At 41.0% G+C, this 65,865-nt stretch overlaps 1 pseudogene; it reads left to right on the plus strand.

Annotated features, from left to right (window-relative positions):
* The first annotated feature begins 7,984 nt into the window (after positions 1-7,984).
* Positions 7,985-51,143, plus strand: LOC119515249 (annotated as a pseudogene).
* The last annotated feature ends 14,722 nt before the right edge of the window (positions 51,144-65,865 follow it).

Genomic DNA, 65,865 nt, shown 5'->3' on the forward strand with positions numbered 1-65,865 from the left:
ACAGTCTCCTCCCCTCCACTATGATTATTTCAGTGTTCTGATTTTCCCTATCGATCTCTGCTGGTGCCTTGCTTTCTAATACTGCTAAACCTCTGAAACCACCAATCCCAACTATCTGCTTCTCCTTCCCTCCATTTGTTGACAGTCCCTTTTTGTCTTTGTATGTCTTCTCCTCTGTCACGGCATTTGCCCTGCCCTTCCTCCCCTCCGCCTCCCTTCCCTTCCCTTCTCTTCCCTTCCCTTCCCTTCCCTCTCAACTGGATTTTTCCACACACACACTTGTATGCATATATGTATATATACGTATATATATATAATACTGATCATTTTTAATACATATAATGGACATAGTACACATTGCAAATATTTTCTCCAAGATTATCTTTTGTCTTTTGACCTTGTTTATGGTGTTTTTGTTTGTTTGCTTACTTATGGTGTTTTTGGCTATGCAAACTTTTTCTTTTTAAATAATCATAGTTATCAATCTTTTTTTTTTTATTGCGTCCAGCTTTTGAGTTACTCTCTCCCACACCCCACAAGATAAAGAAATTCACATGTGTTTTCTTGTAGACCTTGTATGGTTTCATTTTTTACATTTAGATTTTTAATCCATTTGGACTTTACTCTTGTATATGGTGAGCAGTATTTTCCAAATGGCTGCTTAGTCATCTCAACACCGTTTAATAAAAAGTCCATCTTTTCCCCAGAGGTGTGAAATATCACCTTTATCATTTCTAATGTTCAACATGTATTTTAGTCTATTTATGGATTTTCTGTTTGCTTTGTCTATTCATGTATCTGTCCTTAAAAAAACAAAATCCACTCTCAGCTGCAGTGGCAGAGAGATCCCAAAAGGAGCCGAGAGGTCACTCTAGTGGGCATGAAGTGGGGTCCCTTTCCCTTAATCCCAAAACATCTGCAAAGCAATAGTGTTGTGTAAACAGCATTAGACCATGGGGGGGGGGGGGGGGAGTGAGACTGGGCCTGTACCAGTTAAAGAAATCAAAACTTTACCATTTAGGGGAGGCAAAGCTGCGGTTGCACGCATCAGCCAAGCGTAACCCTTTTAACAATAACTGCTCCAGGTCCAAGTGAAACTTTTTGTAACCCTTTAATAATCAGTAGCTGCTCCAGTCCCAAGTGAAACTCTTTGTGAAATTGTTTTTGTGAAATTGTTTTGTGTGATCAATAACTGCTCCAGTTCCAAGTGAAACTCTTTGTGTAATTGTTTTTTGTGATCAAGAGCTAAACTGCCAACTCTGCTTCTGTTAGAATAGCTTGCTTGCTTGCGTTTCTAGGATACGGTTTCTGTCTATATAAGGCACCAGTGCACACAGGTGGGGGCTGCTTGCTGAACTCTCTGCGCGGAGTGAGAGACAGCAGCCGCCTGCTAGCTGGCTAATAAAAGGCTCTTTAAATTCTGTTTGGCTGTCTCGTACTTTAACTCGTGGGCACCGTAACAGGCCCTCTTACGCACAATATAGACAACAACCCTTTTCAGGTTCTAATGAATTGGAATAGCTAGCAGTAAATACCTGAAACTATCAAACTACAACCCAGAACCCATGAATCTTGCAGACGATTGTATAAAAATGTAGCTTATGAGGGGTGACAGCATGATTGGGAAAGCCATATGGACCATATTCCCCTTTGTCCAGTTTGTGGATGGATGAGGAGAAAAATTGGGGAAGAAAAAACAAACAAACAAACAAAATCCAGTGTTCTTTTTTACTTTAATTGTTCTTTTTCACTTTAATTTTTATTCTTATTATTTTTGTGTGTGTGGTAATGAAAATGTCAAAAATTAATTTTGGTGATGAAAGCACAACTATATAATGGTACTGTAAACAATTGAATGTATGCTTTGTTTTGTATGACTGCATGGTATGTGAATATATCTCAATAAAAATGAATAAAAAAAAAAACCCACCCTCAATCACATATCCTTCTCTAGTTTTGTCCTTAACAGACAACTTTTCAAAAGAGTTGTCTTTATTCTCCCTTCATTTTCTTGCCCCCCATTCACTCCCCAATTCCTTCCTATCTGGCTTATGCCTCTTTCATTACATCAGAACAGTTTGGGTTTGAGTTACCACCATGACTGAATTCCATGGGCAGTTTTCAGGCCTTGTCTCATTTGATGTCTCATCAGCATTTGATATATATATATTTTTTGTTGTTGCTAAGATGTATTCCTTTTTTTAAAAAATTCAGTTTTATTGAGCTATATTCACATACCCTACAATCATCCACAGTGTACAATCAACAATTCACAGTACCATCACATAGTTGTGCATTCATCACCCCAGTCAATTTTTTAATATTTTCCTTATACCAGTGTGCCAGTTTGGATATATTATGTCCCTCAAGAAAAAGCCATGATCTTTTAATCCAGTCTCATGGGATATTGGGATTTGGTTGTTTCCATGGAGATGTGACCTATCCAACTGTGAGTGACATCTTTGGTTAGGGTGTGATCTCTGATTGAATGTTTCCATGGAGGTGTGGCCCCACCCATTCAGCATGGGCCTTGATTAGTTCACTGGAGTCTTATAAAGCAGCTCACAAACAGAAGGACTTCAGAGCAGCTGCAGCCAAGAGAGACACTTTGAAGAAAGCACAGGAGCTGAGAGAAGCTGGAACACAATCTGGGATCAGCAGATGCCAGCCACATGCCTTCCCAGCTAACAGAGGTTTTCTGGACACTATTGACTTTCCTTTGGTGAAGGTACCCTATTGTTGATGCCTTACCTTGGACACTTCATGGCTTTAAGACTATAACTTTGTAACCAAATAAACCCCCTTTATAAAAGCCAATTCATTTTTGGTATTTTGCATAAGAGCAGCATTATCAAACCAGAACAACCAGAAAGAATAAAAATAAATAAATAAATAAATAAATAAATAAATAAATAAATAAATAAAAGTAAAAAAGAACATCCAAATCATCCCTCCCATCCCACCCTATTTTTCACTTAGTTTTTGTCCCCATTTTTCTATTCATCTATCCATACACTGGATAAAGGGAGTATGAGCCACAAAGTTTTCACAATCACACTGTCACCCATGTAGGCTACATAGTTATACAATTGTTCCCAAGAATCAAGGCTACTGGGTTGCAGTTTGACAGTTTTAGGTATTTACCTCCAGCTATTCCAACACACTAAAACCTAATAAGGGATATCTATATAGTGCATAAGAATGCCCTCCAGAGTGACCTCTCAACTCCATTTGAAATCTCTCAGTCACTGAATCTTTATTTTGTTTCATTTCACTTCCACCTTTTGGTCAAGAAGATTTTCTCTATCCCATGATACCAGGTCCAGGCCCATCCCTGCGATACATATCCTGTGTTGTCAAGGAGAGTTACACCCCTGGGAGTTAGGTCCCATGTAGTGGGGAGGGCAGTGAATTCACCTGCCAAGTTGGTTTAGAGAAAGGCCTCATCTGAACAACAAAGAGGTTCTCTGGGGGAGACTCCTAGGCACAATTAAAAGTAGGCTTAGGCTCTCCTTTGCAGTAACAAGCTTCATAAGGGCAAGCCCTAAGATCGAGAGCTTGGCATACCAAATTATCAGTCCTCAATGTTTGTGAGAACATCAGCAATAACCCAGGTGGGGATGTCCAACATTTCCACATTTTCCCCCGGCTCTTCAGGGGGGCCCTGCATATATATTTTTATTCTCTGCCCAAATTACTTTGGAATGTATCACTATTTCACACTAACCTGTACAAACCTAACAGATCTCACATCCTATTCAAAGTTCCATGTAATTATGGTGTTTGAATAAACTGACCATACAAATTAAATTATTTAGTGTGCTGCAGAAGATATATATCCTGCACAAATAAACATCTCTTCCCTTGGTCTCACACAGAAGTTGAAGTTTTAAAACACAGTCAGTATCATCCTTTACACTTTGGCCTGATTTGCCTTAGTCCTAACCAGATCTGCCTCATTCGTATCTCTGATTGAAGTCTGGACTCTTTTTCAGCTTTTTTAACAGTTGCTATATGCGCAAATACTGACATTCATATCTGCTGAGCTCTAGCTCTGAGTTTCAGGAGTCACACAGATCCCCAAAGTTCCAGAGACTGACCAGGCTATACACAAAGGGATCAGCATCTCAGAATTTGGAGATAACCATTATAATTCAGGAATAGATGTGACTGCTGTAAGAACTTACAATTTAGGGACATTTACAATAAGTGTTCCCCTGATAAGCTATGCTCTAAGATTCAATTCTGAGCTTATACATTGTAGTTAGTCCATATTGGTAAAGCATTTGTGCCAGTTTGAATGTATTATGTTCCCCCAAATGCCATTATCTTTGATGTAATCTTGTGTGGGCAGACTTATCAGTGTTAATTAGATTGTAATTCTTTGAGTGCTTCCATGGAGATGCGCCCCACCCAATTGTGGATGATGAGTCTGATTGGATAATTTCCATGGAGGTGTTGGCCCGCCCATTCAGGGTGGATCTAAATTAAATCACTGGAGCCATATAAATGAGCTGACAAACAGAAGGAACTCAGTGCAGCTGATAATGACATTTTGAAGAGGAGCTACAGCCAAGAGGGACACTTTGAAGAAAGCACAGGAGCCGCAGATGAGAGACAGCTTGAAGATGGCTGTTGGAAGCAGACTCTTGCTCTGGAGAAGCTAAGAGAGGACAAATACCCCAAGTGCAACTAAGAGTGACATTTTTGAGGAACTGCAGCCTAGAGAGGAACGTCCTGGGAGAAAGCCATTTTGAAACCAGAACTTTGGAGCAGACGCCAGCCACGTGCCTTCCCAGCTAACAGAGGTTTTCCGGACTCCTTTGGCCATCCTCCAGTGAAGGTAACTGATTACTGATGTGTTACCTTGGACACTTTATGGCCTTAAGACTGTAACTATTTAACCAAATAAACCCCCTTTATAGAAGCCGATCCATTTCTGGTGTTTTGCATTCCAGAAGCATTAGCAAACTAGAACAGCACTATAATGTTTGTCTTTTCATTCCTGGCCTACTTCACTCAGAATGCTGTCTACAGGATCCATTCACCTTGTTGCGTGTCTCACAGCTTCACTCCTTCTCACAGTTGCTCAAAATTCCATTGTATGCATACACAGCACTGATATTGCGGAATGCTCTTTGAAATGCTTCAGAACTCTACCATTCTGGTTTTCTTCTTTCTTCCTTATCCAGTCTAGCCAGTTTCCTATGCAGACTCCCAGACCTGGCCCCTCGGCCTTGGTGATTCTAGGGACTCCCTTTCAAACTCACTCCTTACCCCCCTCTATATATATACTCTCTAGGTGATCTTATACCTGCCTATGGCTTTAGTTCTAACCAACCAATATATAACTCACAAATACATATCCCCCATCTCACTTCTAAACAAATCTAGATTCATTAACCCACCCTCATTATGACCTCCCCACTTGGTTATCTCAAAGGCATCTCAAAGTCAACATGTCCAAAACTGGAATCAAGACCCATTCCCCATCCCCAAATCTGGTAGGTATTCTTCCTGTTTCACAAAATGGTACCATCATCTACCAGGTGAAGGAAACCAGAAACCAAACTGTCATTCTTGACGTCTTCTTCTTCCTCATGTCCCAGGTCTGTACCACTGCCAAGTCCTTCTGAAGACTTCTCCCACCGGTCTGCATCCTCCAGCTCTGCCTCCAAACCCTAGTGCAGGCTACCCTCACCTGATAGCTGGATTCCTGTCACAGCCACCTCACTGTTCATCCTGCTTCCCACTCTTACCCCTGCCCTGACATTCCACCCCTCACTCAGTAGCTGGAGGTGACTACTTGAAATTAAACCACTTCACCTGCTTCCTATGGCTCTCAAGATAAGCCAAAATTGTGGACAGCATCTACAAGAGCCTCTGCAGTCTGTCCCCTGCTTATGTCTCCAGTCTCTTCTAGGACCGTACTCCCTGCCCTCTAAGCTCCCGTCTATGGGCTGACTTTCAGTTCCTCTGGAATTCTCTCCTACAGTGGAGACTCTTCTCGTGCTGTCACCACTGCTAGGCCCCTCTCCAACGTCCCACCCAGCCTAGGCCCTCTGTGCTCTCCCTATCTAGGGCCAATGCACCTCTTATATCCTCTCTCAGTACCATGTACCTCTTCTTGGAAACGATTTAATCACAGTTAACATTTTACATTTACATGGGAGATTTATTTTCAATATTCATTAGGGTAGGATTATCTCAATCATTTGTTTCCATTTTATCCCAACATCTATCTCAAGACCTGATACACAATAGATACTAACTAAATGAACAAATAAAATTAAATCAAATGCTAATGCTTTCCAAGTCTTCATTGTCTACACTTTAAACTTTAAATAAATAAGATTTTATTTTTCAAGAAACTGTTTTTATGAAGCATGGAATAACAACTGAATATGGAATTGATATTATGGTGAAAACATTTGGAATCAGGACACTCTAGTTTCAATTTCAGTTTTTATAAACTATAGAGATGAATTCAGAACAAGAGTTTAAATATTGCAGACTTCCTTAAAGCATCCAAAGTGTGGTCATCTCGCTTCTATTTTCATTATGTTAGTTGCTTTCATATCCCTTTCTTCCATAGGATTATCATATCTTATCGATTATTGTATCCTCAAGGGATCATCACTTTTAAGCACACAGAAGGTATTCAATCAGTGTTGAATAAATGAATTAATAAATGTGAAGCATATGATGTCCTGTATACACACACACACACACACACACACACACAATAGCACTAGAAAGTCATGTGATACTAAAATAATTGAGGAAGAATTGAAGGGATTTCCATTGCCATTTACTGAGAAGAAAAACATAAGCAGAGGTGCCCTGGAGGCCAAACATGATAAGCCTTCGGTCAGAAATTTGAGCAAGAAGAGCTGATGCCAGGTCAAACCATGAGGTAGGTGTTCATAGAGACCTTAAAGAAAACTGAACTGGGGGGGTTGTTTTTGTTTCCTAGACTGCTCTAGCAAATGCCATGCAATGGTTCAGCTTAAACAATGGAATTTATTAGCTCATGGTTTTGAGGCTAGAAGAAAAAGTCCAAATCAAGGTATCATCAAGGCAATGCTTTCTCCCTGAAGACTGTGGCATTCTGTGGCTGGCTGCCTGTGATCCTTGGTCCTGGGCTCCTCTGTCACATGGCAATGCATGGGTGGCCTCTCCTAGCCTCTCCCTTCCCTTCTGGGTTCCATTGGCCTTCAGCTCTTACTTCCTGTGGCTTTCTCTCTTTCTGTCGAATTTAATTCTGCTCATAAAGGACTCTAGAAGAAGGATTAAGATCCATCCTGATTGAGGTGGGCCTCACCTTTACTGAAGTAACCTCATCAAAAGTTTCTATATACGCTGGGTTCACACCCACAGGAATGTATTAAGTTTGACAATATGTCCTTCTGGGGTACGTAGAGTTCCAAACCACCACAGGAGGGGAGGAAGACACAGTCATTTGGAATTGGCAGAACATCAAATGTAGCTGAGACTCTCCAAGAGAATCATGAACATGGACAATTTAGAATTAGCTTCAGCTGTATCTAACAGAAAACTTAAATACAACAGATTTTTCTCTCATGTAAATGAAGTTCAGAGGTAGCTGGTTCAGGGCTGATAAATATTGACTTCAAGATCACCTGGGACCAAGACTCTATCTTGTTGCTCTGCCATTTTTCAACACATAGCTTCTCCCTCATGATCTAAAATGTTGCTTGAGTTGAAGCCATTGTGGCTGCTTTCCAGTCAGGGGGAAACAGGAAGAGGGAAAGATGATCATGCCTGCTCCTTTAAGGACACTTACTGGCAGTCATATACAACACTTTCACTTGCATCCCATTGGTCAGAACTTAGTCACATGGCCACATTAAGCTGCAAAGGAGGCTAGGAAATATAATCTTTACTCAAGAAATCCAGGTGCACATGTGCCAATTCAAACTTAGGGAGTTCCGCTTTTCATGCTGAAAGTGCTCTTGCAAACATGATGGACATTCCTAAAACCCACTGGACTTTCTATAAGAAGTGTGGCAAGCACCAACCCCACACAGTGGCACAGTACCAGAAGGGTGAGGAATCTGTATGCCCAGGGAAAGCAGCGTTACAACATGAAGCAGAGGGGCTACAGTGGGCAGACTAAGCTGATTTGCTGGAAGAAGGCTAAAACTACACAGATAGTCCTGAGGCTTGAATGCATTGAACCCAACTGTAGATCTAAGAGAATGTTGGCTATTAAGAGATATAAACATCTTGAACTGGGAGGAGACAAGGAAGAGAAATGGCTAAGTGACCCTGTTGTACACTTTGTCTTTCCTTTTTTTATGACAATAAAATCTTAAGGTTATGGTCAAAAAAAAAAAAAAACAACTCAACAACTTAGGGAAAATGAATAATAGGGTTCAAATAACAGTCTCTGTACCAACATATAATTGGAAGACTTGAAAGAGGAGCTTGTGTTGCAGGGAATGAAATTTGCAGAAAATCTGGGGATTGAGGCAAACTTCACATTTGTAATCCCTTCACCTAGATTGCTGCACCCTGTGCAGCTGCATGGTTCACGGCCAAATGCATGGTCCTCCAGCCTCAGGTGGACGTCAGCCCTCTGGTTGATCCCTCACTGATACCTGGCCAACTTCCACTGCCACTCTCATTGGCGCCATTCCAACATTCACCACTCTTCTATACCCACTGCCCTTCACTGTTTTCCAGTCCTGACCTCTTACAACCCAGAGAGAATGGAAACTTACCAGCACCAGGCACTCAGCCTACCATCACCATTTCTATCCCTATAAACTTTTCTGTATCATTTCCTCCCACACCACCTATCCTCTGGTTTTTTTGTCTGTTTTGTTTTAATGGTGCCCTTTCTCCTGGTTAAGATAAATCTTTCTTCTCAGGATTTATATCCGCATTGATTATTACAACTTTTCTTAACATCTTCTCTGCCCTGACACTTTTCCAAATATTTTCAAAACTCTCCTATCTTAAAAAAAAAACAACAGAAACCTACTCAAACTGTTAGGAAAAATAATCTACTTCCTAACCTCCCGTACACTGTTCAACCCATTGCAATCCCTCTGCAATATGACCTCCAACCCCATTGTCTATTGAAATAGCTCTGGTCAAGATGACCTACTAATTGCCAAATCCAATGTTCTCTTTTCAGTCTTTATCTTTCTTAACACTTTCTTAACACATGACACAGTTGATTCTTGTGACTTACGGGCTCTATGCCTCTTCCTTTTTCCATTTCACCTTTTGCCTCTCATTGGTGTTCCTCAAACTTTGTTCTTTCTCTTTGTTTTCCTCTCCTTTTCTTCCTGGACAATTTCATCCATTTACCTAACTTTGAATAACTTCTGTTTGCTAATAAACCCCAAATCTCTATCTCAGTTCCAGATCAATAAGTTCAGCCATCACCTGGACATTTCCACCAGGATTTTGATCTGCTCACAATTTCAAGGGTAGAAATCTGGAATGGGTTCAGCTGGATGATTCTTCTGCTGGTCTCACCAGCATTCACTCATGCAGCTGCAGTCATCTGGTGGTTCATGTGGGACTCAATGCTTTAAGACAGTCTCACTCACATAGCTGGTGGTTGGTGCCAGCTCTCAGCTGGGGTGCCTCAGTTCTCCTCCACTTGGCTCACCATCAGGCTTGTTCATATCATTGTCTCAGTGTTTCAGCTCCAGCCAAAGGAGAAAAACCTCAGTGTGCAAGTGCTTTTGAAGCCTCTGCTTGGTTCACCCTTGCTAATATCCTGTTGGCCAAAGCAAGTCACATAGCCAAGTCCTAATGCAAAGGTTGGAGAAAAGACTCCACTTCTTGAAAGCAGGAGCAGCAAAGTCACACAGCAAAGAGTCATATATAAAGAGATGGGAGGAATTATTGCAGTAGACAAACTGCCACAATGTTCTTCCCATTCAGTATCTGTTTCTTCTCATGTCTTTCCTATCCTAGTGAATTAGTGAATACCCAGTCACTCAAGCTAGAACTGTTCTAGTTTACTCCCTCTTCCCTTGTAGCAGACACTATACGGAGGACTCAATACCAATTCCCAACCCCTTTCTCTATATGGAGATGTTGACGATAAATACTCACTTTCCCAGAATACTTTGCAGATATACGTGGTCATGTTATCCAATTCTGGCCAATAAGCAGAAGTCTGCTGAGTAGTTTTGGGAAAGCTTTTGCTGTCTCATTAAAAGGAAGAAACCTTACCTTTCTTGTTTCCTCCTTCCAGCCCTCTACACAGACACAATGTCTGTGCTATAGCAGCCATCTTATGACCATGAGTGGACAAATATTGAGGAAAGGCCAAAAGACTCACAGAGATTCCAGCCTTGATATTATTGAATCGCTGAACCAATGGCAGCAATTGCCTTCATCCAGACTTCTCATGATGGGAGGAAAATAAAGCCTTCTTTACTTAAGCCACTCTAAGTTGGGATTTTTTGCTTACTTGCAGTCAAACGAATTCTTAACTGATACACCCTCATTCCCCAATCCAGTCATCACATCCTGTGCACTTCACCTCTTGGGGTTTTCTGACATGTATTTCCTTCACTCTGCCTCTACTTAGAGGTGGTCCCCATAGAGCCTCCTCAGTGGACTCCCACCTGGCTTCCCTGCTTCCAGTCTTTTCTCCAAACTGATCCTATTTATTGCCAGTGCTTAAATAATTCAGAGGTTCCCAATTTTCCATAATGTAAACTTTTAACACTTAGAATGGCCTGCAGAGGTTTTCTAGATCTGGCCCCTACATAGCTCCCCATGAGGTATAGGTAGGGAACAAGGATTTGTATTCCTAATAAGTTCCCGGGTGATGGTGATGTCAATGCTGCTGCTGATGAGCGAATCACTTTTTGAGCAGCATCAGTACAGAGTTCTTTTTCTTCAGAGCACTTGTGTTAGTTTGTAATGACACATTCCACCATTCCTTACTTAGGTGTTTCTCAAATATTAGTGTGCTTCAGAATCCCCTGCAGGGCTTGCTAAAACATAGATCACTGGATTCCACCCCCAAAATTACTGATTCAGTAGATTGGGGGTAGGGCCCCAAAATTTGCACTCCTAACAAATACCCATATGATGCTGAGATGGCCTGTCCAGGAATCAGGGACCACACTTTGAGAACCACTGACTTGTGCAGGGTTTCTCAGCCTTGGCACTGTCACATTTTGGGCCACATAATTCTTTTTTTATGGGGGGTTTGTTTAGTGCATTATAGGATGTTTAGAAGCATCCCTTGGTTTTGCTTACTAGATGCCAGTAGCAGCGCCTTCAGTGGTGACAAAAATTTTTCCAGCCCCTGTCAACTGTCCCCTCAAGGGGGGGAGGCAAAATCATGCCCAGTTGAGAACCACTCTCTTGGTATGAATATTTGATTTCTATCCATTTCCTTTTTTAAAAATTCAATTTTATTGAGATATATTCACAAACCATACAATCACCCACAGTGTACATTCAATTGTTCACAGTACCATTATATAGTTGTGCATTCATCACCACAATTTTTGAACATTTTCATTACCCTACACACACAAAAATAAGAATAAAAATTAAAGTAAAAAAGAGCACCCAAAACATCCCCCCTCTCCTTTTTTAATCTCTAAGTTTCTTAAGAGCAGGAGCCTGTCTTTGTACTCCCAATGCCAACAGAATTTGAAGCCCTTTGATGCTTCCTTTCCCAACCCCTTTCTCGTATCTTCTTTCTCATCACCAAAAAGCATGAAAAGAAATCTTCCCGCTGTCACTTTATCCCAAGTTGGAAAAACTGACTTTTATGGGCTAGATCCTGGGCTTCTCTGACAAGGAACATAGGGGCTGAAGACATTTCCCTGTCTCAGGCCTTTGTTTAGAAGGGCTGGTCCGTCTAGGGGCATTATATCCTATTGTCCTAGAGAGGGAAGAGAAAGGGCATTTGTTTTAACAAGTTGAGGTGAGGGGTGATGTATTCCCCACCATGGCCCCTGCCTCTGTAAGAGTTCCTGGAGGTGGCAGAACCTCAGTGGGATGGACGTCCATGGAGGTTGGGAGTGGCAGTGAGGAGCTCGGTGACCAAGCCTACAGTTACTGAGCTGCTGTGTGGCCCAGAGGTAGTGATTACGCTTCTAGTCTTTCTTTTGTACTTTTGTGGAACATGTGTGCTTTTAGCAGTGACATTCTAGAAATAAGACCTTAACCAAAGGAACGACTATTTCAATCTGAGAATTTTATGAACCATGGCAGGCTAGTGGAAAAAAGATATTTTGGTCAAGGTACTGCTTCTCCCCAGTAACAGCATCATATTGGGAGCTATGATACCCACACATTCAGGGGCCCCAATAACAAAGACAGGGAGGCTGAGGATTTCGGAACCCTGCCAGGAAGCAAATAGGAGTCAGGGAGCATGCAGAACTGGCATCACGCTTTGTTTCTGCTTGTACATATTTGACTTTGCTTGACTCCCTCCTACTGCCACATATCTCTAAATCTGGAGCAACTTGGCAAGCGGGCACCACTCTAGCTCGGGCAATTAGGGAATAAACTGTCTCATTCTGGGTTATCCTGGACCACAAATACCTTGTTCTATGTGCCAGTCAGGTCTTCAGGCCTGGTTTTTTGATTGCCGGAGGGTAGCTGACAACTTGTTCATACACCTAAGGGGAGATTAACACTCATTGTGCTTTCAGGACAGTGGGAAGGAAACTCTCACAAGGCGTGTAGTGGAGCAGAACTTTCTAGTTCACTAAGAGTGTGTCATTTTTATGATGCATTTCTGGATTAACTGACTAGTTAATAGGATGTAATGGAAGTTAATCGAGCTAGCTTGAGAATAAAGGGGGGAATTTTTTGTACCTATATTGGCATAATTTACAGACAAGGAGCCAGACATAAGAAAGTTTCGGGAAGGGAGGGAGCCTGGAAGGCATCACTCATCTCTGATTCTCTTTGCTCATCGTCTTCTCTCTTTCTCTGGTCTATCTGCCCATCTGCCTGTCTGTTTGTTTGTGTTTTTCTCTCTCTCTGTGTCTCTCTTTCTCTCCAGACTGGATTTCTCTGCTTCTCCTGCCCACATGGTGCACTGTGACCCTGAGAATCTTCCAAGTTCAAGTGCAAGACACCCCAGCCACCAAGTCCCTCCTACTGCCACATCTCTCTAAATCTGCAGTGGCATGGTGAAACTGCACTGGCCAAAATCCTGTTCCAATACAAGATTCTAGGGAGAGAGAATTTGATTGGACCTGCTTGGGTCAGGTGTCCAGCTTGAGTCCAGCTGGCTGTACAAGCAAGGCCACCAGGCTCACCAAGCAGATGAGGGCACTTCCCAGATACCAGGCTGTCTTAGATTGGGTTCCCCCAGAAGCAGGCCCTGAATCAAGGATTTGAGTACCTGTTTATTTGGGAGGAAGCTGGAAGAATTATATATTCCAACCTCACTTACCTCACTCCCTTTGATCTCTACTGGGGCCCTCTACATGCCAAACTCTCAAGATGGTGAGGGAGCCCAGGGAGCCCACTGAAAAAGCCAATGCCAGATCAGCCCCCCAGGACACAGAGTTGCAAAGGGCAACAAGAAAATCTGTAGGGACAAGCAGAAGACATGATTCAGGCATTTCTCAAGAAAATCTTATTTATATACCCTAACACACATTTGGAAAAAAAAAATTGTTCCTTTTTGTTGTTGTTGTTGGTGGTGGTGGTGGTAATTGTAGCATTTAGGCATGCCTGATTTTACAATTATCATTTGTGGTAGGCTGAATCATGTACCCCAGGAAAAAAAAAAAAAAAAAACAGGCTCATAATTTTAATCTTGGATAATCCAGAATAATCACCCCATCTCAAGATCTTCCACTTAATCACCTGTGCAAAGTCCCCTTGTCCATGTAAGGTAACATACGCACAAATTCCAGGAATGAGGACATGGATACCTTTGGGAGTGGGAGGCATTACTCTGCCTACCATGCAGTCTTTAAGTCACTCCCTTCATAACATAATTTATGAACACCCCAAGCTAATTAAGAAGGAGGGTCTCAAACACATCCAAACTGGCACACAAGTCATATAATATCTGTGTAATGTTATTTATACTTGAACCCTGAAATTCAGTCATTCATTTGAGAATTACTTATGAGCACATATTACTTTAAATAAGAATTGTGCTAAGTGAGTGATGTAGGGTATACAAAGAACCTTAAACCAATAATATTAGTAAGTTTGCACTGTCAAATTGTTTATTGTTTAGCAGAGAATGTGATGGTCTTTACGATAATTCAGACTTTTCAGCATATTAAAAAAGTGTTTTTCAGCTTCATTATCCAATTTTTTTCCTGATTGGTGTATCAGTTTTCAAATGATATATTAAAATCTACTGTATTTGCTAAAAAAAAAAAAAAAAAAAAAGGAGGGTCTCTATCACTCGACACATTTTTAAGTGGTCATAGGTGACCCCTCATAGTGTTCAAAGGTGTATCTCAAGTCTACCTTTTTCGTAGTAATTATAGAAATTTCAGTGGGACACAAGCGCACCCTCTCCCAACAGTTCACCAGAGGTAATTGTCCTTTTGGAGTTGAGACTGAACTTGGGTCTAGAAACAGTTGGGTGCCACAGCAGGAGAAACTGAAGCAGGGAAATCTCTTTGGGATATCTACAAAGAGTGGTTACACTGAGCCTCCCTAACAGTTAGAAAATCTGGTTCCTGGGAGGAAAGAGGATTTAGGAATTAGTGAGACACTAAACCCAAGGATTCACTTGTTAGTTTCAGTCCATTTCTCTAGAGGGACTTCCTGTTTTGTTGATCCTTGGTGTTGACAAGTTTAGTTTTTCCCAGGCTTCTCCCAGGTTGCTGTTTATCTGATCAAGCTTTCTCTCCCACTCACCCTAACCTCTCTGTTTAGATTTAATGTATTCTTGCACTTCAAGGAGGGCTTTTTTATTATCAAAGTATGTACACTTACCAATGATTCTCACTTTTTCCATCTTGGCTCTGTGTAAACCAAGGATTATTTTTTCCCCTCATCAGTCTACAGAGGAAAAGATATTGTTTTGTTAAACTGCACAAACAGAATGAAAGCAGATAGACGTTTTTATCTCCTATACCACCTGAGAGAAGTTTAAAGTGCATTTTATGCCCAATGTAGCACCTTGAATTTTCCAAAGATGGCCTCAATATCATTTCCTTTTTCCTTCTTCTTACAATGTGACTGTGACACTCTTCCCCTTGAATCTGGGTGAGCTTGTGACTATGGTGGAAATGACCCTATGTGATGTCCAAGGTAGATCATAAAAGATGACATCGCTCCCCCCAGGTTCTCTTGGGATGCTTACTCTTGGAACCCAGGCCCCTTGCTGTGAGGAGGCCTAAGCAGCTACCTGGAGAGGGCTTGCATTGTGTTCCAGTCAACCAGCCTAGTTTTCAATCAACAGCCAGACATGTGAGTAAGTAAGACTTCAGACGATTTCAGCCCCAAGCTGCCAAGTCTCTTTCTGTTACTTGTCTTCCTATCCCAGGACCCAGGCATTGTAGAGCAAAGACAAGCTGTCCCCACAGTACCCTTTTGAATTCCTGACCCACAGCATCCATAATCATAACAAAACAGTTGTTTCACATCACTAAGCTTGAGGTACTTTGTTTTGCAGCAATAGTAACCCAGCTACATATAAATATTGAAAGGCAGCAGGCATTCTTGCCAGCAAACACAATAACACTAACAAGAAGCATGGATCTCACCATTTTTTCCCAACTGTTTCTTAAAAAAATAACATTTTAATCTAATCCAGAGCTGATCTTTCCTTCTTCCTTTAGTACAATTCCCCCTTTCCCTGCAATTCACGTGGCCAGAGTTCAATGCTCTAGTGATTTTGTGAAATACAGTAGAATCCAGAAACTTCTTAATGAGTCCCAGTTAAAAAGGTGAAGTGTCTTTTTCTTAATTTTTTTTTTTTAAATCTGGTCAATGAGGCAACAAAGTGAGAGGGAAACCTCCTTTTTTGGGGGTGGTGGTGGTGGTGGAGGGGGGTGGGCAGAACCAGAACACAAAGCTTGAGAATAAGGTTGCAAATGATACCCAATCAGTGGAAAAAATAATCCTCACATTATTGTTTCCCACTCCTTGAATATTAGTGATTATAGATTTGTTACAGTGGGGCTCTTTTCTGAGATAGTTTCTGATCTATTTTGCTAGTTTAAATTCTCCTTCTATCCTCTGCCCACCCTTCCAAAAACATGTGTGGAGTCAGACTTGAAAGTAATTGTCTCTTTCCTTTATTTTTTTTTAACTGCAAAACTATCTCTAATATTAAAAGGTAGGAAATAATACAGATGTCCCACAAGAAGAGAACGTTACTTTCACTATATTGTATCCCTGGATAATAATTAAAACTAGGTCAATGAAAAATCCTTATGATAAACTAAATTAAAAAAAAAAATCAAAATTCAAAGATAACTATGTAAATACTTCAAACAAATATAAAAGCCACATTTTTATATAGGGAAAATGCTCAATAATGACATAGCAGTTAAGATGGTAAAACATAGTCTTGTTTCTTTGCTGTTATTTGTGTATTTCTATAAAATTTAAATTGAGTTTAAAAAGAAAAACATGAGGTAGGGGAAGAATAGCTGAGTGACTACATGTTTCTGTTAGGATTCAGCTGTTTTCAGTTGCAAGTTATAAAAGACATAAGTCACCATGGTTTAAAGAATAAAGGGGATTTTTTGGCTTATTAAACTGAAAAGAATAATTGTTTCCTGATAGAATACTTTGTGAGATCAGATACGGGGAGGAAGCTATTTATTCTTTCTTTCAAAAAATATTTGTGTTGGCTTTGTGGAAGGGAGGGACAATGAGGAGAGAAAATGGATGAGGCTGGCATTTTGGGTGGGGCCGCAGATTGATTTAATCAAGCTAAAATAATAAAACACTGTGTGATTTAAGGACTCCATTTGCTGACACCAAGGAATTTCCTCTTTCTTCTGTGTAAGCATTCAACTGCGTCGTGTTCTTTGAAGTTCTTTTAAAGAATGTGAAGTAGAGAATTGGCTTATTTAATAATACCTTTTGAGGTATTAAGGCATAAACTGTACAGAGTTCTATTTAGGATGATGGAAAAGGTTTGGTAATGGATGGTGGTGATGGTAGCAAAACAGTGTGAACATAATTAACAGCACTTAATCTTATATTTGAATGTGGTTAAAAGAGGAAATTTGAGGTTGTATATACATAAAAAAAAACACCTCTTGAATAACTATTTTCCTGTTTCAGATACTAACTCTTTCTAATTTCAATTACTTTTTCTTTTTAATGTCTCCACTTTTTTGATGGAAAGTTTAAGAAAGCCAAGGCTAGTGACATGCATGATTGATGGCTACAGACCGTAATTTTCACATTTTATTAATGCTTGACTTCACTTAACAATACAACTTGTAGAAACAGAAGACAGAGAAAGCATGGATGATTGAAGTCTTTTGACATTTCCTAAACCATAGCATCAATACTGTTCACCTCTTCCATACATTGGGGACAATAATTTGCAAATAGGCTGAGTACTGTTTCACTACCCTCCTCACCTTGAGCGGCCACTACTGTTAATCAGCAAAAAGGTCAATAGCCCAAGGGACAAGATAAAGATTTGGACCATAAATATTCATCTTTATAACACCCTGACATCGCTAAGAATGCTTCAAATTGTGTCTCATTGTTCTATCCCAGGCAGGGGTTAGACTTTCAGAAATATTAATTCATTTAGTCCTTATAACAACCACAACAGCTAGATATTATTATTACATCTCCATTTTAAAGATAAGGAAACTGAGGCACAGTTAGATTAAATAACTCTCCTGAGGTTACAGTGAGTAGGAAAGTCAGGATTTGAACCCTGAACTCTGGCTCCAGAGTCCATGTTCATAACCATGACACTAAGTTGCCATGAGAATTTACATTCCTCTTTAAAAATAAAACAAAACAAAAATTCTAAGCAGGCCAAATCGTGGGTGTATGTGGTCCTTGCTTTAGACTTACCTATCCACTAATAAATAGTTGGAAGCAATAATTTTAGTTTTTTGTAGCTAATTGTGACCCAAAGCGCATTGGAACGTATTGTTTGGGAGATCCCATTCTTGGAAAGGATATGTTTATTGCCAGCAGAAAGCAGGATCTAATTTGGACAACATTTTCCAGGGAGACTGTTGACTTTCAGCTGCCTAGGGTAATGCTCATACCAGAAAAATGCTAAGGACGGGATGTGACTAACTTTGAGGCACGAACGAATGACGCAAATCACTCATTTACATATATTCTATAATTCCATCATATCTCTGTTTATAACTATGGTGGTTGTGCATTTATAGCTAAGGCCAACAGGAGGAACAAGATAATGGTAGGGTAAATTTAGTCAACTGTGGGTTGGCTGGGGTCGTTTGGGTGGTTCTTCTGCAGGTTTCAATTGGGGTCTCTCAGGTGGCTGCAGTCAGATGGTGACCAGGGTTGCAGTCATCTGAAAGCTGAAGGCTCAGTTAGCTGGAACATCCCAAATGGCTTCTTCACGCACCTGCCTGGCACCTCAGAGCTCCTCCATGTGGCCTTTCTCTCCATGGGGCAGCTCCACAGGGTAGGGAGCTGGGCTACTCATATGGTGGCCCAAGGCACCCAAGAACATGTCCCCAGAGATGAAAGCACCTTATGACCCAGGCTTGGAAGCCACACAGCACCACTTCCAGGGTGTTCCTTTGTTCAAGACAGACACAAGTTCATTCCCACTTCCAGGAAAAGGGAATTGTTGCCAGAGCTGGTTGGTACCCAAGGTGAGCTCCAGTGCAGGCTTGTTTTCTTGACCCAAGAAAGAATTCAGGGATAAGAGGAATAGTAGCAAACAGCAAAGTTTATTTGAAAAGCCTGCACACACAGGAAAACAGCCAAGGTTGGTAAGAAGGAACACACGCTTGAGAGGTCAGCACGGGCGGGTTGAGCTGTGCCCAGGTTTTTTTGTTTTTTTTTTTTTTTTTAATCATCATTTTATTGAGATATATTCACATACCACGCAGTCATACAAAACAAATCGTACTTTCGATTGTTTACAGTACCATTACATAGTTGTACATTCATCACCTAAATCAATCCCTGACACCTTCATTAGCACACACACAAAAATAACAAGAATAATAATTAGAGTGAAAAAGAGCAATTGAAGTAAAAAAGAACACTGGGTACCTTTGTCTGTTTGTTTCCCTCCCCTATTTTTCTACTCATCCATCCATAAACTAGACAAAGTGCAGTGTGGTCCTTATGGCTTTCCCAAACCCATTGACACCCCTCATAAGCTACATTTTTATACAACTGTCTTCGAGATTCATGGGTTCTGGGTTGTAGTTTGATAGTTTCAGGTATCCACCACTAGCTACCCCAATTCTTTAGAACCTAAAAAGGGTTGTCTAAAGTGTGCGTAAGAGTGCCCACCAGAGTGACCTCTCGGCTCGTTTTGGAATCTCTCTGCCACTGAAGCTTATTTCATTTCCTTTCACATCCCCCTTTTGGTCAAGAAGATGTTCTCCGTCCCACGATGCCGGGTCTACATTCCTCCCCGGGAGTCATATTCCACGTTGCCAGGGAGATTCACTGCCCTGGGTGTCTGATCCCACGTAGGGGGGAGGGCAGTGATTTCACCTTTCAAGTTGGTGTGCCCAGGTTTTATATGTTAGCCTGTTGCTATGCTTTAGGCCAGGGGTGGGGGTGGAAATTCCCATTCTCCCTGACCCTGGCTTAACCCCTCCTTTTCCTCCATCTGCCTATCTTAGCTGCTTCTGAGAATTAGTGTCTGGTTCTCCTTCCACCCAGCCCCTCCTTTCTCCTTCCACCTGTCTATCTTATCTGGTAGGGTGGGGTCCTCCTTTTGCTCGGCCCCTCCTTTTTGCTCTCCACCTGGCTATCTATGGTTCGATGCTGACTCTCCATTTGAACTGACCAACGCCCTTGGCCTGCCCAGAATGTCCTATTCTAGCCTGCCTCAGAATTAGACTCTACCTCTACCTCTTGACGATATTGCAACCATTTTAATCTACCACAATAACCTAAGCTTTATGATTTCAACAGGGGTTCTTTAAATTTCAGCTTCAAGGTGTGTGGTATTTGGGAATTAAAACCTAAACTTAAAAAAACAAGTGTCAATAAAAATAATTCCCCCCAGGGACTGGTATTTCCATGCCTATGGATATTATTCTAGAACTGACACCTACTTGAAAAAAGTCATTCAGGTCTTCTATTAAATATAACTTTCTGGAAAAAGTTATTCATATAATTACGTGTTTAATGTTGGTCTCCCTCACTAAACTAGGAGCTTTGAGAAGGCACGGAACATGTCTCTCTGGCACACAACTGTCTTCCTGGCCCCAGAAAGCATGGGGTCTAGACATGATGAATTGTCATTAAATATTTCTCAAATGAATGAACGCAGTGGTTCTCAAGCAGGGGTGATTTTGCCCCTATCCCCACTGCCACCCAGGGGACAATTGACAAGGCCTGGAGACATTTTTATTTGTCACAACTGGGAAAGGGTAGCAGTGCTAGTGTCTAGTGGGTAAAGGTCAGGAATGCTGCTAAACATCCTGCAATGCACAAGAGCAAAGAATTATCTAGCATAAAATGTCAATAGTAACGAGGTTGAGAAATGCTGAATGAATGAATGAATGAATGAAACTGATTGTGTTGCCATAATCTAGTCTCTTGTGAGTCCACTGAGTCACAGCTTTCCCAAACCTATGTTATCCCAGTTGGTTATCCCTGGTTTCCAGCAGATCATGTTGGTTCTACATTGGGAAAGGAGACAAGAGTGGAAGCTCGTGCCTAATCCTTACCAGTCACCTTCTCCAGGGGGCCTCACCATCCTCCTTCTTCTACAGCCTCTGGCTGGAGGCTCTGGCTGAATTGGATGTGCAGATGATATGTGTGTTGAGTATCTTACATTTGTCCCTTCAGATAAAATTTCAACCCTTCTCCATTCTGTTCTGTATCCTAGAAGGCCAGCCTTTGTGGACTCCATCAATTGGCTCCTTCTTTCTGGCTTCCCTTAGGATTCAGCCAAGAAGGGTGCTGGAGAATTTACTCTCCTGGCTCCCTCCCTGCTGGTTGCTATACACCACCTCTTGGCCCTCCGCTGAAAACCAGAGCTTCTGTGAAGAGGCTACTTGCTGCTCTCTTTAACTAATTGCTATTGCCCCTTTACCCTTCAGGTCTAGGGTTGTCCATTGTACTGTACCATTCATTATTGGTTTCTCTTACCCTGCTCACACTTTGTAAATAGTCAGTGAAACTCGCCTCAATTACCCCACTTGAATGTGCCACCAGTATCCTGCTGGGCCCTTGACTGATGCACTGGGAATCACGATATGGCCATCTGCTTTACTTCAAGTAAGACTTGCCATCATAAAGAGCTGCTGCCTTGTTCCATCCATTGGTTCTGATTAACAACACTAAGGACACTTTGTGTATGATGTTGCTTTTGATAATGAATAGTCTATGGTTTTACTCCTTTTTGAGTTAAATCAAATACAGTCTATTTCCCCTCCCTCTAACATGACCTACCACTGCATCCCGGCACTCCAAGCCCCAGGACTAATCAATACTAGATTCTTTCCCAAGTGCTTCATGCTAATGGCTTGGCAAGCCCCACAGATAATTCCCTGCTGAAATGTGACAGTTTGGCTCTGAATGAGCCATCTTTTCCTGAACCTTTGCCCAGCTCTGAACTCTGGGCATCCACCTGCTGGCACAAAATCGGCCAAAACTTCACCAGGGATGACTATCTGTCTGACCTCCACTCCCCTGGCCTCTCTGGGGACATAAATACAATGTAATATTTATTATAATTACTTACAAGTTTGTTGCTTTTACAGATGCCTAATATTATCAGATGCTTTCTCTAGCATCTCAATAAGTCATTCAAAGCAATTTAAGAAAGGAAAGGACGAAATAGAACTCATTTTAACATCTATATGTAGAATCTTGCTTTTGGGGTGTCCCAGTTACTATTGCTGCATTAAAAAGGTCTCCAAAATTTAGCAGCTTAAAACAACTGTTTTATTCTGCTTACAGATATTATGGGTCAGGATTTCAGGTGAGGTAGAGTGGGGATAGTTGTCTGCTCCATGATGTCTGGAGCCTCAGCTGGGAAGACCTGAAGATTGGTGGTGGCTTCCTGGCCAGGGGCTAGAATCACCTGGAGTTTCTTTCACTCGTCTGTCTGACTCTTGGAATGGGCTAACTCAAAGACTAAGATTGCCAACTGGAGTGCCTACATGGGCTCACTCTACGTGCTACAACATGGAAGCTCAGAGTACTCAGGATCCTTACACGCCAGGCCAGCGCTCCCAGAGTGAGTGTCCCAGAGAAGAAGGTGGAACTGCGTGATCTTTCACGAGCCAGCCTCGGAAACCAAACCGCACCACTTCTGTTATACTGCATTAGTTGACGCCATCACAAGCCCATGCAGACTGAAGGGGAGAGGAATTGGATGTTATCTTTTGACGGGAAAGCGGTCCCATTGGAGAGAAATAGGTGGGACAGGAGATATTTTTTCAGCTAGTGCAATCTGCCCAAAGAGCCATTTTCTTTTTATCTCAACAACCTTGAGCCAAGTGGTCGTTCTTCCATTTAACAGATGAAGAAACAGAGGCAAGGTGTGGGTAAGGAACTTGTCCAAAGGGAAAGTGGCAAAGACAGGGGTTGATGCTGATTATTGAATTCTAAACCTCACATTTTTAAAATATATGAGGAATATATATATTAAGTGGGTGTAAATTAGGATGGTTCCTGTGATGGTTAACTTCATGTGTCAACTTGGCCAGGTTATGGTGTCCAGTTGTTTCGGTCAAGCAAGTAGTGGCTGATTGTTACCGTGAGACTATTTCATGGACTTAAATCATTAATAAGTTGATTACATCTATGGCTGATTACATCTACAATCACTTGTGGAGACTGCCTTCAACAATAAGAGAAGTCTCATCCCATCAGTTGAAGGCTTTAAAAGAAATGATGATTTCAGCAGTCAGAAGAAAGAATTTCCATCTCTATTTCAGCCAGCCAGCTTCTCCTGGGGAATTCATCGAAAACCTTCATTCGAATTCCCAGCTTGCAGCCTGCCCTATGGAATTTGGACGCTGTCATCCCCACAGTCAGGTTGAGTCAGGGTTAGAATTTGGGCGGTGGCTAGCTAATGAGCAAAGGGCAAGTTCCAGAGAGCAGTCAGGCCACAAGGAGAAAGATATCCCTGAGGAAAACAGTAAACTACCCTTGGAGGCAGTAAACAGCATCTACAGTCAAGCATCAGTGAAGGAGGAAGAAGGGGGAGGGTAGTAAAATAGTTAATAAAAATTACAGAAGGAACAAAAATCTATAAAAGCAGACTGCTCCACAGTGCTGGCACTCTCAGCTCTTGCCTCTCGCGTCTCTTTTCTTGCAAGAGTGACTGCGTGTCCGCTCACATGCAAATTTTTTAAAAATTCAATTTTATTGAGATATATTGACATCCACAGCGTATAATCAATTGTTCACAGTACCATCATATAGTTGTGCATGTATCACCACAATCGATTTATCTTTTTCATTACTCCAAAAATAAAAATTAAAATAAAAGTAAAAAAGAACACCTAAAACATCCCATACCCCCATCCCACCCTATTTTTCATTTAATTTTAATTTAATTTCATTTAATATAGATAGATTACTCATCTATCTATATACCGATAAAAAGAGCATGAGCCACAAGGTTTTCACAATCACACAGTCACACTGTGTAAGCTACATAGTTATGCAGTCATCTTCAAGAATCAAGGCTACTGGGTTGCAGTTCAATAGTTTCAGGTATTTCCTTCTAGCTATTCCAATACACTAAAAACTATATAGCACATAAGAATACCAACAACTAGAACCCTATCTAATCTCCCGTGGCTTGTAATTTGTTGACTTGGGCTGAGGTTTGGTTTTGCTTCTCTATTTTTAAGTAAGTCTCCCAAATTATCAATGAAATAATTCTTAAGTCTGAAACCGATATGGAATTGCAAGATATAGAAGATACAGAAGACTGAGAATCAAGAACATGGCTGATATCAGGAAAACCCTGAAACTTCTTTATGACTGAAGGAAAGAAAGACCCACATGGCAAGGTTGATTGACAGAGTAGAAGACAGTACCAGATTTAACCAAAATAATACTGTGTCAATTCTCAACCCAGGGGTCAGACACATATATACCATGAGAGTTTTTCAAAGGTGATGGTATAAATATAGACAGTTCTCCATGATTACAGGAGGTGAGAAGAATCTGAGAAGCTAAATCCAAAGGTAATATACAAACAAACAAATCTAGTTCTTGTGGAATTACTGGCACAGCACCTCTCTTTTCTTGATGGAGAACAGATCAAAAGGGGAGGGAGACGGGGCACTGTGCCTGCACACATTGCCCATAGAACTCTGAATTTCTGATAATTAAAAAATATGTGGAAAGTCATAACATTTCCTCAAATGATATATCCTATTTGGATTATATATATTTCTTTTCCTTCATATGTTAGGAGAGCAGAAGAACACAAGTTTGTTTTTTGGATTAAAAAGCAATGGGAATTTATTCGCTCATGGTTTGAAGCTGGGAAAAGGTCCAAATCAAAGTGTCATCAAGGTGATGCTTTCTCCCCAAAGACTGGCATTCCGGGGAGTGGCTGCTGGTGAACCTTGGTTCTTAACTTGTCACATGGCAAGGTACATGGTGGCATCTCCTGGTCTCTCCCTTCTCTTCCAGAGAACACAATTTTTAAACGTTTGTCTTTATCATCAATTTTGTATCACTTTATAGGACATTTAATATATGGTGGGTATACATGCAACAACACGGACGAATATCACAAGCATGTTGACTGAAAGAAGCCAGGCTCAAAATGATGTCATACTAAATGATTTCATTTATTTCAAATTCAAGAACAGTCATAACTTATCAATGGTGATAAAAAGTCAGAGCAGTCCTATTTGTAATTCTCTAAAAGTAACTTCCCAACAATAGTTTGCCAGGGAGAATGTATTTCAGAATGTCAAGCTCTGCTTTGTTTCAGGGGCTTCTTAGTAATTTGTTCCTCTCATCTCTGGGGACACCCCAAGCTTCCTTGGGAGACTGGAGTTGTGCCTGTTGTCCGTGACAGGCTTGATGGAGATGGCATTCCCTCTTCTAGTGTAGACTCCCTATATCTGCAGCTGGATCTGTCCAGATCAATTTCCAGATTCTCTCCAACTCTGCTCTGTCCCATATTACAGCTATGAACTAGCACCAGCCAGGAACCAAAACACAAAACCTGCTACCACAGATATGAGGAACATAGGACAACCCATGGACCTGAGCACCTGCTGGCATAATTTTAGTTCCAAAGAGCCGGTGATTTGTAACATATTCTCTGTTTGAGTTTTCCCCAAAGCAGACCCTGAGCCTGAAACAAGGACTTGGGTTCAGGCTATTTACCTGGGAGGTGACCCCGGGAAATCTAGAGAGAAGGGTGGGGGAGAAAAGCCATGAAAAGGTGAATTAATAAGCAAATTACAAGTTGGGCAACCAGAGCTCAATCCTGCTGAGAAACCACTGAGAAATTGTGTGGAACATGCCTCAGAAATGCCACACAGAGGGATGGGGAAGTGAGGGTGTTTATTTCCCAAGTTCCACCTTCAATATTTGAGGATTGCTCCTGAGGGCATTGCAGAGGCTTGAGGTGGGAAGTTGTCAGTACATGCAGGAACTTTCCACCTTGGCTGCAGGCGAACTCGGAGGTGAGCCAGAGGACTATGGGAAGGCCACACAACATCTGTCGTACCGTTGTTCCGATCTTTGGCTTAGAAACAATGCTCCATTGACTATCCATGTAAATATGCCATGTTGCACATGTTGAACTATGAATTAGGGATAAATTGGCTCTATCAAAGGATATGGACATTTAAAAATATGATATATATGACCATATTTTTCTAAGGAGTTATATTGCAGCAATGTCTGAGTACTCCTGTTTCCCACAACCTTTCTGACACAGTTTATTATCAAACCTTTTGATCTTGCCAGTCTGATCAGCGGAACATGGCATCTAACTGTGATTTTCATTTGTAAACTTCTTTTGAATCAGTGTAATAGAGTGCCAGGCAAAGGTTGAGGAAAGGAAGTTTTTATGCTTAATTGGCAACCTCAGCACATACGATTCTTCGCCGAGGGCATGGATACACCAGCAAGATCCATGGTTGTGGTGTCTTTGGTCTGACTAGGGCAGGAATCAAACCCTCCTCAAGCATGGTCCAGGCACTGCTGCATTTCATGGTAGCCATGGCAACAATGGCAGTGGCCACAGAGGCAGCAGAATTAGCTTCACAAGCATCAAAGGCCTTTGCAACAGGAAACCACCACAGGAGGAAGGATATGGTACGTAACACAGTAGCTGTGTTTGTGAACTCACCTAAGTACTCCTGCCCACTCCCAGGAAAGGTGGATCTGAGACAGAAACAGGCTTGTGTGTTGTTACAATGTACCTATATTTTTATCTTTGAGTTGGTTCCACAGTTATTTTGCTAGACTTCCAGACCCGATATTGTTCTTGAAAGGAAAGGGACCAAAACACCAAAGCAGTTGAAAACATTTTTGTTTTTGTCACTTCCACTGTTTCTGTAGGCAAACCAGCAAGGGAATGACCTTGTGGAGTGGTGAGAAGAGGTCAGAAGGAAGCAGGGAATTTAGTAGTAGGAAAATTTGTGAGAAACAAGCCTGGGGGGCTGTAGACAGAGTTGTATATGAATACAGCCATTTAGTGAGAGCTCCCCTGCATAATTTTTGAGTCTCTAAAAATCTCACATGGTCAAAAATTTGTGTTAAAAAATCATTTAACTTCAACTTCTGGTTCACAATGGCCAGATAATTCAAACTAACTTACCTATTGAGGATGAATTTTTTTTTTCAAAAAAAGCCTTTAAGCCAATGACAAGATAACAAAATAGTAAAGAATTACTAAGCCAAAAATAAATAAATAAATAAATAAATAAATCTAAAAGAAGGCAAGAATCTAGAGAAGTAAGCATGGCCCACAGAAATGTTTTTTTCCCTTAGATCGTTTGCTAGTCTAGAAGTAATAATTGTGGAACTGAGCTGTGATTTTTGACAAGCCTCAAAAGACAAGGGGAGTTCTTTCTGATGTAAGGAAAATGTTCAGAGATAGATTGTGGTGATGAACACATAACTATGTGATCATACTGTGAACAGTTGATTGTATACCATGGATAATAGTATTGTGTGTGAATGTATTTCAATAAAACTGAATTTAAAAAAAAAAAAGATAAGGGGAATAAATGTCAAAACTCAGAGGCTTCTCAAGTTGGAGATTCTGATGAACTGCTCTCCACTTTGGGTTGGGACCAAGCCTACATCCTCAGAAAAAGGATGAACCAGAAGGAAACCTGAACTCCTGAGAACCTGCAGCTGGGGTCATGTCACCTGCACAGTCTAAGGAAACTTGAAACTTTAACTTGAATTAAGATAATCTCAGACTACCTTCCATATGACTGGTAGAAGCAAGCAAAAACCTTCTGTGGAGAAAGGTACCATCATCCTAGGCCCCAAATAATTCCCACAGATCCAATTCAATATTTAACACAGAATCAATGATAACCAGACACACAGGAAAACAAGACCATGTGAGTAAGGTCAAAAAATATATAGCCAACAGAAACAGACCCACAGATTTGAGATATTGGAATTATCAAGAACTAACTATAAAATAACAATTCATTTTCTATTTAAAGACAGGCTTGAAAATATCAAGAGTAAACAAGAAATTGTGAAAAAGTGATATAACAGATGTGAAAAATAACTAAATAGAGCCTATGGATCTAAACAAATAAAGCAAATAAAATTAAAAAAAAATTAAATGGATGGGTAGAACAACATATTAGATACAGCCGAAGGAATAATTCATAAAATGGAAGATGAATATAAAATAATTATCCAGGATACAGCACAAAAAGATAAAAATTCATAAAGTATAGAAGACTTGGGGATATGGAATATAACTTGAGAAGGTCTAGTACATATTTAATCAGCATCTTAAAAGAAGAGAGGATAAAAAATGAGGCAGAAGGAATATTTGAAAATAAAATAGCTAAGAATTTCTGGGAACTGAGGAAAGACATGAATCCACAGATTCATGAAGCCCAGCAAATCTCAAGCAGGATAAGTAGAAAGAAATTCACATCTAGACATGTTGTGGAGAAACTTCAGAAAGCAAAGAGAAGAATCTCAAAAACATTCAAGAAAGAAAATAGGTTACCTTCAAAAGACTGATAGCTGGCTTATTTACAGAAGCTAGAAGAGAATGGAATATATCGATATCTTTAAGGGCCTGGAAGAAAATAGGTGCCACTTTAGAATTCTGTTTACTGTAAAAGAATCTTTCAAGAACAAGGCAACATATAGATATTTTAGACCAAAAAAAAAAAAAAAAAAGTGATGACACCTAGACCACAAGCAGACACACATTAAAGGAAATTCTAAAGGGTGTTATTTAGGCAGAAAGGAAATGATCTTAGCTAAAGGCCTGAGATACAAGAAGGAATAAAGAGCAGAGAAGTGCTACATAAGTGAGTCATACTTAACAAATATTCAATGTACAAAGTAAAACTAATAATGTCATATGGGGTCTTAGAAATAGAATTAAAATATGAAAAGAAATAATTATTCAATAGGATGATAAAAATTAGATGCTAGAGGATTTCAGATTTGCCATAACAAAGGTTATTTTAAATGTAGGAATTTTTTTAAATAGCGGAAGTATTGTTGTAGTTGTAAGTGTACAAATAACTAAAAATCAATGTGCAAACCCAATGTTTTATTACATTAAATATTTTTCTAAGAACAAGGACACTTTAACACAGACCTTGTTAAATATACTCTTGTCAATTTAACACCTATTATTAGGAAAATAGGGGACAAAAGACAAATAGGATTTAAAAAAAACCACAGAAGATCAGAATAAACTATAACCCTGTTCACAATGGCTAATGAAGAAAATAAGAATAAAATACCAAATGAGAAGCCAACCCCACCAACAAAGCCACTGTGTGAACCCACACTTAGCTCACACCCCCTTCTTTCCTTTGAGTGTCATTGAGTTCACATTTTATAGACCACAAATCATGTCTCCTGATTAATTAACGAGGTTATATTCCATTTCTATTCAGAAACTTGTGCTATGGAAGAGTCTGTTCTTAGTGACATAATAAAGCAACAGAGAACCAAGGAATACCCGGGGCTCCTTGGGGAGAGCTGACACCCCGAGGGCAGAACTATTTTTGAGCCTGCTTATTCCTGGAAGTCTCTGCAGGGTTGCTGGCCAGAAGTATCCTTTTCTCTTTATTCTATCCTCTGTAATGCAGAATCTTTGTTCCAAGCTGATCACATTACTGGGGTGTTCTAGTTTAAGCTAACCTTCAATGACTTAGGTTCTTTGCTAATACAGAATTTAGCTATTGGTTTACTTACAGCAGGGGACTGTCAAAAGGGCACCTACATCATAAGGTGGGAAAGCTGAAAAGACCCCTCTGTTTTCAGGAAAGGCAGCGACATCCCAGCCTATGCACAACAGACCTAGGCCCCTCAAATCTGCAAGTGGTATAGTTAAAATTGACTGCACATTTTCTTTTTCAATTTACTGAGCTGATGCCTGGCAAGTATCATCTGACTAGGAAAGAACTGAGCTGCTTTTGCAGCCCAGCTATAAAAGGGAGTGGAATTCTCTGATTCCCAAGCCTCATGAGCTTTCCACAGCAGCTTTAAGGCAGCTCACTTTCACAATCTTCCCTTCTGTCTTTCCTCCCCTGTTCTCTAAGCACTCTGTGGTTATGATGCAATTCACTCACGCACAAATCCTAATACCCACTGCCATCTCTGGTTTTATAGATGCAAATTCAAACATTTAGTTAGGTTTGGGGACCCCTCTGTAACTGCAACTTGAGAAGAGGTAGTTAGATGATTTGTCCAGTAACATCTCCTGTTTTAATTCCCTTTCCCCACATACATCCTTTAAACATTCTCTAGGGAGGAAAGATTTAATCCCAAACTCTTTGGCCAAGATGAAGTCAAATGTTTTAGAGAAATAGTTCAAGACTTTAAAAAAATTTAATTTGGGATGAATTTAGATTTTTTGTCTCTTTTGAGAACAATTTATTGAATTAATTTCAATGTGCAAATCACCAGGATTGAAAGATGTCATGGAGAGATTGGTCAGTCATGAGGCATTGACTTTATATCTCTCTGTCATCACTGAATAGTATGAAATGGTATTATGAAATTGTTGACCTCAACAATAACACTGGGAAATTGATTCTGGCATACTCTGAATAAAATGTGCCCAAATCACAACTTTGTGATAAATACTGTGCAACCACAGATGGTGTCGATTAATAATATAATATGTAATGCAATGTAATGTGATATGATGTAAAAGTTATTATGGCCACTTCAGAGCCAACATGTTATAAACCAATAGTAGAAGAGAAACACAATTAAGGGATGACAAGATTCCAAGGAGAAAAGTCAATAGTGTGTCCATTTCTTAAATCTTGAAGACTTTTAGTTTTCTTGAGATGGTTCATCTGTAGCAGTGGCTTAAGCAACCAATAATATACCATCACAGATCATTCTGCAGCCTTCCCAGCAAGGGTGCAGCCAACAACTGTAATATCATCTTTGTTTCACTGATAAGGTAACTGATACAGAGAGGTGGAGCTGATCATCTAAGGTTTTACACTGTGAGTCAGTAAAAAAAAAAAAACACGGAATTCAAACCAAGCGGTATCCAAGTCCCAGAACGAGGTACCATCTACGCCTCTGTGAATTGGCAGCCTTGAAATATTCTGAACATGACTGTTGTTTCTCTCATATTCATTTTTTCTAAATGTTAATATGAAACTTTGTTTTTCTGGGTTTTCATCTCTAGAGACTAAAGGGTTTGAACACAGAATAAACACATTAGCCCCACAAAGTGAAGGTTTTTCCTGATAGTGCAGCTCTTAGTGGTAGAAAGACTTCAGCTCCCAAATAAGTTTTTGTCCTGGTGAAATCAGATTTAAAATTACACCAATATCAGCCCTGAAGAGTGAAAATAGATCACAAAAAGGGGCAGAAATAACCCACCTATTTTTTTCCTTCTTCAACAGCCAGGCAGTTTATGGGCTGGTCATATTCTAGGAAAGCTGCCTCCTACAGCTTTGGTTGTGGGTCTGTGTCCTGATGTGTCATCCTAAGCACATGTGCATGTTGATAAAGGACATATGTATGCATATTTTTGTGAGCCAGTTCCTTGTCACTATGTCCTGCAGCTGAATTTGAAGTCAACTTAAAAAATGACACAAATCCAACTACTCCCACTTGACTGATAACTCTGTGTGTGCTACCCAAGGATGCTCAGGGAGCCCCAGCAGGGTGCTGCAGCCTGAGAGTCACAGCAACTCACATCCAAATCAGGGAGCCATCTCATATGGCTGAACTGCAGCCTCTACCCTCCCTTTGGGAATCATCTCTTCTTTCATACTGGGAACCTGAATAAAATGTGCCTGGCACCTTCTAGCTTGATGACATCCTGGTTCAATAACCTCCCTCGGGTGCAATGAGCAACAAGCCCACTAAGAGGAGCAGCGGAAGACGTCAAGGAGCATGAGATTTGTTGTCAGACCTTGTTCACATCCTGGCTCTCCACTTACCAGCCTGGGACATTAGACAAGTTACCTAATTGCTCTGATATCTTAGTTTGGGTGGCCCCGGAAGCAGATCCTGGGGTAAGGATCTAAAGGCAAGTAGTTTATTTGGCAGAAGATCCCCACTAGGGGTGTGGGGAAAATGAGACCAGAAACGGAAGGCAGCCCAAAGAGGAGAGGGTGTGTTACCAAGTAAGTCACCACTGAAGAAAATTGGAGTTTAATTCCCCTAGGGAACTTGGAGAGATGTGTAGAGCATGCACCTGGGAGTTTTCCCAAACCACAGGGTGAGGGATTTGGGGTCTTTATCAGTCACTAATTGAGGACTTTTTGTGTGCATAAATTCCTCGGCACTTATGGCTTTCCCCATGGATGGGCAAAACAGGCTCTGGCAGCCAGAGAAACCCTCAGGCAAATCAATGCACATGTGGTCAGTTGGAAATCTGGCCCTTCAGCTGAGAAATGGTACGTACAAGGGGATATGGGTGGGGCATAAACAGCATCTGCTATACCCACCTGCATTTTCTGTTATCTCTAAAGCCCAGCTCACAGGACCCTACACATAGTGGCCCTTCAATCAATAGAAGCTGCTATTATTACAAACAAAATAGAATGGGGGAGTCAAAAGAAGGTGTGGTTAGCTCAATAATGGCCTCCCAAAGATATCCCCAGAATCTATGAATATATTACCTTACATGGTAAAAGGGACTTTGCAGATGTGATTAAGTCTGGGATCTTGAGGTGGGGAGATTATCCTGGATTATCCAGGTGGGCCCAATGATATCACAAGGGTCCTTATAAGAGGGAGGAGTGGGTCAGAGAAGATGTGATAATGAAAGAGAGGTCAGAGTCATGCAGGGCCATGAGCCAAGGAATGTGGGCAGCCTCTAGAAGTCAGAAAAGGCAAGGAAATGGATTCTCCCCTAGAGCCTCCAGAAGGATCCCAGCCCTGGCTGACTCACTTTGAACTTTGGACATTTCTCAGCTAGATTATTGCATGAACTTCCTACCTCTTACTTTATCTGTCTCCCTTTTTAGACTGTAAATTCCTTGAGGGCAAGCCCCTGACCTTATTTATCTCTGTTTCTCCAAATCCCAAGCCATTCCAGACACATAGAAGACATTTGGTGCTTACTGATCAGAATGACAGTTGACTGAATACATTCCTACATGACCAAATGCTCATGGTTTGTTGTTATTGAATGGCTCCAGGTTATAGCTGATTGCTCAGCACAGAGCCTGCAGGAGCTCAGTAATCACTTGTTGAGTATACTGAAGGTGAGGTTGGCAGGGAGAGCCTCATCTACCCTCCTTTTCCAGGACTCTAGCACAGCCATTCCTACTTTGATCATTCTCCTCCCCTATGAGCTTAGTCATTGAACTATAGTTCGATGATTATTTCTTGTGCTCTGATGGAAATACCAAAGAAAGGCCTAGTAATCCCCATGCCTTTATGCAGTTCACAACCTGCTGAAAAGAGTCAAGATAAAGCCAACAACCAAATGGCATGGCAGTTACGTTCTGGTCCCCACTGCATTCCTGCCTCTACAGGTCAAACATTCTCAGAAAAGGATGGGTAAAGATTACACTAGAGATCTGGGCCTCCCAAAGAAAAATAGGTTCAGTTACGAAGAGAACAGTGACTTGAGGACAACTGAGAGTGAGGAAACCCAACTATGCAAGGCATTAACCTACAATTGAAAGGGATAGAGAAAACTTATTTCCTCCTTAAACCCAGAGTGAGAAAAAGTTTTCAAAAACTGACCTACAAAAGGATTATACAACTGGAATTTGGGAAGATCATAATGAAAAGAGAAGAGGCTGGCTTCTTGGGTTTAGAATCCATGGTCCTATGATAATCTTGGGGCTGGTTCTGAGATGCTTCTAGATAATTTAATGATTCCTAAACTGGTAATAGAGATGCTGGCTTGGCTACCTCCTGGCTGGGTGACTTTGGACAACTTACTTGACCTCTTTGTGCCTTCATTTTTGCACCTATCTATATTATGGAATTGTTGTGAGGATAAATGAATTAATATCTGTAAAGAGCCCTAGAATAATGCCTGGCATATAATAAGTATGCTATAATTGCTATCTTTTTAAAATTATTTTAAATTGTTTTTAAAATTATTCTTAAAAGATACATAACCTGGCATAAGAGTTAGACCTCAGAACAGAACCCCTCAGAATTTCCATATATGAATTTCTTAAGGTTTAGGTCGGTGTTTAAGGCTTAAGGTTCCAGCCCAGCTGCAAAGAAAGAATGCCCAATGACTCCCACCCCACCCACCATGTCCCATGAATACCAATGACTGGTTGATGCAGGGGTATGAAGGTCTGGCCTCTCACCTCAATTCAGGACAACTCTGAAAGGCCACCCAGCTTAGAGCTCCCAGTGGGATTGGCTGAGGCCCATGTTGTGTCTGCATCACAGCCCAACTTCCCCAACTGCCCAATCCTGTCTCTCTGATTCCCTCAAAGTCCTTGTGCCTGAAAGATCTCCCCAATAAACTTCTGGCATGCAAATCTCCATCTCAGAGTTTGCTTTCTGGGGAATCCAACTGTCTTAGTTTGCTAGGGCTGCCATAACACAGTACCAGAAACTGTGTGGCTTAAAATGACAGAAGTTGATTGTCTTGTGGTTCTGGAGGCTGGAGGTCCAAAATTAAGGTGTTGGCAGGGCCGTGCTTCCTTTGACACCCCTGGAGAAGAAAAAACTGGTCCATGTCTTTTCTAGCTTCTGGTGGATTGCTAGCAATTCATGGAATTCTCCCCTCTGTCTCTCTGTTTGTCTGTGTCCAAATTTTCTCTTCTTATAAGGGCACCAATTGTATTGGTTTAAGGGTCCAATCACTCCGGAGAGATGATAGGTCTTCTTGAGATCTCGCTCTTTACCTTCTACCTCACCTCCCTTAGTACATAGGTTAATTTATGTTCACGTCAGCTGACAATGAATGTGAATAATGCCTGGCATATAATAAGTCATCAGAAGTTTGTTGAGTCTTCAGTAAGGCTCTGGAGTCTTGCTGGGTTCATGCCTGCTGCTCTCTGTTGCTTGAAGCACAATATTTCTGGTGTCCACTGTCCTCGTGTTTGCCTTGGCATATAAATAAATTCCCAGGGTTATCGCCAGAATTGAAGTAAACAACCCTGACCTTAGTCTGAACTGAAAGGAAAAAAAAAAAGAAAAAAAAAAGAGAGAGAGAGAGATGGCCTCAGACAACCTTTTCTCCCCACGTTGATACACAGACCTTTTAGTACATGGCCCAGCAGGAATGCATCTTAAGATATTTATATTCCTTACCCAAGAGTTTTGAGCTAGAACCTCATATCCAGCCAGGAAGGACATGTTAGGGAAGGTCATTTATGGTATCATGCTGACAGACCTCATATTAGCTGGAGAGGGAGGTGAACTGTGGAGCATGGGCACCATCCAATCAAATGGACCCCAACCCATTTGAACAGATGGCCTGTAAACAAGCTGCACTTGCTTGTACTGACAGGATCCCACTGTGCAGAGAGCTACAAAACAACTCTAGAGAAAGCATCAGTGGTTAAGTGCTGTCATCACTGGGTTCCCCCAAAAGCAAAACCTGCAAGAAGGATGTGGATGCAAGGAGTTTATTTGGGAGGTGAGCCTGGGAAGCAGACGAGGGAGTGGGATGAGTGAGACAGGGAAGGGAGAAGAGCCAACACAAAGTGTGTTCAACAGCTGGCAGCTGGTTACTGCAATGGGCAACTGAGCTTAATCCCACTGGGGATCTTCCAAGGAACCATAGAGAATGCACATCAGCATTTTTCTGCCCGAAGACGGAGATGGCAGCATTTAGCCACGGATCCCACCCCCCATTAGCTGAATGGTGTTCCCAGGGGTGTTAATTCCCCTGCATTTTCAGGTTGTGCCTGTATTTGGCTAATGGCCTTCCGCTGTCTGAGAGAAAGCAGAGAGGCCTCTGGGTGTGCTTGACTAGGGATGTGGGCAAAAAGCATGCAGTCGGGTGGGTTGAGGGATATGACGTGGGACTGTACAACTATCTGCTATAAATGCTTAATAAAAATATAAATTTAGGACACCAAGATGGGCACACACACACCCTAACCTTAGGCTATGGTGGAGGGCATATGTTTTTGTCTGCCCATCATTCCTTCCTTTGAGGAGCCACGTTTCCCTCCATTTCATTGTAATTACGCTTGCTCCATGTAGTAGGCAGAATGATAGCCCCGAGTTGTGTTCCAGTCCCAGTCCCCTGAAACTGTGACTATATTAGGTTACCTTGCAAAAAGGAATTCAGGCTGTTAATCAGCTGACCTGGAGATGGGGAGATTATCCTAGATTATCCGTGTGGGCCCAATGTAATCCCAAGGGACCTAATAAGTGGAAGAAGGAGGCAGAGGAGAGAGAACCAGAGAGATGGCAGCATGAAAAGGACAGCCTGATTTTGCTGGCTTTGGAGATGGAAGAATGGGGCATGAGAAAAGAGATGCAGGTGGTCTCTAGAAGCTGGAAATGGCACGAGTGGATCCTCCTCTAGAGCCTCCAGAAAGGAACGCAGCCCTGCCAACACCTTGATTCTAGCCCAGGGAGACTGGTTTCAGATTTCTGACCTCTAGAATTGTAAGATAATAAATTTGTGTTGTTCAAGCCTAACCCTAACCCTAACCCTAAACCCTAACCCTAAATTTGTGTTGTTTCAAGCCACTAAGTTTGTGGTAAATTGCTAACGCAGTGACTAAAACAACAACAATAACTACAACAAAACAAACTAATGTACTCTACATAATTTGATGAGGTTGACCAGGCCAATCTCTCACCCCCAGGGGCAGAAACAGAACATTCTCCCAGTCCACAGTGATCCATCCAAGAACAAGCATGTAACCTAGGCAGGACCAGACTTTTCCCAGGCCTGTGAGAAAGATGCATTCTCTTTAACTGGGATAAGTCCCCTATGGTCTATCCACTCAGAAGGACCCTTGTGATTACATTGGGTCCACCAAGATAGCAGCTGAAGGGGTAAAAGCATAGAGTATCACTGCCTGGGAGAGGTTGCTGAAAGCCTAACCTGGAAGTGACCCTCTTCACACCCACTAACCTTCCATTGGTCAGAACACAGCTCCACGGTCTTGCTCACCTGCAAAGGAGGCTGGGAAATGTGGTCCATCGGTCCAAGGAGGGAGAGGAATGGGGTCTCATGAATAGCTATGTAGACTGTCTCGAAGCCTGACTGTGAAATCCTTCATTTTTTAATCCAACTGGAATTTATCTTCATGTCAATAGATCTACCATGAACATAATCATGTTTTTAAATGAGGTCTGCTCAGATTCTACTTCTTCAAGAAGAGCCTACTGTGACCACTTTCTCTTGAGCTTGTCCTAGAGCCTTGTGTACTGATATTTTTTCTTGGCATTATTTATCAAGGAGGAGAAAAGAAGGGCAGCCACTGGGGGAAGAGGCAGGCCTATCAGAAACACCCAGGGGACTTCTTCCACCCACAGGTGCACTTTCCCACAGACAGCCCTGTCTGTCCCCAAGGAAGCCAGTTCTCACGCACTGCAGCTTGTGTGGAGTAGACTGAGGACCAGTGATTTACATATCACCCTGCCACACAAACCTGGTCATGTGACTCCTCTGCTCGAAAACCTTAGTTGTGGAATTATTATTGCTGCAAGTCAGGTTGCGCCTCCTAGAACACAGCCACAATCAGCAAAACCAACTACACCCTCAACAACAAGGTGGACTCCTTCGGCATTCTTACAAAAAGGTTTTAAAATTCATAAAATAAAATGCACAGGGATACAGAAGAAACCAATGACATTGAAATGCACTTATCCAAATATTTTTTTAAAAGTTTGATATAATCATAAATATGCTTCTTTATTAATACAATAAAATTGAACCACAGATGTTGAAGTCTGGATTTTGCAGTAGTAATGAGTATAAATAATATTTCCTAATATATGCGAGCTGGAAATATCTGTTTTTCACTAATGAAAAAGTCACAGTTCCTGTTAATACCACTGGGTTTGTGGCCCACATTTGTCATTGAAGGTAAACCTCAATTTCAGTTAGAAATGAGTGAAAACTGAGGATGATTATTTTCCTATCCAATGCCTATCTCCTACTACATTGTAAGTTCTTAAAGGCATAAAACATGTCATGTAGCTCTTGAGATTCCTTCTGCTTGCACAGGGCCCTGTTCCAGAAGTGTTTCTTGTGGTTGCTAACGAGTTTGTTTAGAAAGATGTTGGGATGGGTCAGAGGAAAGCCAACTTTAGGGACAGCTTACCACTACCTGGCCACGATGGGCAAGTTACTTAAACTCTTTGAGTTGCAGTGTCTTTGCTACAAAATAGGATTGATTAGCAAAACCCACATCAAAATATTGTGAAAATTCATTCCACAGATACTTACTGGTACTTGCTACATGCCAGGCTTTGTGATAAGATTGCATACAAGGCTGATCTGGTACTTGCTCTCAGGGAGCTCATCCATTTGGGAAGAAGTAAAAAAAGACGAGTAACAAATGAGGAAACAAACAAGATGTTGAGATAGAAAATAAGGGGTGGAGGCTTCTTTATGTAGGATGGGTTAGAAATCACTTTTGGAGCCCAGTCCAAATCCCCTGGGCCCACCAAGTCCATCAGCAGTGACCATGAACAGCCTGCAGCAATACCACCAGCTTGGTCAGCTCTGTGTTGAGAGCCCAAGAAAGTGGGGGCAACCCTCAACCAGCGGGGGACAGGCTTCTTGGATAAATGCCTCAGGCTCCATGTGCTCTGCTGGAATTCTGAGGTGTGTCCCACAGGGTTTCTCTGAGGGTCCCCAGTGGGAACAAGTTTCAGTTGCCTACAGCAGGAACCCACACATGAAAGCTGCTCTCTCTTCTCTCACTCAGGTTTCCCACTTCCTCTCTGATGCTTCCTGTGATCACCTCCCAAAGAAGTCTGAACCCAATTCTCAATCTCAGGGCTATTTCTATCATGAATTTAATGTTTCCTTAAATATTCCCATTCCTTCCTGGGGCAGCCTTTTTTTTTTTTTTTTGCATTTCTACCTAGCCTCTGTCTTTGCAAAATTTTTTTCTGCTGTTGTTAAAAATACAAGCAGAACCCACTTCTGTCTCACCTGATGGTCTTCATTCTAGGTTTTGATCTGAAATCAATCTCTCTAACTACATTTGTTCTGAGCCTGCCCTTTGCTTCCTCACAGTTTGAGAAAAGTAGTTAATCATCTAAATAAACATCAGCTGAAGATATAGGTTTTCATTTCCTTATTTTCTTTACTACACTCTGTAACTTCCTACTTTCTTCAACCTTCCTGATCTGAACTTAAAAGCAGTGGCTTGTAACCAATTTCCGCTTCTTGACAAAGAAAGCCCTGTTTATGTTCAGGGTTTCCGACTCTGTTACATAAGTGTTTAGCCTTCACATTTTGTTCTTATGTTATACAAGCTGTTTATATCAAGCTGCTTCCACACCCAGCAACAGAAAATTGCAAAAATCTTAGGTTCACATGTTGCTCAGATGTGGCCTCTCTCTCTAAGACAATCTGCAAGTAAACTCACTGCCCTCCCCCCACATGTGACATGACTCCCAGGGGTGTAAATCTTCCTGGCAACGTGGGACATTACTCCTAAGGATGAGGCTGGACCCGGCATGGTTGGATTGACCAAAAGGGGGAAGAGAAATGAAACAGAAATAAAGTTTCAGTGACAGAGAGATTTCAAATGGAATCAAGATGTCATTCTGGAGGTTATTCTTATGCACTATATCGATATTACTTTATAGTTTTTACTGTTTTAGAATAGCTAGAAGGAAATACCTGAAACTGCTGAACTGTAACCCAGTATCCTTGATTCTTGAACACAATCATATAACTATATAACTTACATGGTATGATCGTGTGATTGTGAAAACCTCGCTCGCACTCCTTTTATCCAGCATATGGACAGATGAGTAGAAAAATGGGGACAAAAAGTAAATAAATAATAGGGGGGAAAAAGGCATATGAGATGTTTTGGATATTCTTCTTTACTTTTATTTTTATTCTTATTTTTATTTTTTTGGAGTAATGAAAATGTTCAAGAAATGGATTGTGGTGATAAATGCACAACTATATGATGATACTGTGAACAATTGATTGTACACTTCAGATGACTGTATGGTATGTGAATATATCTCAAAAAAAAATGCGTTAAAAAAAAAATCTTAGGCTTACAGTCCTTCCGCACAGCCAGTGTATAAACACAGAATGTTAGGGTTTGAGGGGCCAAGATTTGCCCTCTACTTTCAAAGAAAATATCTGTGAGCAGTGGAACTATGGGTAATTAAATTTTTTCTATTTACTTTCCTGTATGTCCCTAAGTTTTATAATGATTACATTTTACTTTTATGGTCAGACAAAACAATTAACATGGGGTTCCTTTTTTTTTCAATAATCAACTTTATTTTAGAGCAGTTTTAGGTTTACTGAAAAATTAGTTTCCATCTACTGCTCCCACACACACATAGTTTGCTCTATTGTTAATGTGGTACAGTTGTTACAATTGATGAACCAATATTGAAGCATTTTTAGTAACTGTTGTCCATAGTTTTCATTAGCGTTCACTCTATGTGTATGGTTCTATGGATTTTGACAAAGGCATAATGTCATAAATCCACCAATAGGGTATCACACAGAATAGTTTTACTGCCCTAAAAATGCCCTGTGCATTAATAAGTAGGCTTCTTTAAAAAATAAAAAACATCAGTTTTCCCATCAGCCTCTCTAATACCCTATCCAATAAAAAGTCCTCCTTTAGACTGGCCAACCACCTCTCTTTCCCGACAGAAACTGAGGATAACATGAGGTTAATCTGAGGCAATCTAGCCATTTAGTGGTTGACTAGGCACTGGCATAAGTGCCATATGCATAAGGTGGGTTTCCCAGAAGCAGGTGGGCTCCCCCAGAAGCAGGCTCAGAGGCCAGGAGCTACTCCTGGGAGTCACTTATGTGTGTGTAGAGGGGATCCCAGGACAGGAATGGGGGAAAAGGGGATGGGGGTAGAGACATGGGACAGGGAAGGGAAAGCAGCCAATCAAGGTGAGTTATCAAGTGAGTTACCACTGAGAGGACTGGAGCTGCTCCTGTGAGGACCCCTGGGAGGCAATGTAGAAACCCCTCCAAGGGCTCCCATGGAGGGGAGAGGGAGCCGGTGTATTTGCAACACCACCTCTGGTCAGTCATGGTGGACAGCCACCCCCAGGGTGTCAATCATCCCCCTCCCGTGGGCAGCTGCGGAGGGTCTGATCTGTCTGTGGCAGAAGTGACCTTCACCCAGGGTGTCCCCAACCTCTGTGTTAAATGATTGCAGATCTTCTCTTTGACACTTAGAGCTAACTGTTGTTGAGTGCTTATTATGTGTTAGGCAATGTTCTAATTCTGCAAATCTGCACTGTCCAAGATAACAGCTATTAACCACATGTGGCTATGTAAATTTAAATTAATGAAAATTAGATAAAATTAATAATGCAGTCTCTGCACACTAGCTGCATTTCAACACTCAATTACCACATGTGGCTAGGGGCTACTGTATCATTCCCATCATTCCAGAAAATTCTGTTGGACCATGCTGTACTGTTACATGTATTGCCTTATTTAAGCATCACAACCTTTGTAAGGTAGGTGCTCCTTTCACTCTCTCTTTTTTTTTTTAAGGTTTTAAAATCTCCTTTCATTTTAATTTTACCGTTGAGGAAACCTCTCCCACTTTTCTTCTGTGCTTCCTCTTTGCCTTCTCTGAGAATTCTCAGTTCCCCTGGGGATCAGGAAACTAACAGGGTGGATATATGTGGAGTTACCAAATATTCTGGTTCTTCTCTTTCTTCCGGGTCCCCCTTGTTCCGGGTTGGTAATGCTGCCATTATGCAAAACACCAGAAATGGATTGACTTTTATAAAGGGGGTTTATTTGGTTACAAAGTTACGGTCTTAAGGCCATAAAGTGTCCAAGGCAAGGCATCAACAATATGGTACCTTCACTGGAGAAAGGCCATTGGCATCTGGAAAACCTCTGTTAGCTGGGAAGGCACGTGGCTGGCCTCTGCTTGCTCCCAGGTTGCGTTTCAAAATGGCGTTCTCCGAAGTGTCAGTGTCAGCTTCCAACAGCCATCTTCAAAGTGTCTGTCTCAGCTCCTGCTAGCTATGAGCTCCTACTGTCTGAGCTTTTATAGGGCTCCAGTGAACTAATCAAGGCCCATGCTTAACGGGCAGGGCCACACCTTGAAAATTATCTAATCAGAGTTATCACCTACAGATGAGTGGGTCACATATCCATGGAAACAACCTAATCCAAAGGTTCCAACTTAATCAACACTAATACGTCTGCCCCCACAAGATTGCATCAAAGAACATGGCTTTTTCTGGGGGACATAATATATGCAAAGCCTTTTTGGGCACATGGCAGGATTGTACTTCCTGATTTCCTTTTTGTTGAGTGAACTATGTGACTTGTGCTGGCCAAAGAGTTTAAGGCAAAGAGCCATGGTCCACAGCTGGTACAACACCTCTAGAGCTCTTTTCCTTCTGACTCCCAGCAGGACTCCAGGTGGCAGCTGCGCCAGTGGCCTGTGTTCCAGCACAGAGCTCTAGCTCACCCATGACAGACGTGAGGCCTCCAGCAATGATTCTGTGGCTGAGATCATGGCATAACCCAGCCTGCGCTTACAGATATTTACATATGTGCAAGAGATGGCAGTTCTAAGACCATTAGCCTCACAGATGTGATCAGTACAGAGCACTGGAAATTGAAACCCATGATTTCTTTTCTCCTTTCTGCAAATAAGAAATTTTTTTTTTTTTTTTTTGCCACCAAAGCCCTGCAACTTGGTTGGATGCTCACATACCTAACAGTAGTTACCATAGCCCTTTACTTAACTCATCAGGAAAACTGGATCTCATGCTGTAAATATGTATGTATGTATTTTTAGTTTAATGAAGAATACACTTCTCTGATGAAGCAGAATTATAAGTTGTTTCTTTAGAGTGACAAATAAAGCAAATCACATCATCTTGGAATCCAAGAGACACTATTAAATGAGCAATAGTGATATCAGGGATTAAAAATTCCAATATGGCATAAATCCAGGCATTAAAAGAGGTTTATTTCAGGCATGTTCATTGAATTCAACTGTCTATAGGGAGTAGTGATCTTGATTACTGTGATTACTAAAGGCAAAGACATTTTTGAAAGGGATGGTAAATACTCTACATTATTTGTAGTTTCTAGTCCCTGAGTCCAAATTGTTAACAGACAATCCACTAATTAGCCAATATGAGCCTATTTAGAAGTAAGGCAAGGAACACAGAAGACATGTAGATCATAGCCCTTGTTCACAAGGAACTTACGGTCTACATGAAGAGACCAAAGTAAAATGGATAAAATAATAGTGGATCATACATGGCAGTAAAAATGTAGATACTTTCCTCAGCATCTCTTGCTTAGACCATGGCATTATTTGCTCTCTGTGTCCTTCTGTGACAGATCACATTGTTAGCTCAATTACTTCACTTCTCCCTGACTCATGCCCTTTGCCAGGTAAATTTGTGGTTCTATCCTCTAAATGGCTGGGGTCTGTCTCCCCACTGTTTAACTTTGGGTTGTCCATGCGATTTGCTTTGGCCAGTGGAATATGGGAAGAAGTTATGATGGGCCAGTTCTGGGTTCAGGCCTTAAGAAGCCAATGTGTTTCCACTTGCCCATCTGCCATCACAGTGGAAAGAACATGCATCATCATGAAAGTAAAGAGACAACCTACAGAATGGCAAAAATGTTTGGGCACCGCATATCCAATAAGGTGTATATTATCCGGAATATAGAAAGAAATCCTACATCTCAACAACACAAATGCAAACAACCCAATTTTAAAATGGGCAAAAGACTTGAATAGACATTTTTCCAGAGAAGCTATACAAATGCACGATAAGCACATGAAAAGATGTTCAACATCATCAGCCATTAGGGAAATGCAACTCAAAACCAAAATGAGATACCGTTTTACAACCACTAGAATGGCTACTATTTTTAAAAAGTGGAAAATACCAAGTTTTGGCGAGGACACAGAGAAATAGGCACACGTGTTCACTGTTGGTGGAAATCTAAATGATGCAGCTGCTGTGAAAGACAGTTTGTCAGTTTCTCAGAAAGTTAAGCATAAGAATTGAAAGCAAGGACTTGAACAAATATTTGCACACCCATGTATCCATTTGCAACCCATGGTCATCAACAGATGAATGGATAAAGAAAATATTATTTATAGTGGAATATTATTCAGCCGTAAAAAGGAATGAAATTCTGATACATACAACAACCTGGGTGAAACTTGAAGACATCACATTGAGTGAAATAATACAGACACAGAAGGGCACATACTGTATGATACACTGATGTGAAATAATTCAAATAAACCAACTAATAGAGTCAAAAAGTACAATACAACTTACCAGGGGACGGGGTGGAGGTAGTGAATGGGACTTAATACTTAATTGGTACAGAGTTTCTGTTTCGGATAAAGTAAAAGTTTTGGTAATGGATGGTGGTGATGGTAGCACAACATTGTGAATATAATTAACACCACTGAATTATATCTTAAAGTGTGGTTGAAAGAGGAAATTTTAGGTTGTATAGGTATTACTAGAATAATTTTTTTAAAAAACCATAGGACTATACAACCTAGTGAACCTTAATGTGAATTATGGATTCTAGTTAATAGTAAAATTATAATAATATTTTTACATCAATTGTAACAGAGACACCACACTAATGCAAATTGTTAATAATAGGGAAAACTGTGGGGTAGGGGAGGGGGAACTCTGTACTTTCTGCATGATTTTTCTGTAAACCTACAGCTTCTCTAATAAAAAAAAGTTCCTTAAAACAAGAACATGCACAGGTTAGCCCATTGGTCCCAAAAGGAGGATGAGAGAGAAATAGAACTGAGTCGAGTCACGCCAGCTGAGCCAGCCAAGATCAGTTGACACTTAGCCAACTCTCAGACTCATGAGCAAATAAATAATTTGTTTTGTGAGCCCTGGGGATTGTGGGGTGGTTTGTTACACAGTAATAGATAACTAACACACACTCTATGTTAGGAACAGCCAACTCTCAAAGTATTACTTTACTGCACTTAGTTATTCATATGTTACACACTGAGTTATTCATATGTTATATCTCTTCTACCGTACTGTGATATCCCACTGGGTAGGGAATGTGTTGTTTTCATCTTTCTATCGTCAACACCTAACCTGGGCCTGGCACACAATGTGCTTATATACTAAATGAGTAAATGAATGCATTAAAAAAATAAGTGAATGAGGCTGCATGGATTTTGGTTTTAAAATTGTCTTTATAGGTACAAAAAATTGAGTTATGCAGGGATGAAGGGAGAAAGTATATGAAACTGTGTTCAAACTTTTAACACTATATAAATCATTATACAATTATATTTAAATAGTGTATAAAATTATTGTGCTAGTATATGTACTATTACAGCAATATCTTTTATATCTCCTCCCAAATAACCTACCAACCAACACAGAGCTTACCCACAAAACAAAAGAACTTTTCAGATATTGATTGATCAAAAATATGTGTTTTAAAAACTATTCAGTGGGTAGGAATTCTTTATGTGAACTCATGGGGAAAGGGATTTGATTGATCTGAAAGGTTGCTTGGCTCCAAGGAAAATGTTTTCACTCATCCAGAAAGCACGTGTCTCTTCTCCAAAGACCAGGGCCCTAGCACAGCAGACACCAACAAACCCTCAGAGAGGTTGTTTCAAGACAGCCTGCGTCTGCATTAAGACAAAACAGCAGAGGGTAGTAATCAAGTAAGTGGTTACACAGGATGACAAAACAATCTGCTCTCTACCTAAGCAAATATGTTGGAGATGTGGAAAGAATATACAATGGAATCTTCTCTTAAGTAAAAAAGTAGATTTCAACATAGCACAGTCACACTGTTATCTGTTTTATGGGTGTAAAATTTCATAATATCCCTGAAATAAAAACATGGAAAATCGTAAAAGATTTTCAAAGCAGTTTTGACAGCTGTTTGCCCTTCTTTTCCAGAGTGTTAAATGGGCCCACGTACATTACTGAATTTTAAACTGAAAGAATAATGTGGAATGCTTGAAGTAAAAAAAAAAAACAAAAAAACCCAACAGTCTCTGATGATGAAAAGAAATGCCAAAGTATTGACATTTCTGTTTCATAATTTTAGAGAAGTATCTTCCCTTTTATATTGCTCTGTCTTTAATAATCTACTTAATGGCAGGTTAAAACAAAAATGACTTGAGATGACAAAACTCAGAAGTTGTATTTTAATCAGGTCATATTCCTTGGTGTATTCGTTTGCCAGGCTGCTATTGCAAATACCAAACAATGTATTGGCTTAAATGATAAGCATTTATTGGTTCCTGGTTCTGGAGGCCGGAAGTTCAACATCAAGATACCAGCAAGGCCATGCTTTCTCCCCCAAGACTGTGGCCTTCTGGTGCTGGCTGCTGGCGATCCTTGGGGTTCCTTGGCTTTCATCTCTTCCTAGTGTCGCATGGTGACATCTTTTCATTCTCAGTTCCACTGACTTTCAACTTCTGGCTCTAATAAGGCCTCCATTCCTCCAGATCAAGGCTCATCCTCATTCAGTTGGGGCACACCTTCACTAAAAGTAATATCTGCAAGAGGTCCTATTTATAATGGATTTGCACAAAGGAATTCAGATTAAGAACATGTCTAAATTGTAGTACATAATTCAATTTCCCAATCTGGTTTGTTTGCTAAAGTAATACATTGAGATGGTAAAACAAACAAACGAAAGCAAAACACTAAGAGTTTTATATGGAAAAATAAATCTAATTTCCCACCCTACATCTGCAATTCTTTGTCTCCTCCCCAGAGACAACCAGAATTTCCAGTTTCTAGAATAACATCCCTAAAATAGTCCATGTATACATAGCATTTTATATCTTTTAAAATTTTAAACAAACGGTAGCTTTCCAACATCTGCTGCTTCATATCTTGCCTTTTCCATGTGGAAAAAAAATCTTGGAGCTGATTCCATAAGTGATTTGCATTTTAACAGGATTCCTCAAAAAATGACGAAAACATGGGAAACCAAGACTGTTCTGAGTCATTTTCATGTGAAATAGAGGCACAAGCTTTCCTCCTTGAAACTGTCCCAGCCTGTGTCTGACTTGCAGGAGCTGTACATGTGGGAAACTCAAGGAGTAGGAGATGTGAAAAATCAACTGAAGGCATATCCTATAAAGCCATCAACCCTGTGAACATTAATTGCATTAAAAAGTTGTGCTTTGTGATAATAATTGATATGTCACGATTCCAAAGTCACTGTTGGAGATTATGAAGGACAGGAAAGTAAAGAGCACGCTTTAACAGTGTAATTTTAACCCAAATTAAAATAATGAGACATGATTTCATAGCCACTGGTTGGCAAAAGTTTTCAAGTCTGATAACACGAAGTGTTGTGAGGGTGTGGAGAATCAGAAACAGAGGTTATCATGCTCTGCCCATAGAAGTGTAAATAGGAATAATTACAATAGGGAGACATTTCACAATACTTCATGAAGTTTATACATACATAATCTCAACTAACAAGCATACTGCTATGTATATACCCATGCAGAGTTCTTGCACATATGGGCCAGCCCATGTGTACTTAAGTATGTTTGTTGCAGCATTGCTTGCAATAATAAAAATGGTATGCAACCTGATTGTCCATTCAGTGGGGAAATGGTAAACTAAGATTTATGCATATAATGGAATGCAGGAGAACAGTTCAAATGAATGTATGAATTAGAGCTACATTTTTCAGCATGGGAAAATACCAAAAACAGAATGGTGAATGAAAAGGGCAAGTTGCAAAAGTACACGTAAAATATGATATCATTTATGGTAGACAAAATGCACACACCACACTCCCCCTGCTGAATATATCCATGCCCTAATTCCTGGAAGCAGTGAATATGCTACTTTATATGGGACTTTATAAAGGGACTTTGCAGAGGTGATTAAATTAAGGATTGTGAGATTGGGAGATAATACTGGATTATCTGGATGGATCCAATGTAATCACAAGGGTCCTTATAATTAGGAGGCAGGAGGGTCAGAGTTAGACAAGGAGACTGGAAGATGCTACATTGCTGACTTTGAAGATGGAGAAAGGGAACCATGAGCCAAGGTAGGCAAGCAGCCTGTAGAAGCCAGGCAAGGCGAGGAACAGAATCTTCCCTGGAACCTCCAGAAGGAATGCAGACCTGCCAACACCTTCGTTTTAGGATTTCTGGCCTCCAGAACTGTGAGATAAAAAATTTGTGTTGTTTTAAGCCACTAATTTTGCGGTAATTTGTTACAGCAACAATAGGATACTAATCTATCTTTTAGTTGGATTCATCCAATGGGAGGCACCAGCAGGAGGGAGGGCAGGAGGAGAGCAGGTTGGGTATCCATTGTGACCTCCCCCTGTCCCCTCCCTCACTGCAAGGCTGCAGGTTGGCAGAGGCTGTGTGTGTGTTCACAGAAGGGCACAGCTGCTGTCAGTAACCCTCTCCTACAGTGGCAGGTTTGTCTGCGTTCTGTAGCTGCTGCTTCCCCTTTCCCCTCCAAGCCCAGGTGTGGTTGCAGCTCCTTCTGGTTGCTAGCTCCCAGGTGCTTCACCATCCATTGCTGAGTTCCCTTATCCCAGCCTACTTGTTTGCAAATAGGATCTTTATTAAATGATCCACCGAGTACCCCATTGGAGTGTACCTGCCAAGATCCTGACTGAGGCACATATGGGACATGTGGGAAAATAGAAAACTGTGCTTGTTAATGACACAAATTCAGTTCAGGAGACAGGTGACCTTTGTGAAAGGAAGTAGAAGAGAAGAAAGGATTGGGGGTGGGGGGTGGGGCCTTTACCTGTTTTGTAAATTTTATTTAAAAAAATAAATAAATAGAAGAGATCACTGCAGAAGCTACTATGCAAAAATGTTTATGTCAGTTAAACCTACATGGTTAACACACAGGTATCGTATTATTATAAGTTTCATTGAAAATTAAAAAAAAAAATTCTTTTAATAATAAGTTTTAGAAAGTGAAAGGCTTTCTCTTGATACAAGATGATCACATGAGGCCCAAGGCAAATTGCCCTTTAGGGAAAGTTCATCTCCCTCGCCCTGGATCCTCTCTTCACCAGTACGTCTTCCAAAGACACAAGACAGTTCTGCACAAATTGGATGAGGCAGTTCTGCCCTCTTTCCTGGAAGCTGTAGGAAAGTGCAGAACTGCAATTAGAAATAGGACACCTGGGGAGCAGCAGGGTAGAATTCACCCCTAATCCATCTGGAAGGTGTCATGTGGGTGACAGATGAGTGTTACTAACAGAACAGTTCCTTCAAGGCTAGTTCTACAAATTATTCCTGTTAACCAAGCCCTAACCTCAGTTGTTTCCATGTTGCTAAGGAATTTGCTGATGCAGTTGAACATAGACACAAAACAGTATTGAAAATCGCACAACTGTTCAAATCCTTGAGTAAAATGCTTGTAGTCTCTAAATTTTAGAGGCTATAGACAAAGCCTGCATTGTGTTAACTAAGGTACAGCTACACAGCATATGCATGTGTGAGTGTGTGTATGTGTGCAAGGTTGTGGTTTTAAGGCTTTAAAATATTTTGATTACTTTCTATTATATTTACACAAGTTACATCTACTGCTATAAAAAAGTAAACAATACTGACATATAGAGTTGACAGGACAAGTCTGCTTTGCTGCCTCACCCAAGTTCCCCCTTTCCATAGGAACGAACACACTGCTGTTAAAGAGGCATGTTTTCTCCTAGGCCATTTTCTGTGCATGTATAGGCAAGAACATGTAGAAACATTATTTTTAATATTAATGTTATGATGCCATACTTGATGCTCTGCAACCTGCTTTCCTTATCTAACAATATGTAAGAAGAATGGGCATTTATTGATAACTTTCCACGAGCCAGGTACTATTCAAGATGTTTAACATGTATGGACCCATTTAAATTATCATAAACCTGAGATGGCACATACTATTATTTTTCCCGTTTTACAGATGGGGAAACTGAAGAAGCACAGACAGCTTCAGTGGCTTACCCACGCCTTACAGCCCAGAAGTGGCCACGCCATGATTTGAACAGAGGCAGGCTTGTGTCAGTCTCGCTGTTTTCTCCTGTGCTACGTTACCCTCATCGTCAAGACCTTGCCATATTACTACATATAGACCTTCCTAAATCTTTTTAGGTGCTTCACGGTTGTCAATAGAATGGGTAACCATTTAACCGTTATTCAACATTTGTGTTGCTGCCAGTTGTTTGGGGATTCATGCCCCTTCATGCACATATCTCTGGCCTAGATACCTAAAATTGGAATTGCTGAATCAAAGCATATGCACACTTAATTCTTTTCTGAAAAGGTCCTGCCAATTTTGAGTTCCTTCTAGATGTGGGGTACTATCAGCTTTTAAATTTTTTAAAGAGTATACACCCTCACAAATTCTGGATGCTGCCAATTTTTTAAATGCTTCCTAATCTGATAGGCAAAAAATATTTCATTGCTTGTTTTAACTTCTGTTTCCTTGGCTATTACCAAGGTAATATAAAATGATTAAAATTCTTTTTCTGCTATACATAGTGCAAGAATTTCCTCTTAGTCTATCCCGTTTTTTAAATTTGTTTTTGGCAACTTTTGACTCAAGAAGTGTTTGATTTTTATGAAGACAAATTCATCAGTCATCTTTTTTTGGTTGCTGTGGTTCTCCCTCCCCAGTTTTAGAAAATCTTAGTTTCTTATTTTAAAAAATGTACATATGTAATACATGTGCATTCTAGAAAATACGGACACTACAGATAAGCAAAAATGAAAAGTAAAAATCAAATATAATCCTATCCCCCAGATACAATGATTGTTAATGGTTTGGGTATGTCTATCAAAAATTTAAGTGTATGAACAGATATGTTATGCACTTTTTTTTTTTTTTAAGGAAAATAAGGTCACTTTAAAAAGATTCTGATGGAACTGTCTATCAATGTCTCATGTTTTAAGACACTCGGGAATGTAGGGTAATTATTATCTACCAAGGAAAGCACTGGGTCCTTTACCAATCTGAGCTATAGACGTGTGAAGGGGACTTTTCCAGCGGCTGGTAAAATCTGCTTCTTCTATTTCAAGGTGAGGAGGATACTCAGAGAGCACAGAGAGCCCCGTTTGTCTGGGAGGTGTCTCTGCCGCACCAGGACCCGAACCCGCCATCCACAGACGTTTCCGGTCACGCCTCGTGTTGTAAACGGAGAGTTGAGGCCCCTGAGCTCTAACTCCCCCTCCCTGCACCGCAAGCTTCGTCTGAGCACTTAGCCCCAAATGTCACCTGGAACTTTGCCTGAGCCCCCAATTCTCACGGGTCTCATTTGCGTCTCGTTCCAGACACTAAAGAACCTGAATATAAAGTTTCCATTGTTTTCAAAGGGGACTCTTCACTGACTGAACTCCTGGGTTTGCTAGAAAAATATATAACTGAGCCACTAAAGTTAAAGAGGGAGGGCATTTTTTTTAGTGGAAAAACAACCAAAACAATGCATTTTAGGAGCATTGTTTGCTCTCGAGTCCAACTACTGCACAAACATCACCATGGCAATGTACAAGGAAAGAAACGCAATCATTCCTTGCTCCATTACCACCTGATTTCACATTTTTAATGCCTTCCCCAAGGCAGAATGTTTAAAGGAATTCAGTTTCCTTCTCCCCTCACCCCAAATTGCTCAAAGAAGGTATACTGTGCTAGTAAATTTCGCTGGTGTATATTAGTTAATTGCTTCTGCTAACATCATGCATATGCTTATTTCTGTCTATGCAATTGTCCCCTGTCCAGATGTTAAGCGACTTCGAGTTTAATTCCTGTATGTTGTCAATTCATTAACATTAAGTCTAAGGCAGAGAAGGATTGAATATTCTGTTTTCTCCTATCATATTTCCAGCCATGCTTTTTTAAGTCCCCCTTCCCATCCTTTAATGATATTAAACAAATGCTATTGGTGCCTTACACTTATCGAATAGGCAGTTTCCGAAGATTTTCTCCCATTCTATAGGTTGTCTTTTTACTTTTATGATGAAGTCCTTTGATGCACCGAAATTTTAAATTTTGATGAGGTCCCATTTATTTTTTCTTTTGTTGCTTGTCCTTTGGGTGTAAAGCCTAAGAAAACTTTGCCTACTACGAGGTCCTAGAAATCCTTCCTGGAAACCCTATGTTTTCTTCTGGGAGTTTTATAATTTTGTTTATAATCCTATGTTTTCTTCTAGGATTTTTATAATTTTGTTTCTTATATTTAGTTCTTTGATCCATTTTGAGTTTATTTATTTTTGTATATGTTTCAGGTAGGGGTCCATCTTCATTCTTTCCATAGGGATATCCAGTTTTCCCAGTACCATTTGTTTAAAAAACTCTTCTTTCCCCATCAAGTGGGACTTGACACCCTTGTAAAAATGTGAGGGTTTATTCCCAGACTCTCAATTAGATTCCTGTATGATTGCCCTTATGCCAGTACCATGCTGTTTTGACAACTGTAGCTTTGTGATAAGTTTTAAAATCAGGAAGTGTGAGTCCCCCAACTTCATTCTTCTTTTTCAAGATGGTTTTTGGCTATTTGGGGCTCCTTACCCTATCAAGTAAATTTGATCATTGGATTTTCCATATCTGTAAAAAAGGCTGTTGGGATTTTTATTGGGATTGTATTGATCTGTAAATTGCTTTGGGTAGAACTGGCATCTTTACAATATTTAGGCTTCCAGTCCATGAACATGGAATGGAATGGAATGCCCTTCCATTGGTCTTCTTTGATTTCTTTTAGCAATGTTTTGTAGCTTTCTGTGTACAAGTCCTTTACATCCTTGGTTAAATTTATTCCTAGATAATTTATTCTTTTAGTTGCTATAGTAAATGGGAATTTTTTTCTTGATTTCTTCTTCAGATTGGTCATTACTAATGTATAGAAACACCACTGATATTTGCATGCTGATCTTGTACCCTGCCACTTTGCTGAATTCATTTATTACCTCTGGTAGCTTTGTTGTGGATTTTCCAGGATTTTCTACATATAGGGTCATGTATATATTTACATCTTTCTTTTAATTTGGGCAATTTTCTGCCATTATTTCTTTGAATATTCCTTCTGCCACTTTCTTTCTTCTTCTGGGGCTAAAATGTATTTGTTTTTTGGCATGCTTGATTATATCCTACAGCTTTCTTAGGCTCTGTTCTTTTTTTTTTTTTTTTTTTTTTTTTTTTCATTCTTTTTTCTTTCTCCTCCTCAACCTGACTCATTTCAGTGGTCTTCAAGTTCACTGATTCTTTCTTCTGCTAGTTCCAATCTACAGTTGAACCCCTCCAGGGAAATTTTCATTTCAGTTATTTCAGTATTTCCATTTTCTCCCTTTTAAAAAATTCTGTCTCTTTATTGAGATTCTCATATTGCTCATTCATCATTTTCCTCATATCTTTTAGTTCATTTTTCTGTTCTTTCCTTTATCTACTTGAGCATATGAAGGATTTTTAAGTCTTTGTCTGGTATATCCAAAATCTGGTCTTTTTCATTGATGGTTTTTGTATTTTTATCTTGTCTTTGAATGGGCCATCATTTCCTATTCCTTTGTTTGTCCTGGAATCTTTTGTTGCACACTGTACATTTTAATATTTTGAGTGTTAACTCTGGGATTTAGTCCCTGAGCTGTCTGTTTCTTAGGTTTGTACCCAACTAGAGATGTGACAGAGATTCCCCTGAGGGCCAGGAGCTAACAAAAACAAACTAAGACAAAATATACCTTTTATGGTCTTTGCCAATTGGCTCTGCCGATGGCTATTAACTCTCCTATCAAGAAGACAGGCCTGAGGCAAATGTGAAGTACAGAGTTCCCTCTTTTTTCCCCCGTGGCTGCTTCTGGGCTTTTGCTTGCTCGTGTCCTTAGGAATTCCCCATTTGACAGGAATTGGGATGCCCCCTCTACTCCCTACAAAACAAACTTTCTCCCCCTCCTAGGTGCTCTTTTGTATGTCTTAAAGCAGGTAATCCTTTGCCCCAGGCCTCTTTGACTTAATTGTTTCTTACACTGCTTTAACTATTCACAAGCTGCTTCTGTCTGCAGAACAAGATCTGGGAGGGCAAGCCTGAGATAAGTTTCCTGATATGGTCTTTCAGGCTGGCACACAGGCACCCCAATATGCACATGGGGGTTACTCTGCTTCCTCCAGAACAAAGCCAGGGACTAACAATGGGAGCAGAAACTGGCTCCACATTCCACCAGTCTTCTCCTACCATTTTTTAAAAGCTGTGTTTTCTTGATTTGACACTCGCCCAGTTACTGCCATCCTTTAACTGTTTTCTGGAGTTCTAAGGAAGGTGGCTCTGCCAGTTATTGCTAGTTGATCAAAGATTCTGTGGAGGGAAGGGTACCCTGGAGCATCTTGCACCGCCGTCTTGGTCACCTGGAACCTCATCCTGCTTTCTTTAAAGGCTTACTTCCTTGTGCTTAGTGACTTTGTCAAGAAACACCTCAGTAGGCTGTTGTGTAAGAAATTAAAAGTCAACTTAAGAATCATGTCTAAATTGACAAAGACCATTTCATTTGCCAGGGGTCTGTTTTGAACAGTTGCCTTGCCTTTGTAATGCAGCCAGCAGAAGATAACATTGTTTTGCATCAATACAAAGGAAGGCTATCTCCTTATAAGCACATGCCCTAAATACCATGTGCGGTTCACTCACCTTTGGAAGTTGGCAATTACTTGTTGCAAACATGATTGCAAATTTTTTAATAAGGGAAAAACCTACAAGCTTAAGCTATGTCTTTATAGGGTGAACTGGAGAGATGAATAATTAAGTTCATATCAGATTATTATACATATTTACTACTGCAGTAGAACTATCTCCTCACACAATAGCTTGGCTTCATGAAAGTCAAATATATCACTTGAATATATAAATATGGATGTATGACTATAATGGAGATGTACTGCTGCTGATCTTTAGTAATGGATCAAGGTTAATGTTCCAGTTTCCTAATGCTGCTGCTTTGGGAAACACCAGAAATGGACTGGCTCTTATAAAGAGAGTTTATTTGGTTATAAAGTTACAGTCTTAAGGCCATAAAAGTGTCCAAGGTAAGGCATCAGCAATAGGGTACCTTCACTGGAGAAAGGCCAGCGGCATCCGGAAAACCTCTGTTAGCTGGGAAGGCACGTGGCTGGCATCTGCTTGCTCTCAGGTTGCTTTTCAAAATGGCATTCTCCAAAATGTTGCTCTTGAGGTGTTTTGTCCCCTCTTAGCTGCAGCTCCTCTTCAAAATGTCATTCTCAGTTGCTCTCTGTCTGGGCCTGTGTGGCTCTTTTTAAAGTACTCCAGTAATCCAATAAAGACCCACCCTGAATGGGTGTGGCAACACTTACATAGAAATAATCCAATGAAGGGTCTTGCCCACAGTTGATTGAGTCACATCTCCATGGAAACACTGAACCAATAGGTTCCAACCTAATCAACACTAATATGTCTGCCCCCACAAGACTGCAGCAAAGATAATGGCCTTTTGGGAGACATAATACATCCAAACTGGCACAGTTAGCAAAATTAAGAGCTTTCAAAATATCTATGATTTGTCCCAGGTCAGGAACATCTGGATGGAGAGATACTTAGTAGAGTAAGCAGCCCCTGATTTCAGTATGGAGCTTTCAATCTAGCTACCATAGAACCTGCAATGCATGAAGCAATAGCAACTGGTAAGGAAGGTGGAAACTGCAGCTTAGAAGAGTAAAGGGCTGAAGTACTCAGAAAAAATTTTCTAAAGTTGGGACAACCTTGGGATCATGAAGCCTGAGGTACAATTCCTGTAAAGCATGCATCCAGTCAGGTAACTCTACTGTTCAATGGCTTCCCATTGCCCATAAGACAAAGTCTTATTACTGCCTACCTGCTCCAGATTCTACCTCCCTGTCTCATACATTCCACACTCCGATGCAGTCCTACTGAGCTTCTTTCAGTACCACTGTGCTCTCTTCCACCTTCAGGCCTGTGCTCATGCAGTGCCCTCTACCTGGAACACTTATCCACCCAGCACCCATACCTCAACCCCACACCTTTAATTTGAACCTGCTTGCTCCTCTCATCCTTGAGGACACAGCTTAAAGGATCCTCCCTCCAGAAAACCTCAGATCACTTACCACCCAGGACTGGTTATGTGTGCCTTTTATGTTCACCAGAGGCCATGGTGGAGAGAACAGTATAATAATCCCCTCTGTACCCATCACCCAGCTTCAACAGTGTCAACTCTGGCATGATCTACACTGCTGTCCATTTTCTTCCCATCCCCCAATGTGATTTTGAAACAAATCACCATCCTATCTATCCATAAATATTTCAGTGTGTATCCATATAAGAACTCCTTTTTTTTAAACACAGCATGACATCATTATTGCCCTCTACATACTCCTTAATACCATCGGTTATCTTATCAGTGTTCAAATTCCCTTGATTGCCTCATCAATGACTTTTTTTTGGCTTTTACAATGGAGATTTATTAACTTACAATTTACAGTTCTAAGGCTGTGAAAAATGTCCAAATTAAGGCATCAACAGGATGATACCTTCTCTGAAGAAAGGCCGCTGGCATCCGGGGCCCTCTGTCACAGGGGAAGGCACATGGCTGGCATCTGCTGGTCCTTCTCTCCTGGGTTCCATTGCTTTCAGCTTCTCCCTCAGTGGCTCCCTCTCTCAGATCCTCTGGGGATTTTATATCTCCCTGGGCTTTTTCTGTCTTTTATCCTCTCATAAAGAACTCCAGTAAAAAGATTATGACCCACCTTGAATGGGGAGGGGCATATCTCAATTGAAATAACCTAACCAAAAGGTCCCACCCACAGTAGGTCTGCACCCACAAGAATGGATTAAAAGAACACAGCCTTTTCTGGGGTACATAGTAGCTTCAAACCAGCACACTCCATATTCAAATTTTTGACCATTTTCCAAAGAGGCTTCACTGAATTTTACATTCCAACCAGCAGTGTCCGAGGGTTCCACTTTTTCCATATCCTAATCAATACTTATCATCTGTCTTTTTTATCATAACCATCTTAGGTGGGTGTGAAGTGGTGTCTCATTGTGGTTTTGATTTGCTTTTCTCTGGTGCTTAATGATGTCAAAAATCTTTTCATGTGATTATTGACCATTTGTATATCTTCTTTGGAGAAATGTCTATTCAGATTTTTTGTCCATTTCAATTGGGTTATTTGTCCTTCTGTTATTGAGCTGTAGGAGTTCTTTATATATTCTAGATAGATGTCCCTTGGCAGATATATGATTACTGACATGTCCCAAGCCCCCAGAATAGTAGATGGGACATAGCAGGTACTCAATAAATATTTGAAGGACTCAACCCTGACAATCTCTCAGGCACTCTGTTAAGAGCTGGGGACAAGGTCCCTGCTCTTCCAAGGCTGATCTTCTAATTGGGGAAGACAGAGATAAACAGGTAAGCAATCAAATAACTACAAGTTCTAGTAAGCCATGAAGATCAAAGAGGGGGACATGGAGAGAGCATTAGAGTGGAGCTGAAGGATTCATAAATAACTTTTAATAGTTGATTTGTTCAAATCAGGATCCAAAGTACACACTTTTCAAGATGATTTTTTTCCACTGGATTATTATATATAATATTTATCCACTGTTCATCCGTTACCAGATTAGTTGAACCACCCTTATGTAACGCAGACCACAAATCTGGATGCAAACTCACAGTCCACCCTCGTATCTGCAAAGCAAGCTCATAACCACACACACTAGCTGCTGGCATTATCCTCTCAAAGCAAACTCACATAAATTGATTGAAAGACCACCAGATATACCACCAATGTGGTCATTTCAGCACAGCCTGAACTACGTTACAGGGCTCTTCAAGAGCTAGAGAATGGGACATGAATAGACGGAGTGCTGTTCTTAAAGGAAAAGAGTTAAGGTTGTAGGACTCCCCACTTGGCAGCTCCAGGCCCACCTGGCACAGGCTTTGAGGACATCTCAGGATGTTTATAACAAGCCGGTGAAATGTACATGCACATACAGCCCATGTCCTTGAGAGATACACTGTACAGAACAGAGGATCTACGTTTAGGTGCAGTCCAAGCTCTTCTCGCTTGCAAGATCCTCTAAAAATGGCTTCTCTGTTACTTAGAGGAGCTGTCTTGCTCCTGAACACAAATATGCTTTGATTTGATTCCAACAGGAAAAGGTATTACTGTTCGAAAGAAAAAAAAAATAGGACTCCTAGTGAGAGACATGAATGGGTAAGGAAATATCTGGAATTACTTTCATTATCTTTTAGGATGTATGTGAAACTCCCCACCCACTAAGAACACAGTGGAGAAGGGGCTTCACCATTGAAATCAAAATCTTCCATCAGTCTCGGATGAATTTGGTGAGGGTAGAAGGAGGGAAACCCAGGCAGCCTTCCAAGTCCTGCTTAGTAACACCAAACAAGTCAGAGAGAGAAATGCTGAAAAACAGAGAGAATAGAGAATGATTTATATTTCCACATTGGCGGCTGATCACATTCAGCCTTGTTCAGGGAAGCTGCTGCAGTGACTGTTGCCATGGGAATCAGACGTGACTAAGTAGTTTATTGGAAGCAGATTCCATGGACCAATGTTCCAAAGCTGGGTCAGGGCTTCGTCCTCAGTTCAGGTGTTTTAAAGCTGCCATAAGTGGTTTTTATTCCGCTATCCACGAGTGCCTAAAATATCTGAGATGAAATGGCTAAATGCATGAAACTAATATTTGCTTGTGATTACTGTGTGTGCAATGAAGTGACTTAGCATATCTGCCAGAAAAGGAAACTAAAATCATGTGTTTTGCATGCTAAATTTTGCCTTATAGTGTAAAAGAGCTGTTTGGGGTGATCCCCAAGGCCATCCCTGACTCCCAAACTTTTGTCCTTTCCTGACTGCACTGGTTCAGAAAAACATCCATCACTATAGTGAGGTCTTTGGAACCTTTCCAAGTTCTTCACGTTCCTCATTTGTTCAAACTGGAGAGTTCTGTGGTGAGAGTGTGGCCCAACCTCAGATGTAGCATCATGTTCAGCCCTCTTAGTTACTCACCTGACACACGTGGATGGGCAGGTGATGTTCACATACTGGTTCTGTGATTCTTGTCAGAAACACGCTATAGCCAAGAGTGCGTAGAAATCAGCTTGCCCTGGACAGTTAGCAACAAGGCATGAGGCTGAAGCAGTGGCATATGAAAGTCCCAGGTTCAAATCCAGGCTTTGACTCTTAGAAGTTGGGTGACTTTGTGGTTTCCTGCCCCACGATTGCTTCATGGTTACCATGATGCGCTGCCCAGATTCCTCTTCAGGCCCCAAGGAACTTATTCTCCCAGTGGCCGGGAGTGTCATCAGCCTGGAGCTGAGCCCCAATCTAGGAACTGCCTTCACCCACAAGAGCCGGCTGCCTCGGGGCCTGCTTCCTTCCTGGGCAACCACAGACAGCAGCTGGTTGATGGAGGGTACAGAGGCCTGGCTTCCTCACTCCCACCCTCCTTGTTCCAACTCAGGACACCTTGGAAGGTGCTCCCAGCTCCGGAGCACTGTGTGAGGTTAGCTGAGGCTCTTCCCGGGACTGCACCACAGCCCAGTTACACCCTGGGCCTGTCCTGCATCCTTCCATTGCTTTCCATAGTGCTGATGCCAAGAGCACTCCCTGATGAATCTGCACATCATCTCAGAATCTGCTTACCAGGACACCAATCTACACTGGCCCCGAACCTCCTCTAGGATGTTCCCTCCCTCATTAAAAAAAAATGTATTGTGGTAACATGTGATAATGTAGCATTTCCCATTTTAATCACTTCCAAGGGTACAATTCAATGGCGTCCATTGCATTCACAACATTGTGCTACCATCACCACCTCCCCTATTTTTCAGTTCTTTTTTGGGGTGATTTATTCCATATTCAGCTTCAGGCCGAAGGCATCAGGAGAAGCCCATCCTCTCTTCCGTGATTCCTGAATTGGGGCAATGAAACAAAGAGAAGAGGGCTGTGAGGGCCTTCTGAAGAAGCTTTCTTGATTCCCCAAATGGCCTACCAGAAGAGATCTTCTCTGTCATGGGATGTGAAGGAGCAATGAGGAAGCAGGTAGCCTTTGAGCTGCTGTCAGACATCTTGAAAAGACGAGGAAAGGAGATTGCTAAGGCTGTAGCCAACATGGTGTAGAGGAGGTGAGAGAATCACAATATTTGAGCCACTGGTTCTCACTACACCTGAACCAGCCTCGTCTGAAGCCAGCTCTACCTCTGGATTTCTCCACTAGTGAGCCAATACATTCACGGTTGTCTAAGACAACTTCAAACTCCCCAAATGTAAAATGGCATTGATGATACTAGGACCTACCTAATGGGGGATGCTTTGGATAATAAACTATTAATTCATCAGCCCATGAATGTTAGCACCTCATATCATTTTCAAAACCCATGGATGATTTACAGGATGGAAGACAGTGTGTTTCCTTTAAGTATGAGTTCCTCAATAGTGCGAAGGCTTTTCTTGGATAATGTCTGGGCCTTTCTTTCAACCTGAAGTTTCAGCATGGTTCAGAGCTGGGGTTTTCAAACAATTTTTAATCAGAGGCATTTTAAAAAATTGAAATCTCATGTGGAAACCATAGATATGTATATAAATAATAATAAAAGCAAAACCATACAGGGCACTTACATGCACTAGTGCCATATTTAGCACTTTACTTATAGGTTTTGTGTGTGTGTGTGTGTTAAATATATGAATTCACTGAAGCCTCCCTACAACCCTGTGTGGTAAGCACTATTATCTCTTCTGCAGTTCTTGGGGAACCCCTTCAATGCAGTAATGCATTCACAAGAGTACAAAGGATCCCCTGTGGAATTTAATGACTATAACTCTATTTACTCTGAATAATGGATACTTTGGATCCAGCTTTGGGTCATAAGACTAAAGGAGGGCAAGGGGACAGGAGATAGAATATATGGAGCACAAATAGCCTAAAGTAATAACTACACACACACACACACACACACACACATGTACATTCATTTTAGAGCTATAGCTGGGTCTTTGTATAACTATGAAGATAGCTGTTGAGAAAGTTAGCTCAGCCACAGCCCTCTTTCATATTCCTAGCAGGCCTGAGAGGACACAACTTGAAAGAGGGGCAGGCAGATTAAGGAAAGGAACGAATAGTACCCTATACAGAAATGTGAAATTTTATATCTGTTGAGAGAGGCGATTGTGCAAATTTTAGGGTGCATTGGGAAAATGTCCTACTCCCTTCTTTGGTCTTAGACTGCACTGCCTGAGAAGTAACGCCTGTCCTTGGGTGGCTGCGTGTGTGTTTGGGTGCGTATGAGCCATCAGTTCTCTGATGGGTAACTGGAAAATTAAGAATTATATCTGTAACTGGTAGGGAGAGTCAGAGCTCAGGGTTAGGACTTAAGGGACAAAGCCAACACTGGACTCTTCTGAAGGACTTGGAGTGCCTAAGCGTTCAAAACCTGTCCTATATCCATGCTCCCCAGGTGTTGTCCCAGACCAAATAAATCAGCTTCAGGGCAATGTCCTGCTCAGAGAGGGACATGGAAAAGGACCAAATACAAAGCCTATGGGCAAAGGCTGGGTTTTTGAAAGGACAACAGAGCTATGAAGAGCAGCAAAAGAGAAGGGAAGGCGAGGTGCAAGGAGAAGATTTAGGAACTGGGGTCTGCCAGTGAGTGAAGAATTTAACTGTCCACAGATTTCCCTTGAACTAGAAGAAAATTATTACGTAGTCTCGTTTTAAAGGCCTTCCCTCATATGTTTCATGTGGTATGAGTTTTCCTCAACCATGTAATGATATCTGATACAGCTGCATGCTTTGTGAATCGTGGTGATTTGGGGAGGGTGGGGGGACAAAGCACAAGAGTGTGGTTGTCCAAGGCAGAGAAAGGAGGGCTTGGGGATGGCCGATTCCATGGATGGACGTCAGGAAACCCCCGAGGGTCCTAAATATAACCTAAAGTGCTGGTCCTTCAGAGTCCAGAAAAACTGACCCTTAGGTTGTAAGCCAAAGTGACGTCAAATAAACTTTTCCTTAGCAGAGAGTACTCAAACATCCATTCCAAACATTTCTCTATGGACTTGAAAATAGTTGCATGCTATTTCCTGTGGTTGAAGTAAAGAATCATGCTAGTGGTAGATTAGAGAAGTCGTGGTGTTCCAATTTGCTAATGCTGTCTGAATGCAAAATAACAGAAATGGACTGGCTTTAAAAGAGGAGGTTTATTTGGTTACACAGTTATAGTCTTATGGCCATAAGCTGCCAGGTTGCATTTCAACATGGTGTTCTCCAAAATTTCAGTGTCAGCTTCCAACAGTGGTCTCCAAAATGTGTCTGTCTCAGCTGCAGCTCCTTTTCAAAATGTGACTCTCAGTTGCTCTGAGTTCCTTCTGTTTGCCAGCTTTTTATATGGCTCCAGTTATTTAATTCAGCCCCACCCTGAATGGGCAGGGCAAGACCTCCATGGAAATTATCCAATCAGAGCTCTTGCTCGCAGTTGATTGAGTCACATCTCCATGGAAACACTCAATCAAAGAATTACAATCTAATCAACACTAATAAATCTGCCCCCACAAGATTGCATCAAAAAACATGGTGTTTTGGGGGACATAATACATCCAAACCGGCACATGTGGGATCTGAGTATTTCAAAAAGAGAGAAATTCTGTATGAGTGGATCTGATATCACAGTCTGTAGTGGCTTCCATACCAAAGTACTCCAGGCCCATGAAAGCCAAAAACGTGTTTGGTAAATGTTACCAGGTGATAGGGCATCCAGGTGGCAGGAAAGGAGCCTGGTGTGGGATGGGGACTAAGAGCTCTGTCCAGCTCCACCTGCCATCAGCCAGAAATGTCACCTGTTGCTCGTCTCCTGCAGACGCCTCAGATATCTCTTCTTTAAAATGAGAGGGTTGATTGCTGCTCTTTCCCATGGCTGGCCCTGGACCCACAGACACCTTGGCACTTCTAGAAATCCTGCTTGTAGGTAGAAATGACAAAAGAGGATCTAGGCAGAGCCAGACCTCCCAGAATGTCCAGATGCGGTGTTGATCCCCAGTGACCTCGCAGGAACTGCTACTCATGGAACCGAGGCAGCGCCCAAGCTCTTGCTAAAATGTGAAGGTGACACTGGTACAAAATGGAAGGTGCAGCATGATTTCATTCATGTAAAATACATGCACTTATGAGTATATGTTACTATGTTTCCTATACACACATCACACAGGCACATATAGTGATCCCTATGTACATGCCAGAGAAAAACACACCAAAATATCAACAACATTTAACAACTCTGGGATGTAGGATTGTGGATGGTTTTTCTCTGCGTATTCTGGTATTGGGTCCACCCCCTACCCCCACAACACACACATGCAAACTGAGAGGGGTGGCTAAGGTAATCCCTGAGGTCCCTTCCAGCTCTGAAATATTTTAATTGTGTGTCTTGCCTCATTTTTTGAAAGTGGAAATGTTTGAAGGAGCTTCATGCCCCTAGAACCCAATTAAAGCAGAAGAACAGTGCTCAGGGTTGGCCAATTTGGCTGACTCATTGAGAGCAGAAACACACCCAGGTTGCATTTGTTGGGCCATAAAAGGAGTGCTGAGTGCTGTGTCTTGGATCTCGGGACATTTCATAACCTCTTCCAGAAGTTCGGCATACACTGAATTAGAGAGAGAACAGATGCAATTTTCTACATCGAAGTTAAGCTGGGCAACTCAATGCACAGTCCAGTACAAACAACTCCCTTTAGAATCAGCCAAGAAAATGGTCTTAACTGATACAGCATACTTGGATTGTTTAGCATAATCTCTTAGCTCAATCATCTGACCCTGATATTCCAAAAAAACAAAACAAAAATGCTTCTCTCAACATCATTCTTAAAGTTTGGATTGGGTCTTGAATAGGGATTGTATTAAAGTGGAAGGAGAAAATGTAATTTTACAAGGTATGTCAGCTCTAAAATAAGCTCTCTTCTTTAGAAAAAATATAAACGGGGCATGTGTCTTCAAAGTTTCCGGAGGGACAGATGAGCCTGGGTTCTTTAAACCTTCTGGTATCCAGTGACTTACTTTCTACATGCAGAAATAATTTTAGTTGTCATAAGATTTGCCAATATAGTCCTTTTCTTTCAAAAATAGATTTCTTCCCAGAGAATTTTATTTATGCACACAATGTTTTATGATTTATTTTGAAGCACTTGAAAGATTTTTGTTTCTTTATGGGATAACATGAATTTATTCAGCATAATATGGGTCCCTTTGAGAACTATCATTTCTGTAACTCAACAAAAGTGATTTATGGCTTTTGTGAATGTTAGAAAGTAGGAGCTTCAGTGGGTTAAATTCCACTGAAAACTTGCTGGTGATTTAGACTCCACATTTAGCAATCTATTAACAAAACAGAAGAGAAGCTGTTTAAGGTGTTAGAACAGAACTCAAATTCCTCAGTAAATTTTAGCCAAGTAAATGATAACTTCAAGTTCATAAGATCTGTTATCCTCCCATTGTTCATTACACAAAGTCTTACCATAGAAACAAAAGCAGAGCATTTGCACTTTAAAAAGTGTATTTTCTTAATGTTGATATTTTTTCTGAATGTAGGAATTTAAAAGTGCTAGAGCCTAGTCTAGAGTTTCGTTCACACACTCATATGATAGAATTTGAGTTCAAACCTTCTTTTTGTACTCTATCAAGGCAATGTCCATCTTATGGGACTTGGTCTTAGAGGAGAAAAAATAGGAGGGTGAGAACAATAAACTCAAATGAGAAACACAGGAAATGAGATTCATCGTGAGAAAATTCTTCCAGCCTCTGAATGTGAGGTTGAATGCAGCTGCGTCACTAAAGGCCAAGACTGCAGCGAAACAGGAACTGTCAGCTAAACACTTCCACAGAGTGGCCTCAAAAGTGTCCTTCTTTTTGGGTTCAGATGCTGATTTGCTTTGGCAGTTTTTATATATGGGTGCAATTGGGTGGGCTTGTCATGCCCCTGCAGGTCCCAACTTAGGAGGAGAGTTTAGCATTTATGTTGTCTTTGATTTGTTTCAAACCTAACAATTTCCTTAAAAGACTCCTGGTTTTTCCATTTGCAAAAAATTTTATATTGGGCTGGCTTTATAACTATTGGGATAACCGTGATGATGGAAAGAAGAAAGGAGCTAAGAAGAGAATAAAGGGAAGAAAGAGGCTTACTTTAGACAGGATGGTCAGGCAAGGCCTCTCTGAGTAGACAATCATTGAGCTAAGACCCAAAGGAGAAAGAGCCAGCCATGAGAAATGTAGGGAGAAAGCTTCTAGGGAAAAAAAAAAGAAGCTTCTAAGAAGAAATAGCATATGCAAAAGCCTTGAGCCTGGACAGTTCTAGCATAGGGCAACAGGGAGAGAGTGGCATGAAATGAGCTTTTAGAGGTAGGTAGGAGCCGGGTCCTGCAGCTTGGAGGGCACTGCAGGATGTTTACGTTTAATTCTGAGTGCCATGGGAATCCATTAAAGGATTTTAAGAATGTGGCATGGTCTGATTTTTATTTTAAGTCCAGTCTATATTCTGTGAAGAGAATGGATTCAACAGGGCAAGGACACTGGGTGGTAATGGAGGTAGGCACATTTGAAATGGGCTTTGGAGACAGATTCAATAGCACTTCTGATGAATTGGATGCAGAGAGTGGAGAAAAGGATGGAGCAAGGTATATCTAAGTTTCTCACCTGGGAATAAATGAGTGGTGGTATCATTTATAGTACAGAGTAAGGCTTAGGGTTGGAGAACAGATTTGGCAGGTGAGGAATCAAGAGCTCTGGAGAACATGTTAAGTCTGTTATGTTTGTGAAATTCCCTAGTAAGAATATAAATAAGGCAGATGGATATGGGAGTTTCAAGTTTCAGGAAGAGATAAGAAGTAGATCAGGATTGGAGATAGAAATGTTGACATTGTTGGCAACATGGAGTTGGATAGAATCATGCAAAAAAGAGGGCAGAGGGAGAA

This window comes from Choloepus didactylus, chromosome 19 (assembly GCF_015220235.1).
Source record: "Choloepus didactylus isolate mChoDid1 chromosome 19, mChoDid1.pri, whole genome shotgun sequence".
Classification (NCBI taxonomy): Eukaryota; Metazoa; Chordata; class Mammalia; order Pilosa; family Megalonychidae; genus Choloepus; species Choloepus didactylus.